Genomic DNA, 72,089 nt, shown 5'->3' on the forward strand with positions numbered 1-72,089 from the left:
CGCTGCGCAGTACAGCAAATTACAGAAATATCCTTTTTCATCGAAAATCTGGTGCAAGGTCATTTTGTCGGCAACGAAATTCCGCCCACCACACCCGCTTTCATTATCGCACGTAGAGCACAGATTTGGAATCCTAATGGACGCGGGCGAGCCCGAGACAAGAAAAAAGTACGGCATATCAACTCAGAAGTGAATAAAACTACACGAGATAAATTGGAAGTGTTTCCACCATTACGAGGTGATTCTCCTATAACGGTTAATGGGCGGGCGAAGTGTTCCGAATCGTATTTGCACATAAAATGCTCATTATCTTGTCGCTGTACCACATCGGCAATATCACGTCGGTGGCTCATAAAGGGACCGTCAGAAAGCACCGTGCCGCCAATAACATTCCCACCGGCTCTTTTTTTTTATGCTTGTGCCAGGGAGTCGGGAAGAACAATAACCTGTTCTTCGTCCCCATTCAATTGTTCTCGATTCTCCTTTCTTTTTTTTTTTACTTCTCACAAGACGAAATCTGTAGCTTCGCTTTAAAAAAAATGATGCAGAAAACGAAAAAGTGGGCTTCATTAGAGCTGGCCATGTCAAAATATCGAATACGTTACTCAAGCAAGAATAAAGAGAAAAGTAAAAGAACATATCAACAATCACTTTACTTATTTTGAGGGAGCAATAACAATACACACTAACACGTCACAAGCCCTCACACAGTGTCTCTACACGGGTACCAGCACCGAAAGCACAGTCCCAATACCCACGACACATCACACAGGGGCGAGGCAGTCCACACAAGTCCGTTTCGTGTATGTATATGTACAGCATCCGTATTTGTGCGCCAGCCCGATCGCGTGAAATTCTAAACGCTCTCATCACATTCTTGCGCGAGAGGGTTCCAGATTCGACACTTTGAAGAGTATTTGCTGTTTAAGTTCGCTCACCACCATCTTAAAACTCATCATCAGCGCCTCCCTCTTTTTCTTGCTCCCCTTCCCCTTTTCCGATGCTGAGTATCTGGTCAGAACTTTGATTCTGGCCGACCTTTCGGTTTTTCTATCGTAATAATTGTATCTCTGTGTGATCGCGGAAAGGGCAGCCCGGCTGCGACATCGAGGAAGTCCAGTGAAGAGCAAACAAGACACGTAATGTCACTTTCGGCAGACTGCGAGATCAGTGTCCACTAAAGAACCGCAAATGGCGCGCTCACGACACGTTTCTGCTTATTATAAACATGAGCATGTTCCAAACACTTAGCACACTCTGAGCGACCTTGTGCCAAGGAATTTCAAACATTTACGCAAGCGAACCTTCTGCTGATCATACTGAAGACATTCTGTGATAATATGCTCCACTGCAGCGTCGGTTTTGTGACACGTTGTCTGGCTCATTGACGGCTAAGATCAAGGCGATTACTGTAGTGATAGCCTCAGGAACCCTCAGTCAGTGTGTGCCTGAAGTCTTCATGACAACCCATGTTAAACACCGGAGGCGACTATTCAACATGTTTATAATGGGGTTTATTAATTATAATGCGCAACGCATTAAAAGAAATATTTAAAAAAGCAAGAAAGATCATATTCTAAGCAACAGCCTCTTCAAAAGCTACCAGCAAAACACGAATATTCGTGCATGCATTCATTTCAACTAACAGCGTGGTTGAGTTGAACTTTATGGTGATATGTATCCTTAATTAAAATAGGCAGTGACATCACTTACCCATAATTACTAGTACTAATCTCGAAAACTGAGTTTGTGCAACACGAATAGTCGGGGCACGAAGGAACACTAACGACGTAGACGGGCACTAACATACAGCTTTTCTCTTTTTACAGCGAAGCTGTACTTCTCTAGCCGATTCGTATGTCCATGTGTCTGTCGCCTGTACGCCGAAAACTGCTCCGGCGCAACTCCAAGCACATGCGAAAAAAAAGAAGAGAAAGATAGGCGCAAGATTTCCTGCGCCAGTAGTGACGTTGTTGCTCTCCTTCGCAGCCGAGCGCGCACGCAGCAGTTTTTCTCCGGCTCCGAAATGGGTAGGACACGTGTCATACGTACTCCTGAAGAGCAGGCAGCTTTCGATCAGCAACGCCGTGAGCAGAACCGGAAACGAGCTCGTCTACGCCGTGCCGGTGCTGCAGCCCGGGCACAAGAACAGGCTCGTGCAGCCGAGCGCAAGCAGCAACTGCGTACCGAGGAACCGGCAGCCTAGCAAGCCGTCGTTTGAAGAACCGTCGGGATTAACCCAGTGATAAACACCGGGGCCGCAGGCTTCAGCTTCGCTGGTTAACCATCTGTATGGAGTGCTTGGGAGGTGATATTTTTTTAATCACCCAACCAAAATTTACACGTGCAGCCAGGTTATCGAACAACAAAAGACCAGAAAAAAAAGGCACCTCAGAGCTGACCATAAAGAAACATAATTTCTTTATCGCTAATATTTACGCTAGGGGCACTGATTCTGTGATCACCAGCTTTCCTAACGTGGGGTGCTTCAGCTACATATCTTTGTTTTTGGTTTTGCATGTCCTAGGTAGTCAGATATCTAAGTGCGGTGCAACCGCATCGGTTGCAAGGATACCGCCGGATGTGTCTCAGATTTGGTCTTCGCTTTAAGGTCGCGTTCTCGCGCTTTCCCATTGAAGCAGCGCCCCATCTGGCCAAGCTGCGTGAAGCCCCAGTTTCGCGCAGTTAATCTTATACACCAAGTGTGTAATCAGTGTAGCGAAACGCACGGGCATTTTTTATTTTCTTTTGTCCTGTCTATTTGCGCTGCACCGAACTCAGCTTTCACGAACTATATGTACCACCTAGCCGATGAACAAATTTGTTTGAGACTATATAGTGTGAAGGCTGCTGTATTTTTTTTAATCTTCATTCCGTCAAGACGGTGTTCACTGTCTTGACGGAAGACATGTCGTATCAGTGTTCACTGATACGACATGCTTAAACAATGGACCAATGTCTATAAGCAGCGAACGTGAATTATAAGCTCCCCAACTTTGGCTCTAGACTAATCTTTTATTACGCGGTATTACCGTGTCTACACATCTTTCATTAGTGAACAATCGACAAAGCTGCTTAGTTATGTAAGACGCGCATGCATAATGAGCTGGGATGCATTAAAGGATTACTCGATCGTCACCGCCGACCTGTAGTCGCTTCGTTTATCGCGCGGTCCTTTTAACTCTGTCTCCCGTGACATCATACTGTTCCATTCGTGTATTTCTGCAGCTTTTAAAAGCATATCGGCTTCCAGGGCAAAGAAGAAATGCATTTGTGGAGTACTGTGCTCACCAAACCAACTGTCTGACGCAATACAGTTGGCATTTGCGGGGTATTATGTTGCACGCACTTACGGCATTTCCTAATGCGTGGATAGAACCTTGCAAAGTGTTGCAAAATGTTCTACGAAAAGCCGAAGAAGTAAGAGGAAAATGTCTGCGTGTGTGGCTGAACGTCTGTTTAATGAGACCTCGAAAAAGGTCAGCCTTCAGCCGTACGTCTGACTTCGCGGTGGCCAGATGAATTCGGGCCCCGAGACAGGAAAGTCTTCCCGAAATCCCTTGAATGATATATGAAGTTCATATAGGGTGTTGTTCTTTAGCGTTAACAAACCCTCTTAGAAAACGCCGGTGTCATGTAGCCCAGTTCTACTACTTCGGCTGGATTATTCTGAGAGGAGAATATATACAACGAAGAATCATCATGCGTATCCACTAATTACCCCATATATCCTTAATAACATTTACACTATTTTGCTCTGTGACACATTTCGCAATTTACGAACTGTAGGCCGTTAATTCGAAAGTTTATTAGTGTAATTTTATTAGTTAGTAGATTATGCATATTGATTTCTTGTGCAAGTAATGTCCGCCTCTGCCGGTGATCCAGCACAGTAAGCAGATTTGTACCGCCACAGACAACGTCAAAAATTATGTTAACTAAAAACAAAAACATCTGTAAATATGCTGTCTACAGACAAGCCTATGCACTTGTGGCCTTACAAGAGTCGCGATGAACAATTCCAGGACTAGCAGACAAAAGACGACGAAGACAAAGTTCGATGGTTGCCGCTAATGCTTCAATCGCCATGTTTTTAACGTCTTATGTTCAGCCCGTTGCGTTGTTCGTGCCTGCGTTGGTAAACAGCATTTGTGCCTGCTTCCACCTCGCCACATTGTTTTACTGGGACAGCAATTAAAAGCTCAACTCGGCGTGAGTTTGCTGCGTCCATACATCATCCAATGATGACCATGACGAAGATGATTATGATTATGATGACGATTCCTTTAACAAACTAACTGTGCCGAATAGGCCACGAACCGGGTGCCATTTTTTACATGAAAATTCGACGAGGCGAATGGGAGGGCAGGCTGCAGGTCTGGCAGCCCTCTGGTTTCTTCCGCTGCCAGGGCCTGACGGACGAGCCATTGCCGTCGTTCAGGGTCACAGCCGCGAAGAATGGTCTCCCATGGTTCGAAACCGGGTGGTATTATTGCATTGGGCTGCCGCCTCCGTCATGGCCAAGTCGTCATCGTCGGCGCGTCTCTTCGTCCTGAGTTTCAAAGAATCGGCAGTGCTTGTAGGTGGCAGCCATTTTTTGCAAGTCACTGCAGGAACTGGCTAGAACGAACGGCCGCGATAGCGCTCGGGCTGTGCTTGCATCATTGCCACCAGCGTTCGCCCTAAACGCGTATACGAGAGTAAACGATTTGTGTCTGTAAGGCGTAGAAAAAAAAAAAATTGTGCACCGTGCCCGCCTCATGCAAATTCAAACTCACGTTCCTGTGGCTCGGAGTAGTTCGGAGTTGGAAGTGCTACCCACTTGGCTGTGCTACCCACTTACAAGAGTCGTGTGTGTGTGTGTGTGTGTGTGTGTGTGTGTGTGAGAGAGAGAGAGAGAGAGAGAGAGAGAGAGAGAGAGAGAGAGAGAGGCCACAAGAAGCAATGCTGTAGCGGACGAGAACAACGTCCTGTGCATTGCACAGAAAAAAATGTTGTTCTCCAAGATATGACAATATTATATTTCTTTCCTGTCACCCTTTCTCCTCCCTCCGCCGAATCTTCCTCTACTTCTGGCTAGAAATCTAGGCTTAACTTTATCGACAATAAATCCATTGTCATTTTGAGCGTGTCATTTGGTTATCAGCCACAAAGGTTCATTATAGCAGTTCTGCATAAGTTCATGGAAGCGTCCGGAATGTTACGCTGCTAGAGCTGCTTACTGTGGTGTAAATAAGTATTTCTGTAAGTATGCAATGATCCTTTTTTGATTGTTCGTATCACTGCTTTTTGTAATATTTGTAGGTAGAAGCATGGGAAGGTAGGCTATCTCAGAGCGGGCTATCCCAAAATCCCAAATTCGCTACTAGAGGAAAAAATAAAAAGTTGTTGTTGTTGTTGTCGTCGTCGTCGTCGTCGTTGTTGTTGTTGTTGTTGTTGTTTATTTTTGGCGGAGGGGGCGTACTCAAGATCAAGTGCACTAGACTTTACTATGAAGCACAATTCGCCGCCACCTGCTAAGTCTTGGTTTGTTGGTGTTGAGGACCTTGGCAGCGACCGCGCACCCACCTATACCGTGCCCACTGGCCTGTCTGATGCGCGACGCTTAAAGCGCAAACTTATCAAGATGAACTGGGATGACTTTCAACTTCTGATTAATTTCTTTAGGGTGCACATATAGCAATTTACGAATTAAAGCGGGTGAGTTCACAAGGGATAACCATTTAGCGGGTATTCTGAAGCTGGTACCAGTTTCGATGCATTGGTTCCTAAGTTTGGCAACAAAATGCATTGCCGTCCCAATTAAATTTGTCCTGCACTGCTTAAGAAAGGTGTCTTATACTTGAAAAAAAGAACGATAAGTGGAAGAACTATATATGCCTTTGGCCGCAAGTTTGACGACGCTGATCTTGAGATACTGATACCAGATTCAAAATTGGTTCCAAGAGGACGAACTAACTGGGCCGAATTCGTACATCGCGCAATAGGTGCCCTAAAATAATGAAGTTATTTATTTAATATTAGCTTACTTAGTCAAATATGCAGTCCAAGCAATGTCGGTTACATCCAAAAATCCAGCTCAAGGACTTCGCCTTAAGCACTAGCGATGTTTCAACCTCTTAAGCTAAAGAAAGAAAATTGTGTGCGCCGTGTTCAAGAATTAGGCTAAAGGAACTTCTGTTACCGATTTACGTCGAGTATTACCTGTGTATACTCGACAGCTTGCGCCACGCTTGCTAGTTCTTAAAGTCAAAATGTAGCCAGGAAATTTCCAAATGTAGCCCGAAACTGGTGATATACTACGTTACTAAAAGCTATACCCGTACATCAGCAAATTAGCCAGCCAAGAAAGTAGCTAAACAGTGACTAAATGGCCGCCCTGGGAATGCACAACTCGGCGTTTCTCAATGGCGGTATAGAAGACATAATTACTCGTCGTTACGTATAAACATCGCATAAGTTGGTAATTCACTGTGTAGCGGAGTGTGTTCTGTTCTCACGGTTTAAAAAAAGCGCTTATGCAAAATTCCAATCATCACCGGAATCGTATGGTACACTGCGATGCTCGAACCGCTGTTCTAACCGCTGTCAAATTCCACATGAGTGTAAAATTCATTTCACGTCATTTTATTACCTTACACCCTTTTATGGATCTCTTTAAAAGTACATTCGTCATCTTCTCTGCTCTGATTGGTTCATAGGGTGGCCACGTCCTCTCTAGCTCGCTCGATAAACCTACATGGCGGATTCGACTTCCGCAATCCCCCCCCCGGACACACACTCAATGTTGGTTCAGAAAAATAGGCCGAAGAGTAGGCAAGCAGTATTGAGGAACCGAAATTCCCGTATGTAACAGGCCCTCGAAACGGCTTCCGTAATCACTCCAGCTTGGTAATCCTGATTAGCAGCTCGTTGCGAGGAGAAATTATTTCCGCACGACGGGGGCCAACGCCAATATCCTGTCACGTGGTTCGTTTCTCAAAGGAGGGCATGCGATTGGTCACTGCGCGTACGAAGTCCCGACAGCCCCCCCCTGAAGGGGCGCAGAATGAATAATGTGCGATTCCCGCGAGGCGTTCCGTGGACGGGCGAGCTCGAACGCGAGGCCATTCGGAGGTGACCACCGTCGCGAAGCGAATCAGTTTTCCCTGGGAGATCTCATTAATTCAGGAGCAATTTTCTCTCGCCAGTTCAGCTGACCGTGCGTCGACAGACGACGTAGCATGTGAAACACAGGAGAGGGAGAAGGGCGAATTGAAGCAGAAGAAACAAGGAAGGAAGCGAGGATAGATAGATAGATAGATAGATAGATAGATAGATAGATAGATAGATAGATAGATAGATAGATAGATAGATAGATAGATAGATAGATAGATAGATAGATAGATAGATAGATAGATAGATAGATAGATAGATAGATAGATAGATAGATAGATAGATAGATAGATAGATAGATAGATAGATAGATAGATAGATAGATAGATAGATAGATAGATAGATAGATAGATAGATAGATAGATAGATAGATAGATAGATAGATAGATAGATAGATAGATAGATAGATAGATAGATAGATAGATAGATAGATAGATAGATAGATAGATAGATAGATAGATAGATAGATAGATAGATAGATAGATAGATAGATAGATAGATAGATAGATAGATAGATAGATAGATAGATAGATAGATAGATAGATAGATAGATAGATAGATAGATAGATAGATAGATAGATTAAGGAACGAAGGGAAGGGAAATAGAACAGATAGATATATGTAGAAGAAAAGGAAGGCAGGAAAGAAGGCACAGATATATACACATATAGATCTAGACTGAAGAAAAAGGAAACAGCGAACTGAGGAAGAAAACCGAGGTCCTTCTTATTTCACGGTCCAACGAGCAGACGATCCCCTGTTTACACTTGATTCGTCGGTCAAGGCACTGTATTCTCGCCACTGGGCGCTGCTTCGTGTCTGCATTCCCTGCGAACCGTAGAGGTCCCTTTGCGCCTGTCGGGCGCCGTGCTGTCTGACGCTAGCCCCACATTCGCTCATTATGCCTGCGACGACAGCTATCGTGGCCGTAGCGAGGAAATGAAGATACGCACAACTGTGTCCGAAGCCCCGGCGGGGAAGTTCCTGTGTACGCCGTGCAAACACGGGGCGAGCGGGTTCCTTCCTTGGTCTCTCTCTTTTTCTCCTTCTCCTTTTCTTTTCGCAGAATGCCGGTTTAAAAGATGGACTAATTTCCTTCCAGGCGGCTTTGGAAGTGGCCAAAACCAACAACGAAACAGATAGAAAGAAGAAGAAAAAAGTAAGATGTGAGCAGTACACTAAATAAGTGAGGAAACAAGTAGGGTAATACTTAATAATTCATTGCCACTTTCATGTTTCCTGCCGCTGGGGAACACTTCGAGACGGCAGCAGTAGTTCCAGTTCGCTTGTTTGGTTCGTTCTTTGTATAGATATTTTTACTACCACTTGGGGCTTTATGTTAATGCTTTAGCTGCCCAAAGTTAACAACCTTGAAGAGACAGAGAAAATTACTTCAGCTGCATTAGTAAATGAGCCTTCTACAATGCCAGAAAAAGAAAGCCACTCTTGCCTTGAGAACAGACTTGGCGAGCCGGAAATGACGCAATTACGAAAGGCGGGTGGCGACCGTGGCGAAGCAGCCTTTCCCGCAGAACCTCGCCATGACGTCATCAGTTTTGACGACGTCTGCCCAGACCTAGTTAATTTTCACCGACAAATGTGAACTATATATACTGTAACCTGATAGAGCCAACGACAGAACTTTGGAAGTTTCAAGAACTTTTACTGAACGACAACTGGCCAAATACGAAAAAGAAGAAACCCCTTAAAATTTGTGACGTCCCACTGGCGTACCGGCGCTGGCGTTTCGCTGGGAAATTCAAAATATTGAACTTTGGCCCTAGTTTTATCTTCTAATAATCAACCTATCACCGCGAAATTAACGAAAAAAGAGTTTTCAAGCAATGCTTTGTCAGTCTAACCCACTCAGTGTTCTCTCTTTAGCGTACCTCTAAGCGCGGAGAAAATCGTCATCAATCTCTGTTCAATGAATGTTCAAGGTTGCCGTAATTAACCCGAGTCGCCTTACTGAAAGCGCAGAGGGGTTTCGGTGAAGACCTTATAACTATTACGTATTTCAAAAAGCTAATCACGTAGGAACGATTAAGTAACACGCACTTGTCCGCTAACGTGTCATCAATGCCGCTAATATTCATTATTTATTTTTCTGAGCTACCGAGAGTGAGCCTATATGGGACTGCACCGGGTCGCGTTACATCGAGACAAACTAATTTCCTCACCGTTGTTGTCAAAGTAGGTAACAGCTAAGAAGTCGATGACCAATACACCACCCTTCAACTGAAAGGGAATATGTATAAGTGTGCCAGCCAATTACGTTCGCTCATTTCTATGACGTCATGGCGGACGCGAACTTGTTTCGCTGTCGGCGCCTCTCGGGAACTGTTTTTGAGTGGTGGAAGGAGTGGAGGGGGGAGAGGGCACAGACAACATATGTAGTGAGTGCGTTCTTGTGGGTGAGTGGCATAGGGTTACAGCATTTAACTGACCAGATGTCGGGAAACAAGACAGCAACTTTATTTCTTAACTATAAGGTGGAGGTTGTACTGGATTATTGGTTGCTCCAAATTTAGGAAGCGATCTTCATGCTACTACGAATAACAGTCAATGTCAGCGGCTGTGTCCCGTCTACTTCTTTCGTCGTCCATGTGCTTCTGCGCCACCGTGTAAATCACGCCATACCAACTATCCCACCAGTCTTCCTTTTGAACAGTCAATGCCCATTCACCTCTAACCACGCTAGACTATCGAACATAACACACATGCACACATACATACACGCACTCACACACGCACACGCGCACGCACTGATCGTGACGCTTTTTGTACGCACCCTAAAAAGTCACATTTGAAACGCGCGCCTCTGTGTTGATCAGCAGCACAAAATGGAAACCACACTGGCGCAGACGCTTTTAAATAAAAGTCGGCCTCCTTGAAATGTCATCAGACAACCCGCCTCTTATTGTCTTTCCTTGAGGAAACCTCTGTCACATATTTAACTCTCGACAGCTGTTCCAAGATTTTCTCTGCCTTTCGCTTTAGCGAAGTCCAAATTCCAATCTGGCCACATTGTTTATGCTTCTTTTTGTCAAGATGGCGGCGCCCAGCGCGTTGAAATGCTGTCGAAACCTTCCTCTCGTTGTTGTCCTAGGCGCAACTGGCACGGGAAAGTCCAAGTTGGCCATAGAAATAGCTTCCAGATTCAATGGAGAAATAATAAGTGCCGATTCTATGCAGGTAAGAAGCCTCTATCACTCGCTTCGCTCTCGCCGAGTTTGTGCCTGTTGGCGTCATCTGCTACAAACACGAACTTGCGGTCGGTGGTCTTTTTCTGTGCTCTAAACCAGTTTGGTCTCGCCTGTTTAGGTTTACAAGTCACTAGACATCATCACGAACAAGGTCACGCAAGCGGAAAGGGAGGCTGCGCCGCATCACTTGCTCGATTTTTTGGATCCTCTCTTGAACTTCACCGTGGCCGACTTTCAAAGCAAGGCTCTCGGAGTTGTGAGTTTATCGCTGCATCGCATTTACCTTGCAGCTCGAGGAGCAAGACGCCACTGTAACAATAACTGAGCGACGTTACAACCATCGCTGTTGGTCAGAACTGCGTCCCCCATGGTGACAAACTAAGTATGAACTATCAAATACGCTGCCCTCCAGCTCATCATCATCATCATCATCAGCCTGATTACGCCCACTGCAGGGCAAAGGCCTCTCCCATACTTCTCCAACTACCCCGGTCATGTACTAATTGTGGCCATGTTGACCCTCCAAACTTCCTAATCTCATCTGCCCACCTAACTTTCTGTCGCCCCCTCCTACGCTTCCCTTCTCTCGGAATCCAGTCCGTAACCCTTAATGACCATCGGTTATCTTCCCTCCTCATTACATGTCCTGCCCATGCCCATTTCTTTTTCTTGATTTCAACTAAGATGTCATTAACGCGCGTTTGTTCCCTCACCCAATCTGCTCTTTTCTTATCCCTTAACGTTACACCTATCATTTTTCTTTCCATAGCTCGTTGCGTCGTCCTCAATTTAAGTAGAACCCTTTTCGTAAGCCTCCAGGTTTCTGCCCCGTACGTGAGTACTGGTAAGACACAGCTGTTATACACTTTTCTCTTGAGGGATAATGGCAACCTGCTGTTCATGATCTGCGAATGCCTGCCAAACGCACCCCAGCCCATTCTTATTCTTCTGATTATTTCACTCTCATGATCTGGATCAGCAGTCACTACCTGTCCTAAGTAGATGTATTCTCTTACCACTTCCAGTGCCTCGCTACCTATCGTAAACTGCTGTTCCCTTCCGAGACTGTTAAACATTACTTTAGTTTTCTGCAGATTCATTTTTAGTCCCACCCTTCTGCTCTGCCTCTCCAGATCAGTGAGCATGCATTGCAGTTGGTCCCCTGAGTTACTAAGCAAGGCAATATCATCAGCGAAGCGCAAGTTACTAAGGTATTCTCCATTTACTCTTATCCCCAATTCTTCCCAATCCAGGTCTCTGAATACCTCCTGTAAACACGCTGTGAATAGCATTGGAGAGATCGTATCTCCCTGCCTGACGCCTTTCTTTATTGGGATTTTGTTGCTTTCTTTATGGAGGAGTACAGTGGCTGTGGAGCCGCTATAGATATCTTTCAGTATTTTTACATACGGCTCGTCTACACCCTGATTCCGCAATGCCTCCATGACTGCTGAGGTTTCGACTGAATTAAACGCTTTCTCGTAATCAATGAAAGCTATATATAATGGTTGGTTATATTCCGCACATTTCTCTATCACCTGATTGATAGTGTGAATATGATCTATTGTTGAGTAGCCTTTACGGAATCCTGCCTGGTCCTTTGGTTGACGGAAGTCTAAGGTGTTCCGGATTCTATTTGCAATTACCTTAGTAAATACTTTGTAGGCAACGGACAGTAAGCTGATCGGTCTATAATTTTTCAAGTCTTTGGCGTCGCCTTTCTTATGGATTAGGATTATGTTAGCGTTCTTCCAAGATTCCGGTACGCTCGAGGTCTTGAGGCATTGCGTATAGAGGCTGGCCAGTTTTTCTAGAACAATCTGCCCACCATCCTTCAGCAAATCTGCTGTTACCTGATCCTCCCCAGCTGCCTTCCCCCTTTGTATAGCTCCCAAGGCTTTCTTTACTTCTTCCGGCGTTACTTCTGGGATATCGAATTCCTCTAGATTATTCTCTCTTCCATTATCATCATGGGTGCCACTCGTACTGTATAAATCTCTATAGAACTCCTCAGCCACTTGAACTATCTCATCCATATTAGTAATGATATTGCCGGCTTTGTCTCTTAGCGCATACATCTGATTCTTGCCAATTCCTAGTTTCTTCTTCACTGCTTTTAGGCTTCCTCCGTTCCTGAGAGCTTGTTCAATTCTATCCATGTTATACTTCCTTATGTCAGCTGTCTTACGCTTGTTGATTAACTTCGAAAGTTCTGCCAGTTCTATTCTAGCTGTAGGGTTAGAGGCTTTCATACATTGGCGTTTCTTGATCAGATCTTTCGTCTCCTGCGATAGCTTATTGGTATCCTGTCTAACGAAGTTACCACCGACTTCTATTGCACACTCCTTAATGATGCCCACAAGATTGTCGTTCATTGCTTCAACACTAAGATCCTCTTCGTGACTTAAAGCCGAATACCTGTTCTGTAGCTTGATCTGGAATTCCTCTATTTTCCCTCTTAGCGCTAACTCATTGATCGGCTTCTTATGTACCAGTTTCCTCCGTTCCCTCCTCAGGTCTAGGCTAATTCGAGTTCTTACCATCCTGTGGTCGCTGCAGCACACCTTACCGAGCACGTCCACATCTTGTATGATGCCAGGGTTAGCGCAGAGTATGAAATCTATTTCATTTCTAGTCTCGCCGTTCGGGCTCCTCCATGTCCACTTTCGGTTATTCCGCTTGCGGAAGAAGGTATTCATTATCCTCATATTATTCTGTTCTGCAAACTCTACTAATACCTCCCCCCTGCTATTCCTAGTGCCTATGCCATATTCCCCCACTGCCTTGTCTCCAGCATGCTTCTTGCCTACCTTGGCATTGAAATCGCCCATCAGTATAGTGTATTTTGTTTTCACTCTACCCATCGCCGATTCCACGTCTTCGTAGAAGCTTTCGACTTCCTGGTAATCATGACTGGATGTAGGGGCGTAGACCTGTACAACCTTCATTTTGTACCTCTTATTAAGTTTCACAACAAGACATGCCACCCTCTCGTTAATGCTATAGAATTCCTGTATGTTACCAGCTATATTCTTATTAATCAGGAATCCGACTCCTAGTTCTCGTCTCTCCGCTAAGCCCCGGTAGCACAGGACGTGCCCGCTCCTTAACACTGTATATGCTTCTTTTGGCCTCCTAACTTCACTGAGCCCTATTATATCCCATTTACTGCCCTCTAATTCTTCCAATAGCACTGCTAGACTCGCCTCACTAGATAATGTTCTTGCGTTAAACGTTGCCAGGTTCATATTCCAATGGCGGCCTGTCCGGAGCCAGGGATTCTTAGCACCCTCTGCAGCGTCGCAGGTCTGACCGCCGCCGTGGTCAGTTGCTTCGCAGCTGCTGGGGACTGAGGGCCGGGGTTTGATTGTTGTGTTCATATAGGAGGTTGTGGCCAAGTACTGCACCAGGGTGGCCAATCCTGCTCTGGTGAGGGAGTGTGTTACCGGTTCTGGTCACCGGCATCAGGCCACACTCCAGGCCTGTTTATGCAATTTTATCAACACGCGGATTTTTTTTTTTTTTTTTTTTATCCGGTGGAAAATTGCGCGGCACCGGGATTCGAACCACGGACCTCTTGCACGCGAGGCGGGTGTTCTACCTCTACGCCACCGCTGCACCGCTGCACCGATGAACTATCAAATACGCTGCCCTCCAGCTCGAAGATCACTTATTAGATGCGCCAACGAATAAGAGTTGTTCATTCCAGTGGTATCACGGCGGAGGCGAACCTTTAACCGCCTTGAACGTTTCTCGGGAACTATGTTTCGGTGTGCGGAGGTCTGAGGGCAGGTGTAATGCGGTTTTGTGGGTGGAGCTTGTACGGAATTCTTATTGTCACCGAGTTGTTTCTAGTTGAAGCTAAATACAGTTATTAGCGACTATGAACGATGCTCTCTTTGCTTGTCGGTGTCTTTCTGCGATCTTTAGTCATTACGTTTGTCTACGCCAGCTGTAGGAAAGGATGCATGACGCAAGCATGGTACGAAAGCAGGCTTCTATATATATTAGTTTTGTAAATTCGGCGTGTAAGCCGACTTTTGTTGCTCCCGATAACCAAAACAATGAGAACTGCTCCTTTAATAGTGCGAGCCAAATGAGCTCATCTATTAACTAGCAGAAAGACTTCAGGTATTGTATTTATTTCACTTTCTTTACATTGTCGCCACCATATAGATGTTCCCACTGCTTGTCTTGCAGATCAACAACTTGGCCAACAGTAACAAGCTGCCCATCATCGTCGGTGGCACCAACTACTATATCGAATCCCTTTTGTGGAAGATTCTTGTGCGACCTGAGGTACAGCCACACTCTGATTTGGTTGATTCAACTTGTACTGCGGTAATGGAAGAACTACTAGCACAAGTGACCAGTGAATGGAGCATCAAAATTGTAATATGTGGGACTGCAGGAATATGGTGCATGCGTAGCGTGTGGAAATGGTGCAGAAACCATTGAGCATATTCTGTTAGAATGGCACCGTGTTCGCCCAGCAATAAATGTGTGGAAGCAGTCAGCTTGACTGAGGCATTGGGTTTCAAAGACAGTAGAGGAAACAAATGAATCTGCAGGGATGACAAGGTAAGAGGTGGCAGGAAGATTAGTGGCACAGAGGAAGGCATAGCGTGCAATTATGTGGACTTTATATTGTGAATAATTAAGCTTTGTGCACAGAGAAACTTAAATGCTTTGGATACCTCATAAAGTTTGAAAGAGCGAGTTACCATCGCTTTGTTTCAAAAGGAATGCTCATATAAACATCATGATCATAAGACAGTGTATTAGGCTCTTCCCATGTTCGCAGTGCAGTGGAGGGTGACCGTTATCTACAATAGGACTTGTTTGATTGTGAATCTGTATCATGATCTTTTCATTTTGCATGGGCTTGATGGCCAGCCGTCCCTCTTCACAGGTTGCAACTCTCCGCCGAACTACCCTCCAGTGTGCCAAAGGGGAATGGCCCCTTTGGCTGTCATGTTGTTGTCAGCTCCAGCAGTGTGTATCACAATTTTGCCACGCGGATCACTGGCCACTTGCGCGAGTATTCTTGCACATGCTCATTCACAAAGTGTGAGTGAGGTGTAGTTATTGTATGGCTCTGTATCCTCTCAGAAAGAACCCGACGACCAGCTCACCTTCGACAGCAATCGTGTTTTGCTCAGAGATGTCATCAGCTCATTCCTGAAAAGCAAAGCTGACGTCGACTGTGAAACCAACACTGCTGCGACTGCGCTGCTCAGTGATGTCACCGATGATGCCAGCCTGGGGGACGTCTGTACAGAGCGCTTGTACAAGTGCCTCGAGATGGTGGATCCGGAGCGAGCTGTGAGGCTTCACCCAAGGGATCGGCGGAAAATTGAACGGTAACACTTCCTGCCTTGCTGTGATTTGAATTGTGCAAAAGTATGACTTCTGCTGTCGTACTGACTGCAAAGAATAGAAAGATAGGAACACAATGTCAAAAACATTAAAAAGAATTATAAAAATGTGCAGAGAGAGGATGCAAGCAAGTACTTGCATGCTTTGGATAATTTATTCATTCCCTACTTATACAACACCTACAGCATACAGATGCATTGGTGGAAGGGAAGGTGTGCATTGTGAAATAAGTGAAATTTACTGAGATTGCCAATTTGTCAAGTTGGTAACGATACATCTTCAACAGCACCACTTAGACAGGGGCGAACAAAAGAGCACAGGACATGCGAAGTCAACATTTTGCTGGCTCACTATTTTAGTTAGCAGCTAATTACAGTCCTGAATAATAAACTCGTGAAATAGCATGCAAGCTCTGCATTAACATTAAGCAGCCTAGGTACATTATACCCTGCTTCATACTTAGCAGTTAATGGTGCAGATGCTAGGCAAGTAGTGCAATCATAGAAATCTCCCTCCATGTCTCTCGGGATGCACCTGTTTTTGGTCTGCTGTGCTTTCTGCAGTATCACTACCACATCTATATTACAACTTCAGCTTCTGGACGATAGGGTACATCAAATCACGTATTATTTCTGTCCCTTTGTGCATCCAGTATGCAGCACACTATCTTTTTGTTGCAAGTGCGAGTGATGCACTGTGGCCGTTGGTCTAGAAATGAGCCACTCGCTTGTTCGGCAGTAAATACATACCTGCCAACTTTCCAGAGTTTCTTGTAATGTTTACAAATTTGGAATGAAAAAGCGGGAAAAGCCTGGAGAGGAGCACAGGATTGTAATTTTTAATTTATTTATAACCCGCTGTGGTTGCTCAGTGACTATGGTGTTGGGCTGCTGAGCACGAGGTCGTGGGATCGAATCCCGGCCACGGAGGCCGCATTTCGATGGGGGCAAAATGCGAAAACACCCGTGTACTTAGATTTAGGTGCACGTTCAAAAACCCCAGGTGGTCGAAATTTACGGAGTCCTCCACTACGGCCTGCCTCATAATCAGAAAGTGGTTTTGGCACATAAAACCCCATAATTACATTTCTTTAAATTTATTTATGGCTTACCCGTGGTGCCACAACAGCTGATCATCACTGTAGTATGCTGCGTGTGATGCGCATGTTTATTTAAAATTTGCAAAAGAATGTCAGAGGTGATTCAAGGACCCTCTAATGAGGCCAATAGCTATTCGCTTAGAATGAAAATCGTCGTCGATGGTTCCGACACAGCTTTTTGTTTCAGGAGCCTTCAGGTCTTCCAAGTCCATGGCCGGCCGCACAGCGATATTATTGAAGAGCAACGGCAGATGAAAGGGGGCAGTTCTCTCGGTGGGCCACTACGGTTCCAGCGGCCGTGCGTGTTGTGGCTTCAGTGTGACCAGAATGGTTGGTAGTATTGTTGTAGCGCTTTCATGCTAGAACATGCCCAAATAATTGCCCTACACACCGTATAGGCCTACCATGGGGCTAGTTTTGCACTGATGCCATTAGTTTCTTCCTTACCGTGCCAGCTGGAGTTTGAACTTCTACACTGGCATGCCGTTTGCTCGTTTTCCAGCGCTACATAAATTGGCACGTTATAAGCTGCGTTGCCAGCTCTCCGTCAGGTGTTCCTGTAAAAAGATAACTTAATTGTCGCAAGTGCATTCATTCTCAGTTCCTTAAATCTTTGATCAACATGTTATCCTAGGATGTCATCATTCGACAACTACTCAAGCAATTTGAAGGGGATTTGCTGCATTTAGATAAACCGCTTAATTCTAGCAATTCTAGGTAAATGAACTTTTTTTATTTAGGGTCTCAAATCTTTGAAAAGAATTAACTTAAAAAAAATTGTTGAAGCATTAAGTTTAGAAATCTGTACCACTGCACTAAAAACAGATGTCTCAGTTCTTTAGGCTGCATCCGATAGAGCGTCTCAGCAAACAAATATCTACTACTCTACTACTCATTTAGTATGTGGAGGGCTCTTCAAACTGAAGGGGCGGGGGGGGGGGGGGGGGGCTGCAATGTGTATATATTTTTCAGTTAACAGCATGGACAGACGTCAAGTGTGCTCCCCATTGTGATGTTATACTTATTGATTTCTTTGCAATATTTATTTGTTTATTTATTTATAACACAGAGAAACGGAGCAGCTGGCTCCAAAGCAACTCGCATATATTGGAACAGAACAGATATATGAATTTACAGCTTGCATAAAATTGTTGCAATGCTTACAAGGGTTTTGGAAATGTTATTAGTAGTGTTACCGAAATAGTCATTATTATGCATTGATTTTGTCTGCTTTTGATGTCTCAGTAGGTGCACGTTACATAATGCTTTTCTTTTTTGCCAAGAGACAGATATATAAACTGGATGTCTCACTTTAATTTTTAAATTGTTTGATATTTGAAAATTTCTGGGGGAGAAATGCTTGTCCAAAAAAAAAAAATCTGCATCCTACAGTTGGTGGATTTTAACTGTTTTTCTTTTAATCAGAATGACGAAAGTTTCAGTCCATTGAAATGCATGGGTGCTGGCTGGGACATTCGGGTAGGAGCAAATTAGCCGAGTTGAATTAACGAAACCTTACTGTAGTACTTACTTCAACGAACCAGTTTCGGTATGCACAAGTGGATGCGACATGACATCATAATAGACAGCAGATTTACCTGTGTAGCCATTGTGCATCCTTTTTTCTTGTTGTTTACATGTTTATTCTTAAATGGTGATCAGCTGCAAATTCAACCAGCTGGACAGAGATTATAGGGGCACACGCAACACACATCTCCTTGTTTCATGTTTACACGTTTATTCTTGACTGTAATCAGCTGTGATTCGTCCATCTTGCCCCCCAACATGCTTAGAATGCACAACGTGCTTCAATTTCAATGCAGTGCTGGACGAGAGGCTGGATGCCCGTGTCGATGATATGATTGCCGCTGGCCTGATCAAAGAGATGGAGGAGTTTCACGAGCGATATAACAAGCATCGCATAGACCACAATCTGTGAGTTGGAATCTATAATGTGAACCATACAGTCGAACCCAGATATAGTGAATTATTCTCTATATCAAACACGCAAAATTGCTGGCTTATACATGTAACAAACTTACCCTTATAATGAAGGAGACGTTCAATGTATCGAACTCGGGGCATCTGTTGCCATCGCTGCAAACCTTCTTGCATGCCGCAAATGCTTCATTCAGAGTAGTTATTTTTGTTGTTATTGTCATGTGGACCGGGAAAGACAAAGATTGACTTGCGGGCCAAGCTAGCTGTGCTCAACCATGCCTGGTTTGGCGTCTCACCAGTGACTGCACATAATTATTTCTAACAGGCTGGACTTCGCCTATAAATCAGTGAAGTAGTTATTGGAGCCCAAGTATATCTGTATGTGTAACAAATGGATCACAAAAGTCCGTTTCACTTCGTCATATTATGCAAATATGGGTATATCAAATCGGCAGATATATTGAAGTGTTTTTAATGTATAAACCTGTTCGTTATAAGCAGGTTCGGCTGTGCGACTATAGTTTGGGGCAAGTTAGCCTTCGTGACATGGAATTTGATTAGTTAGTGAGCATGCCTGATTCGGAAAATCACATATAGTTCCACAAGAGATGTAACAAGGGCATTATGGAGACTGCAGTCTGTCAGTCAGCCTCCGTGATGTGAAATGTAATGCTTCTGTCAGAAGGGCAAATTTACTGTCACTGTAAGCGAGCACACTTCGCTGTTAATTTCATTGGAAGGCTGCCATATGGAAATGCTTAGTGACTCTATATAAGTAATGCGCTTGCCGACAACTTGCGATGGTTGAACTAGCTTTGCTGCGTCTAGGTGCATAGCCTCGATGATGGTGCTTCAAATATAGATAAGGTAATACTCCGTGGACGGTCTGCACTAATTCTGGAATCACCTTATTTATTTATTTATTTATTTAAAATGTTCACTGTGTCTCTGATTATGAAAATAGCTATTCTTTCTCTGCCAACGAAATCAGGGTAATTTTTTTTTAGGCGCTGGCTCTTTGCCATTATCAGGACATCCAAATGTGCAGCTTTGGTATTGGATGCAATGTAGTCTGGTCTTTGCCTGTGACGATTGATACTGTTGACGTCATCTTGCAAATATTGGCTAAGATAACAAGTATGTATAATGTACCATGTACCAATTGACACTGCCATCAATTTCAACTGACCCTTTCCTTTCTCATCTAGCGGCGTGCTGCCGAAGTTATGCTCGCTGCAACGAAGCGCACTCACTCAAAGTGTCACTGAGTTTGCCCATCTGACTCCCGTATAATAGCTTAAGGGCAAGATGAATTCTGAACCTCAAGGGATATTACGAGATATAAGAAACATCCTAGGATTGGAAGACCATAATCTGTATGTTATCTTTTATGACGTGGAGCGCAACCACCGTGTGCACAATTGCTCACACCAAGATGGTGCATCAAAAGCAAAAGCAGTGATGAAAATTATTATGTCTAAAACGTGTCGCATAAATGTTGAAACAATTTTGATTGGACTTCTGCTGCAAGTTTTAATAATATGTGTAAGGTGTTTAAGTGTGCCGTCATGTAGTGGGTTCACTTCTTTCATTGTTTTGTGCAACGTCTTACAGGATAATTATTCTTCAAGTGGCTGGATAGGTGCTTTCCAAATGTGCTAGACATGAATAAGTTGATTTTGCTACATCTGTTGTTCCTGTTGAGAGTTATTACACAGAGTCCATATTCTGTAAACCTGACAAAAATCTTTGAAGAATTCAAAATCCGTAATCTCTTCTGCTTCTGTTGTTTGCTCTCATGGTCAGTAGGATGCAAGAAACACTGTGAAAAATTTTACGAGCCCGGATATAATTGGCGTATGAAGGGGATAATAGAGTTTATCAACAACTTAGCTTCAGTGACATTATTGTTTCTTTGGGGAGGCTGTACTAATTAGCTTGTTTACGAGTTCTGAAATTTTCTAGCCTGTTTTGGTGCCCTGGGAATGTAGGACTTACTGCTATGCAATGATCATTTCATGTTTATTTTTCTCAAACTTCACTGCCACGTTTTCTTATTTTTGCCGACTGTGGCCAGTGACAAGCTAGATTGGCAGGAGCAGTGATGAAGCTAGATTATCGCTAATTTAAACATGCGTATTCTAGTAATATAGTAAAAAAGCTGTTTTAAAGGAATTTGGTAGCACAGCTAGAGCTCTATGAAATGGCCAGTTGTATGTGCCACAAGCTTTACCGGGAACTTTAATACCAATAATGAGGCCAGATAATACTGCTACTGGACTCCCTTCTTCTCGTAACAAAGCTTTAAGGTGGCTTTCACGATTTTTGTAGCACTACCAGAGTACTGTTGAACTGTGAATTGAATATGCCATTAGAGAGAAGCAAGCATATGGCATTCATAAAAAGAAATTTAGCTGCTAGGCATGGTGTCATCAATAAGTTGTTAACTTGTTCAAAGACACCCTCTACACCTCGTACGTAAATGCTGTCATCATTTCTTTCCTTTTTTTGCTGCTAGAAATTTTCTTCAACTGTTCGGCATACCTGAAAGTGTCCTCGTTATTGGGGTGTTCGAGTTGATGATTTCATTAATAATTCAACATGCTTGTTGTCCCTTTTGCTCTTGCAGGGAAGCTGACTACACGAAAGGCATCTTTCAGTCAATTGGGTTCAAGGAGTTCCACCGGTATCTCCTCATGAACAGTGAAGAGAAGGCTTCTCCGAAAGGACAAAAGGAATTTGCTCAAGGTTAGTTAGTCTCAAGGTAGTGGGAATGGTGAAAATGTTTATCTATCACACAAGTGGTACAGGTAGCCCTCATTATAATGAAGCCACATCCAACACCAAAATAGCGTCATCTAATATTCCTTATTAGCATATAGTATTTGTTACATGGGAATATCGGTGAGAAACATTTTAAATTTACGTCATTATATCTAATGATTCATTATATTCAGGTTCCTCGTATCAGTGTCTGACTGTATTTGTTAAGTGATGTCATTGAGAAGTAACCTAGATTTACGTCTTTACATCAGTGTTTGACTGTACGACCCTCCCTCACCCATTCATATAACTGTCCGATAAGGATAGTGGCTATAGGAACGAGAAAGATGCATTGAAAGGAGATAAAAATAGATTGAGCAGCATTGGTAAATTGCCCTACTTCAGTGCCAGAAAACCATTCATACTGTGAGAGGTAAGAGTGGCTGTAGAGTTCTCACACAGAGTCCACATTCTGTAAATATTACAAAACTCGCTGAAGAGCTGAAAGTTCTTCATCCATTCTACAGCTGTGCGCTTCTTCTATGACTCTAGAGATACAAGAAAAGCGGTGAAGCTAAATTTCCAGTGGACAGAATTAATTGGCGCCTGAAGGGTTTTCTTAAGCGGCACCAATCAGCACCAACTCTTCCTGCATTCAGCACTCACTAACAACTGTGAATGATAAGAAGCGTTGATGAGAAAGCCCCGTGGTGAACCTAATTTTTTCTTTTTCCTCATCTTTTACCTCCATTATGTTGGGAGGAGACTCTACGCAAGGAAATACCGTGCTTCTTAAAGTGAGCCTACCCTTAGCAAACCCATCCAGACTTTCACGACCGTAGCTGCCTTGCCAAGTGGACACATGCCTAACGTTGTGTAACATGTGCGCGTGAGAACACATGTGTGCATGCCAGCTTCCATTAGACGACGGACGCAGTAATAAAACTGATCAAATAATGGCCTACCTTAAACACGTCTTTCGCGCCATGCTTCTCTCGGCATACATCTGTCCTCACCGTTATTCCCTCGACGAACGTCACCTTTATCCACGTGGCATCACTGGGCCGACGTCACGCAGCGTGTATACGCATAAACTGCTGTTTGCATCTCGGCTAGGATTGTGAAAGGTGCAGCTCACAAACAAATATTCCATTACATTAAAGTTGTGACCGGTGCGGTGCATAAAACATTGCACGGGATCACACATTGTATAGATGACAATACAGACAGTTGTACGCATTGCAGTAACTGGTTCACGAAAGCCTCGCCTCACGGGGATTCCAGCACATGGGTTGGATCTGTATTAATTTTTCTTTCTGTCCTTTGTGACAATAATTGACTTGCTTTGTGTAAACCGCAATGTGCGTTTTTTTGTCCCGCACGCACCGTTTTCTTGCAGGATTGTGGCTCATGAAGCAAGTGACAAAGCGGTATTCCAGGAAGCAGAAAAGGTGGATTACACAGAGGTTCTTAAGAAGTGAGCCTGCTTTCTTATTTTCTTTCTGGTACAGTTAAACCACGATATAATGAAGTCGGTAAAATTGGCAATTTGCTGTGTTACTATATCGAAATTATGTTCTATTGAAATACGACCTTTTATGCGAATAAGTATGGTCATCGATCGATTTTTCCTTACTTGGAAAGGGGCTGCAGAAATTTATGAATTATCGGGCAATTAGAAAATTGCAAATTTGAATGTGAAAACAATTCATTTCGGTAAATTTGGGAGTCGGCGACGAATGATCAGGTTTCACGCCACGTACGTCTACGATATATTTTTGGCGTTACGAATTGAGGGAAGCCAGCTACGCTTTCACGTGCGCTCTGCCCCCAGGCTTATGGTGTCCGAACCTGGCTAGCATCCATATAGTATATCCAAACCTGGCTATAATCAAGTTATACAAACTGTTGTGATCTATTTGTCATTTGTGACTTTGTGGTTCTGTTGTCGATTCGAATAAAGAAGCTAGGGAGGAATTCAGGTAATGAACACAAAGCTATGTGTAGTAGGCAGTAATTTTTGCCTGTCATTTAGTACGACAAAAAAAAAAAAATAATTCCCCTGCACACTGATTTCGCTCCATGCAAGCATCTTTTGTTGTGCTTGCAGTGGATGCTACGCGTTTGTTATATCCGACGTGCATTTAATTAATGAGAAAGTTGTTTTGCATGCCTATTGGTCAATAAAGTTTGCACGTTGGACATAGAGAATAATTCACTTTATCCAGGTTTGTTAGCCACGGTGCTTACCTATCAACCGAAACCCTATCAATCAACAGAACCTTGTTTTCTTCTGTTCTACTGTCCGAGTTTGTTACTCAGCCACTTGAGAAACTTTGAAAATAACTACGTATCTTACGCTTCAGCGCCGGATCGACAGGTGCCACCTGTGTACAGCCTGGATGCGACAGACGTCTCGTGTTGGGACACGTGTGCCAGGGACAAGAGCTTCGAGATCGTCAGAGACTTTCTGGAGGTATGCACTTTCTAAAGGGATGCTGAAATGCCAAGCGAAGCGCTAGATTAGTAGATTACTCCTGGCACTACACGTGTTCAGAACCCAGACGCTCGTGTGTGCACAGCTGACAGAGTCTACTAATCTCTGGACCTGCTATTGCGGTGTGATGAACGTGCAGGAGCAGGAATGCGGGAACACATACCAGAAAAAAATTAAAAACGAGCACAAGCTCTGATTGGGTGAATTCGTGCCACGAACGATGGCGTTGGGTGATCGTCGCAGTTGACGATGTTGAGCCGCCACCACGAAGAAGACAGACAACGGAGTGCTTCGTTGTCCGTCTTCCTCTTTCTCGTGTTTCTTCTGCACTCAGCCTGTTCAGTTGCGCCCAGAGTGAGGAACGCCGAATTGGCAACAATAACAGCAGTATGAATTGGAGCAGCTCTCAACCATCTGCTGCTCACGTGCGATGCCGGAAGTTCTTGACGTCACTCGTCGTAAAGTACGGCGAAAGAGCTGGAAGCGTCGCATTGAAAACACGCTCAGATGGGGCCATGGAACAGCGCAAGTTCAACAAGTCTAAGCACATCGATCTGTACAGGCAATGCTGACAACTCAGACTTTGCAATACAAAATTATCAACATAAACACCATGCATCCGTGGCAATAACGAACATAAAGCAGAATGTAAAGCAAATATGTCACGCAGCAATATCATCTACCTGTGTTTGGTGACTAATCTATCATCGGCCGCAACCTCGCTTGCATCCGCAGCAGGATCAAGACCACTCCCAGCAATCTCCGATCCCGTCTGTCTTGCGTGGGCTGACTGCTCATCCCATACCTGCAAATTTCCTAATCTCATCACAGCACCTCTACCAGTCATGGTGACTTAGCAGCTACAGTCAAAATCCACTATAACGAAATCCAGCGAGTACGAAATTCTCACGAAAACAAAATATTTTCGTATCCCCGGTGAACCCCCATAAGATTCAATGCATTTCATACCTCTCAACAACGAAATGTCGCTGTACTACAGTGATACCTCGTTAAACCGTAGTTGGCCGGAGCTCGGAAAAAGTATGTACTAAACGGTAGTACTGCTTAACCGAAATACCACGAGATCCCCCACTTACCTGTCAAAAACGGAACTCAGAGAGAGTGCGATAAAAGGGGAAAAAACATGCAGTGTTTATTCACTTCGCGCAACGAAAGTGTTATTTTTATTTGATGCCAAGGCGGCCTAGCAGCGACATACTGAAGCTGCGAGCCAGCTTTTCAGCCAGCCCCCTCTTCTCGGCAAACACTCGTATGGCAGATTCCTCGTTGGCATTGGCACAGCGCCAAAATGATGTTGATGTGGCTTCATGTACAAGCGCTCTGGGTACTTGGAGGCCATTGTTCCGATCTCTGAGGCTTGTTGTTCTGCCGGGCCGCCCGATGGAGACGACGCGCTGCCATGTTTGCGCGACGAAAAGTGGAAACGCTACGTTTTAACCGATACGTACATAATAAGCTGGTACGGTTTATGCGGATGCAAAACACATTACGTTAAATGGCAGCTGAGTCGGGGATTTGACTTTACCACTTTTTAAACAAAACTACTGTTTAAGCGGGTACGGTTTAACGAGGTTTTACTGTTCAATCCTACATCAACGAAATTTGTCGGAACGTAATCCTGCATATTAGCTACTTGCGCAAGGCTAGCAGGCTCCAAAATGTGCTGAAATGTGATTGCTTTGCACTAAAATTGCATAAAATGCCACCATATCGCACGTGTGTGAGTGCCGCCATTTTTGTTTACAAAAACAGCCAAGTGCTGGAAATGCTCGCACCGGATACACGTCATGGCCGCCACCTTGTTTGTTGATCACTCATTTAATGCCGTATGTTGCTACTGACATGTGGTGACGATTATTGCGCACCTAGCGCAGTATGTAATGTGCGCCTTGGCGAAAAAAATGTAGCAATAACAAGGAAATCCACGTCCCACTGACGTGGAATTGTTTGTGGCACTTGAAATGGCGGTCGCAGCACGGAGCGCCACACATCAGGCCGTGATCGAGCGATCGTCCGGGAATGCGAATTCCTTGCTTCAATAACGCTGGTTTCGGTGCCGCCCGACAGGCATCACGTGTGGATTCAGCGCCAGAGGTGGAGTTAGGCAAAGGTGCCGTAATCTGGATCGACTGCTTTCGGGTATACGTGATGCGATCCCTTTCGCGCTCGGCACCGAATGTGTTGGCGCCTACGGGCGACAGGTGGAGTTGCTTGGGTGGAGCGCTGTTGCCCGGCACCGAGTTGCACAAAATCATGCAAAAGTGATCGTACCTCCGAATGCAATTGACCGAGAATACTGCTCCACGGCAGCACAGCCACTGCTGATCGACGCTTGCGGCCCACTTTGTGGCGTCGACAATGCGGTTTTATATCCTCGCAACCATGCCAAAGTAGGCTAACGGAATTTCGACAGTAAAGTTTCATTCTGCGGCGCATTAACTAATTGTGCTGTCTCATTTTGCAACAACGAAATTCTCGCGAAAGCAAGTTTTTTCGCGTTTCCGGCCGATTTCATTATTGCGAGGTTCCACCGTGTGGTGTTTCGCTGCTCAGCGCAAGGTCACGGAATTGAATCCCGGCCACCACGGTGGTGGAATTTCGATGGGGGTGAAATGTAAAAATGGCAGTGTATTGTGCGTTGGGTGAACGTTAAAGAACCGCAGGCAGCCAAAACTAACCCAGAGTCCCCCACTACTGCGCGTGTCCTAATTAGATTGTGACTTTTGCACGTACAATTCCAGAATTCAATTTTTTTTTCATCGCACCACCTGGTCCTCCGTCTTTCTCAGCTGCATTTCCCATCCCTGGACTTCCATTTTGTCACTCTGTGAGACGACCGATTATCTGCACCATGCATTCCGTGACCTGCCCAACTCCATTCCTTCCTTCTCTGGCATTACAGAAAGTCTAGTTTTCAGGCTATTCAGGGCTTACATTGCTTTTTTTTTAAAGAAAAGGTATGGGCATGATTGCAGGCTATGAGTAGAGTTACCCACCATGCGTTTTACCTCTTCTTTGTGTCATCATCATCACCCATCATGCCTCTTTCATTGCCCTGCCCCAAACGCATTAATTAATCTCTGCTAGGATATTGGCTTCCTCCATTTGCTCTACGATTAAAATCGCTGTCTTCCTATCTCTAAAAACTGGAATTAGTGCAAGAAAAGGCAGTGCGCTTTTCTTTTTTTTTTCCTATCTCTTACACCTATCATTATTCATTCCATCGTTCGTTACGCAGCCCTTAGCTTCTTCTCTGGCTTCTTTGTTAAACTCCAAGTTTCTGCTTCATAGATTACTGTAATACCCCGTAGTTTAGGACATACCTATGACATATAGATCAGCTGTGGGTGTTCCCTAGCAGCCAGACGTGTGTTTATTCCTAGATCCTAGCATTCCTATATCGAGAAGTCCCTATGATAGCAAGCTATTTATTTTGACTTGTGGCCTCCAAGCAACACCTATAAGTTTTTGTTCCACCATGGCATTGTGCCCTAATCTATACTGCTGTCTTTCTGGTGCGTCAAAAATATTAAACATGATTTTCCTATCCCTTTGGCAGAGCGTGGCATAGGGTGAATTTGGCAGGCATGCGACAAGTAATCATAAACCTCTGGGTGGGAGTGGTCTCCATCTTGCAGTGGACTTAAAAATAAGCTGATAACAGTGGCCGGTCTGTTGTTTCTTCCTGAACTGTATCTGAGGCGTCGGTGCGTGCTTGTTGTTTATCGACAGGGCCGAGAGCCTAGCCACAAGCCAATCCCTCTGCTTGACGGCAACAACAACCAACAGCAACTGTTCACTTGTGACATCTGCAACGTGTCAACTATCGGCAACATCACATGGCAAGGTGTGTTTCGATTCCTCAAAAAAATTTTTTAGACAGGTCACTCCAATCAGTGCCTGTGTAAACAACCATTCCCTCCTGTCGTGTGTATTTTAGTGTGATGTGATGAACATCACAGTCGGGTAAATAACGTCGTAAATCGTCGGGTAAATCAAGTGAACATCAATTTGGGTAAATGTGATCATCACAGTTGGATCCTGGCAGTATCCCGACTGTTTTTCTCGTTCGATACTCTCCTTGGTGCAGCAGATATCTAACAATGATCTTTAAAAAGATCTCTCTCGACCACCACCCTTCCTCCCTCGTGGAAACTTGCTTCAATTGTCCCTTTATTTAAGTCAGGTAACATTCAGTTGTTATCTGACTGTAGGCCCACCTCCTTAACAGCACATTCGTGTAGATTACTCGAACACATTATCTTTAAAAATATTATGGGATTTCTCGAAACTAACTAAATTTTCTGCACTTTCCAGCATGGTTTTAACGTGGCCTCAGCACTATAACACAACTGACAAAATTCGTTCACTACATCAGCAGCTCTTTAGACGTAGGTCACCAGATTGATGCTAGCTTTATAGACTTTGCAAAGGACTTCGAGACTGTCTCACCCCCTAAACTTATGCACAAGCTGTTTGCTATACTGAAAAATGCATCTTTGATTGGCTGGATATCGGGCTTTCTTTCCCAGCACTCTCGATATGGACGTTTCAACTCTACTAACTCACCATTGATGCCTGTTTCATCAGGGGATCCCCCAAGGCTCAGAACTGGGTCCTTTCTTATTTTTATTCTTGCTCTATATTAATAATCTCCCTCTACACACCTCAGTTAAAATACCCCTTTTTGCAAATGATTGTGTTTGATATCGTACTAATAAATCTCCAACTGATCATGTTGTCCATAATAATTGTTTCGCTGACTTTTGTAACTGGTCCAAAGCATGGCAAATGATTATCAACTTTTCCAAAACTGTCTCCATGTCCTTTACACAACGCTCGTGCCCTTCCTTCTTTGCCTATGCCTTTAACAATATTACTTTAAACTGAGTGTTCGAATTCAAATATTTAGGTACCCTACTAACACACAATTTGTGATGGTCGAAACTCACTGATGTCACCTGCAACAAGGCCCTTAAAAGACTAGCTTACATACATCGTAAGCTGCGTCTTGCTCCTCAAGAAACTAAACTTCCAATATATAAAACCCTAATTCGTCCCATCCTGGAATATGGCTGTGTTTTATGGAATCCATACAGTCACTGTGACGTCAAAAAACTGGAATCGGTGCAAAAAAAGTCGGTGCGTTTTGTTTGTAGGAGATGTGACAAGGACTTTTCGCCGTCTAACTCTCTTCCCCTGCTTGGTCTCATTACTGTTGCAGAGCGTCGCAAACTTTAATGCCTAAAATTCCTTCACATCTTAATCAATTCTCCTCGTCTCTCCTCTCTAGATAACTATTTGACCTTTTCCAAACCCTCAGTTATGAGGAGTCGCCACACTCTAAATATCTCAACCTTCTTTGCCCGCACTGATTCATTTAAATACAGCCTTTTTCATCACCAGTTGGAGTCTGGAATTCATTACCGGGCACCATCCGTTCACTACTACTGAAACAATTCACGGAAGCTTGTTTATAAATGTTAGTACGTTAATTGTTCATCCCACTCCTGTAATAGCCACATTGAGGCTGCGGTATGTATAAATAAATAAATAAATAAATAAATAAATAAATAAATAAATAATTAAATAAATAAAAAGGCTTTCTTGATAAGATGCTGTGCTTTCAATAGTTGACACATATAGAACTTGCTCGAACTGTGTGTCCTCAAAAAAAAAAAAAATCCCTTGTCTCTATTTAGTTTTACGGCTCACTTTGCCACACGACTCAATTCACCATTACAATTGTCCGGCATAAAATTCAGAAAGGTTAACTTGTTGCTACTGCTTTTTTGGTTTGCCAACAAAGATGACATGAAGACCTAAGGAGTTTATTTACCACATGTAAATATTAGTTAGTTGTAGCGTCAATATTCACAATGTTATTTATGTAAATAATAGAGATTGACATAGTTTCCTAGCCCCAATATTTTAAAAGAAAAGCAAATTCACTCTTGCAAAGAGTGATACAGACAGAGCTGTGTTGTGTATGTCGTCTGGTGTTTCTTGCACAATTACACAATTATGCACCCAAACCAGCTCGGCTGTTTTGTTTTTTATCTCATTACAGCCCAACTTTCTGAGCTACAGAAAGTGTTGTACATTTTCACGTCTTAATCTTTTCTTTCAGCTCACATGAAGTCAAAGAAGCACCTTGCATTAGCAAAGAAGCAGAAAGAGAGGCAAGCTGATGGAGACAGGAACGGGTAATATTTTACCGCCTCAGCTTCATTGCGATGATCCACTCCTGCATTCAGTGGATGGTTGATTGATCTCTAACTACAAACATTAAAGGGGCCCTGAACCACATTTTATCGAAGTGGAGAAAGGCATCTGAAGTGAAAATAGGCTATTTCAGAAATACTTTGCTGCAGAAAGTACTTCAGTGCGTTCAGCAGAAGCGGAGTCATTGACAATCAAACACTGCCTCCACCGTGCTCCCATTCCTCCTTCAATGCCTTGCACTGCGAACGCTACAGCCCAGTGGGATGTGCCAACAACGCTCCGCCATCTAAATCTCACCGTGGCACGCAGTTCAAATTTCATTTTGGATGTTAACGTAGCCGCCACGACTTGCGCCTTTGGTGCCTACGACATGCTAAACATAAGCCAAACGCGGTTGTCCTCAGCGAGCTGCAGTGCGCTTAGCCAGTGGACTCGTGGCAGCACCCTGCAGGGGCCACGGTATCTACACCATGTAGCTGACCACACCTTGATGTCAGCCATCGGCTAACAGCAGCCGTCTAAGGGAATGACGAAATAGTGCGTCCGATGACGAAATAGTGCATCTAGAAGAGCGTGAGGACAGGGCCTTCTGTTCAATAGAGAGCGTTTGAGAGAAAGGTGACTTCGCGATCCGCTTGCTAGCTCCACGCACCGCGTACGACGGCAGAACTTGGCCATGTTCAGAGCAGCGTGCGATACCGACGGACTATGTTATTTCACCAAGCCTGAGGGGCGGTTCAGGGCCCCTTCCATAGGCAGAACGTGGTGAGGGGGCTGTTAAGGAGTGTGAGGGGGACGTTAAATAATTCTTATTAATAAAGCAAATAGCTCTTCTTTGTATCTTTCGCCTGCCTTCGTGCTCGGTGGTTGGTGGTCTCACATCGGACTTTCACACCCCCGATGCAAAGGCACCGATTGCTCCGGCACAACCGGATTGCAGGGCACGTTTGCCGTCAAACGCAAACTATTAAACAATATTTTGGCATGCACATGCTGTCTACTTGTACTACGTAGCACTGCAGACGTGCTGGTTTAACAGCTCTCTTCTCTGTAGAATTAAGCAATTAAACAACGAATACTTCTTAAATATCCTCACTGCAACAAACATAAGTCGTCAAGTTCATTGTTTTTTTTTATAACGCGAATAGCTTTCTCAAAGCAGTCGGCTATTTGCTTTCATTGGCAGTCGTCTTTTATGTTTCCTACACAAATATTTATTATTATTATTATTATTATTATTATTATTATTATTACATTCACATATGTAAAACTGATCGCAAAGGGAAGATAGAGCTAGATGGCAGCTGCCACTAGTAGAGACACAGTGCTTGCTAGGTCCACGAGAAAAAAGGTATGTAAAAATGAGATAGTGAAGAACAGAAGAGAGATTTAAGAGGAAGAAGACATAATGAAAGGAAAGAGGGAATGAAAAAAAGAAGGGGTGGAGAACAGCAAAAGAATAAAACTTGCATCTGCGTCAGGCTCATCAGGCAGAGCAAGTCTCTTTCATCATTTTGGCAGGCGACACATCGAGACTGTCAATTGTAGACCGCGCACTCAGTTCACTGATGCGGTCTAATTCAGTACTAATTTGTGGACCAATTGCGAGAGGTTTGTATAAAATTCCACTCAATGGAATTCCAGCGGATGACAAAGAAGCTACTGCTGTCATTGACAATCACTCTTCGTGGTTCTTATTAAAATTTTTAAGCTACCCTTGCGTGTCTACCATTTTTGGACATAGTAGGAAGGCTGTGAACGTCAAGCGAAAAGTAGTTGCAACGGGCTTTTGCTTACACACTGTGGGAGCAATGTGGGCTGCCATCAATTTAACTGATCTGAACTTTTTTATTTTTCAGGACCCCTGCGATAGACGAGCATGCCAGGGCTCTGGACGCAGTTGGGTAGCTTCAGAATACATGCAATTCGTGCATAACTAATGACTTCTGCAATATTTGTGGCGTCAACTCCGCATTGTACCATATTTTCAGGAATATAATGTTTTTAAACTGTCAGCTGGAGAAAGCACCTCACATTATATAAAAGCAACATAGTGATTAGGATGTTTTGTTTTCTTAGGGAAAGAGAGATGAAAAATTATAATTGGCAACCTGCATTGCGTTACACATTCAGTAATATGCTTTGAACATAGTGTAGTTTTCCTTTTTTTAAACTCTTTGCTTCAACATGAGGAGTGTGGAAAAAAAAAACATTGCCACCGCCATGCTGGTGTGGTCATAGCTGCAGTAAGAAAGCTATCTTAGAATCAAGTCTGCACACCAGATCTAAATTATTTCGTAATACATCTTGCATTAATGTTTCACTCGCATATATGGCAACAGGTGCGAGGCGAAAGCAAATGCGCAACTGAAACAACTCAAATTGGCGTGTCCTTGCTCCCGGTTTAGCGGCCCGACTGTGGTGCTGCTTGCATTCAACGTAACTATAGAATATGGCTCACCGTCAAAGCAGACGCCAAATTACTACTTCGAGTGATTATAGCATAGATTTAACAAAGGTGCCCTCATAATACCTTTTTACCAAAGTGTGTCTACCTTATTTACCTCATCTAAGTTCCTTTATGAAGTGGATGGCACATTCAAGTTGTGCTAGTTTGCATACTAATTAGCTGTTCTTAATAGTGAACTATACTGCAGTATCATAGCAGAAACCATGTCTGACACGCTGTTTTAGCAGAGGCTAAACTACCATGACAGAACATTGTTTGCTAGGCACATCTTGACATTCTGGCTCTCCAGGAATAATGCAAGCTACATAGTTTTTTTTTTTTTTCCAGAAGACAAATGTCTTCATTTTGAATGGTGCATTACCCAGTGTTATAATGCCCACGACTGCAGTTGCATTATACATTGTTAAGTTGCTTTGTAATCATTAATGGTAAGTTTCCTTGGAGAGGGGAACATAAAAGTTATTTGCATTGTATTTGTGAAAATATGGTATACGTCTGCTAGAGGAGTAAGCGGAACTGTGAGTTCAAACACGAATCCTCTCAGGAAGAGGGCTTTAACACATGTAAATCTTGTAATCTCAAACTTCGCATACAATTTGGAATATGTGTTTCCTTTGACCTTTAGTTCTAACAGTTTCTTTAACTGTTAGAAGCTCCATTTCTTCGAGCAACAATAGTTTTGACCTTAAGGCCACACTTGTCCTTGCCCTCATTAGTTGTTCGCTTTTGATGTGACTTGCAGCATGTTATGTAGACAAGGACAACTGCTGGCAATCGCACGGTGCCCCAAGCTTTGAGTGACCAAGGTTGTCATTTTGGTAGTAAGCATAAAAGACAACTCAAGAGGAAATAAAAGCGTCAACTTCCAGATTGTGTGGTCTTCTGATGGAGTGGCACACCTTGAGCATATTATACAATATCCGAATTGCAATTTCCTAGACCAACCAGTTGACATGGACTACTATACAGGGGCATTCAGTAACCATTTCCCCTCACCCACGTCCCCTGGGCTGAGCAGAACGAAAGTTGGCATACTTATTTCCCTTTCTGCGCATAGCTGTCGCCGAGAGCCACACACTTCTGCCCTCATTTTACGCAGCTGTGAATACCACTCTTGTAGAAGTGCTCGAGTTGGTCTTGGAGCCATGACTTGCATTCAGCAATGAGCCTGTCATCATGTGACTGCCAGCCTTTCAAAAATAGCTGCACAGGTGGAAGTGCTGTAGGTCTCTATCCTTTTAGCTTCACCACCGAGATAAATAACATTTTGGTTATTGATGGTGCCACAAAGCTCCACTTTCCACTTTGTTCATACCATAGTGCGGGTGGATGCATGTGCATTATTTCCTTTTCTCTCGTCCTGTGATTTATCGTTATATATTAAACTTGTAGTAGCATATGAAATCTCTTGCTTGGCTACTGTAAGGATTGGGGTCGGGCATGAAATCGATGGTAGCTGGACCATGTCGTCGTCCAGCTCATCCACGCTGAGAACGTTGTTGAAGGGAAAGACTTGTTCTCATCGAGAACGAGGAATATGGGATTTATTTACAGTATCTACATGGGAATGTTACAGGTCATCAGTCTTGCATGACTGAAAGAGAATGCACACCTGAATAGCCGACAATGGCTGCTTAAGTACACACTGTTCTCCCTAGATCCCTGGGTGAGGGAAAACGGCCGTTCAACCTTCGACCAATGGGAGCGTCCAAAGTCATCGTAGCCATTGAGGGGGAGGGTTTACACACTCACTTCCGCACAGGTTTCACTGAACACACCGAGGTGAGAGGGTTCTCTCAGACAGGGGTCTTGACCCGAGCAGGTGCCTCTTTGATCTCGGAGCTGACCCCGCAGTCAGTGCCCGCCGCGTCTGTCCATTGGCTGACGTCTTCTGGGGCCCGTGAGACCGCACTGCAAAACATCTTCCAGGTGTTCCCCTGCTCCAATCAAACCGTGACGGCGAGTACACTAACAATACTTGGTCCGCCGACCGCATCTAGACATACCAGCGACGTACGGCTGTTGACGCGGCACATTGTCGTCTTTACAAAGCGAGTCATCGCAGCGGGGTGGGAAGGCTTCGGAGGTCGCTTCTCTGTAGATCACCAGCCCCCGCAGGCCGATCGTAACACTACTCTACCTACCTATCACTAAAATTTCTCACTAGCGTGCACACATCTTCACTACTGTTCGATAATTACTGTTTATTTGTAACACATTCTTGGAATACGCAAATTATGTACACGGTGGGTGGGCTATGCGGTGTGAATAAAGTAAGATGGCGGTGCATGTTCGAAAGACTAGCACTAGGCGAGCGGTGTGGCATACTGCAGCACCAAAATTCTGAGCACATTACCTCGTACTACCCAAATGCAAAATATGAAAACTTTTTGTTCACTACTGTTGATATTTAATTTGGTTATGAAACTGGTGCAGAAATTACAAGTACCATTGCCTGACAGCGGAGCAGAGTCAACCAATCTGTGTACTGTTGTGTGAACAAAAACCTGCGCGGGGACAGTAATCTTGCTTTAATATCTTAATGTACTGCCGGATATATTGTATCTGCTAAATTTTATTTAATTCCAGTAAGCACGTGTTGAAAAGTGGTGCTGCCTTCGTGCAGACTCATCCAGTGGGCCATTGGTGCACCACTGAATTTGAACTCCTCCTCTGCTTTTTCTCTTCTGCAGTTGGGCGAATGCAGAACCGTCACATGTGGAAGCTGCGCTGATTCAGTGTCTGATTTCAAGAAACCAATAGCACTGTCAAACTCTGCCAGAATAGTTAGCGCGGTAACACGTGTTTGCAAGCTCCGCCCCCATAACTTTTCTTTCATTGTCGCAGAAAGTTGTTAGTGCTGCTGCCGTTGCACTTTCTCGATATTGAAGATATACATGGCCCACGTGGGAAGAGTTGGAAGGTCTCCAGAGACTCGCAGCGAGTTTGGCTTCAAAAGCGGTGCAGGCAAGCGGACGAACCAAGGGGCAGTGCTCCGGCTTCCGCTGCTGGCATGAGCTTTGTGCCCGCAGCACACCGTGGCACACACACTTGTCCTATAATCTTTCACTGTGCACTGGTTCGAGCGCAATGGATATTAAACGCCAAGTTATATCGATCTAATCCTTTCACTAGGCGCTCGCAAACCTCGCCGTTTTTTTGCCTCGGTCCCATCTTGTGCACCATCGAGGTGCGACAAACACTGCTGTCGGCATTCCTCATGTTCCAGCATTCTGAGGCGCCTGGTACGTGCCAGGGCGCTGTTCCTCATGCACAACAGCAGTTGTATTGCGTGTTGTGTCGTGCCATGTTGCCCGATTGTTAGGGCACCGTGAGAGGAGCTTTTTTTTTTCCCCGCAAGCAGGCTGTTTTCTGGAAGCTTCCTTTTCGTAACCCTCTTTCAGTGCTATGACACCACTGTTACTGCCCCCCCCCCCTTTCTTTCCTGCCTTTTTATTGCACAGTGTTATAATTACTGCAGAAGTGGCTGACATGCGCAAGTGATGCATAATTACATGGTGATTGCACCATAGTACACATGGACTACTAATAAATTTATGCCAGCTAAAATCAAGAGCGCCTGATAAACGGGGGGCCAAAAATTACATCGAAGACAGCGAATGCTGATATATTTGGAGGATTTTAACATTACTATATTTCAGGAGTCTAAGGGAAAACGTTTTCATTTCCATAGACAACATTCAATATGTCATATAATGCAGGACTTTAAATTGCAAAAATCTGATTGGTGTTTACATAAGTTGCAAGAAAAAAAAATGTTATTTTCTAGTTTATGAGACAAATGTAGATTGTGCATTCCTGGCAGCAGACGTTCGTTTTTAGTTCAACTTTGCGCTCCGCTTAGCGCGTCTACATCTTCCCGGTTCGGTGTCGAAGTTCTGGTACTGGCTTTCAAGTAGGAAGTACTTCAGAATCTTTTCTGTCGAGCCCCGGCAACTGCTGGGTGAGCTCAGTTCTGAACAACTGGCTCACGTTGGTGCGTCTTTCAAACTATGACTGTTCTAGACATCATCAAAGTGCCCATTTCTGCACGCTGCACGAGCAGCAGACCTTTCGAAGTGCACTTTAGAGCAGTCCGCCTTTTTCATTTTCCTGTGCCGCCCCATGCCGATGGAAACGGTTCAGAAGAATGCTGGGGCTTTCGCTGGTTGATTTGCGTACCTGTGCCCACGTTAACCCTTTCGAGGTCTATTTTTTTTTTTTATTGCAGATTACAATTCTTCCGAGGGGCCTATTTCGAAAAAAAATTACCATAATTTTTCTAGGGTGACCGTAAAGTGAGAAAAAAATATTTTGCGTTGGTATATATGTACTCTTTATTCATGAATAACAATAAAAGAAAGGAAATAAACTTGTAAGAATTAAAAATTTGATGCATTGGTACAGTTCAAGGCTTAGAATATGCGCACACGAGAATATTTCGCAAGTCCGAAATGTTCTTGCTCTTTCACTAATATTTACATCCATAGCATACTCGAACTGCATAGGTGAGCGCACTCAACAAAACTCTGTGCTTGTGCGCCCATCAAAAAAGCAAAACGTGTGACAAACTTCCGCTAACCTTCACCTTATCCTCAACCAGAGGCAATTAGATATTGCGAGGCGCCCCAAAAAAAAAAAAAAAAGAAAACTCATGCACGGCAGCATCCTTCCTATGCTCACCCCTGTGAGCACTAAACGAGCAAGAAATAGGCAGCCGCCCTTTGAACGATTACTAACGAGATAGCCATCAGTTTTGTGAGCGCTAGAAGCCGAAACCGCCCGCGGAACAAAATCCAAACCGCCGCCCGCGCACGCGCCAATGCACAAGCGGTAGTATATAGACATGCCAGAGCAAACTAGCTCTAAAACAAACCATGCAACAAAAACCAAGAAAGGGAAGCGCGAGAAAAAAATTTCCTGTATTCTGTGATAGTGGCAGCACATGCAAAACTGTGTGCTTGTGCGCCCATCAAAAAAGCAAAACGTGTGACAAACTTCCGCTAACCTTCATCTTATCCTCAACCAGAGGCAATTAGATATTGCGAGGCGCCCCCCCAAAAAAAAAAAAAGAAAACTCATGCACGGCAGCATTCTTTCTATGCTCACCCCTGTGAGCACTAAACGAGCAAGAAATAGGCAGCCGCCCTTTGAACGATTACTAACGAGATAGCCATCAGTTTTGTGAGCGCTAGAAGCCGAAACCGCCCGCGGAACAAAATCCAAACCGCCGCCCGCGCACGCGCCAATGCACAAGCAGTAGTATATAGACATGCCAGAGCAAACTAGCTCTAAAACAAACCATGCAACAAAAACCAAGAAAGGGAAGCGCGAGAAAAAAATTTCCTGTATTCTGTGATAGTGGCAGCACATGCCAGGAAAGAAAAAAATGAGGAAATTGGCGCGCTCTTTAAATGTACAGACAGCACTGTAAATATACGACATCGACCATTTTGGACTTGTTTGCGGCGCCGTATATTTACGTCATTGATCCTGAAAGGGTTAAGGATGTGTCATTTGTGCACATCGTGGATCGCGAATAATTTTGAAGGGCTTCTCCGAGCCATTAACAGCAATTTAGCAATCGCCAACTACTTGGTACCTGAGTGCACTGTTGTGCTAACAGTGCAGTCGATAAAGGTTCGATAAAGTCGATACCGATTTCCGTCTGCTAATGCGACTGCCTTAAGTTTGTCGCTGATTTTTGCACTAGCAACTCGCTTTTCGTATTCTTTTTACACATATCTTTAGACGTTTCGTATATTCAAGAAGTGTTCGAGCGCAGCTTTACACATCGGATTTACCAAAGCGGTGCACTTGTTTACATCGACGTCTACGGCCACAGAGCGTTGTTAGCATCAAATATTAAAGAAAAGGTGCATTGCCGATATGAAAAAATGTCACAACATACAGGTATCTGCATATGAGTTGCATTGTTCCACCCCAAGACGAGTCAGTACGAGTAGCTGAGCCACTTAAACAATCCCAAACTCATCCAGCAGATACATGTATTACGGGCTGTTAATTTATTACTGATTCTCGCTTTTCTTTAACTTCATCGTACTTACAGTTTGCGCATCATGAAGCACTATTAGAGAAAACTGTGCTCGCATAATGGCCCATTGATAGACCGTGTCAGTGTTGGCATCGTGAAAACATGGATACCCTCACCGACATCATTAATACCCATCTAGCCACCCTACCATTGGTATAACTGAGTGAGGCGATTGTTTATGCTGCTGTATCGAATGCGCCGTCTTATTGTTTCTCGTTTGACAGCGTGTCTCTGAAATTAAGAAATGTGTCAGCATAACGACACATTCAGATCTGCCGGTAGCAGGTGCACGAACTCGAAAGCGCCTTTTGAGTGCAATTTTGAGTGCAATTAATTACATATGCAAGCGAAGGCACGGTGGCTATCGCGTTGTCAGTTCGACAGCCGATCACACAGGGATCAGTCAAATGATTGTCGGCACACCGTTTAGATTGGCGCAGTCGACAAGAAAGCCCGTCGCAGTACAACTTACGCTTGTCGGTTGTGTCAGCTGCCTTGTATGGTAAAAGTGTCGCAGCGACACAGTGTGCTATGGCCATTCGTAGGCGTGAGCGTCTTGTCAGTCTCGTGTCGACTGACTTTTACCATGCCTTAAACAAGTACGTGAAGTCAGGCGTGTGCTGCCACCACCAGCCAGTGTGAGTCGACGCTGCAAGAAGGTTTCGTCAACAATGTCATGTCTTAAAGGGACACTAAAGCGAAACAGTAAATCAGTTTAGACTAATGAAGTATTGTTTGAGAACCCTGCAGGCAGTCACTTCAAAAAAATAGTTTGATTATTAGATGAGAAAACGAAGGTCCAAGTATCAGTATTTGAATTTCGCGCCGAAACCCCAGCGCCGGTACGTCACCGTGACGTCAGGGATTCCAAACTATGTTTTCGCATTTGGGCCGTGTTGGCTGAATAAACGTTCCCGAAACTTGCCATGTTTATTATTTGGTTCCTTTAGAACACAATGTAGTCAACCTGTACCGCTACATATAATTAGTAGGCCCTAGAAGATGCCATCAAAATCCAAGACGTCACAGCCCCCAGGTGCGGGAACTTAAGTAGGCGTCGCCACCCGTATTTCGTTCTTGCACTTTTTCTGGCTTACCAAACGTCTTATCGTTGTAAGAGTGGCGTTTTTGGTGTTGTAGAACGGTAATTTACTGATGCAGAAGAAATCATTTTTCACTTTAGTGTCCCTTTAAATTGTTGCCGTCAATGAAAGGTGGCAACTGCATGGCTCACGGTGCAGTAAGGACCACAATGTCCTGCTCACTTTCTGCTTCAAAGTGGAGTTGCAGTCTTACACCTTGGAGGTTTTCGGCACTGCACCGACGTACAGCTACCAGTGGAGTTTCAACGCGGTAGACGGCATGAGTGTTTGCAGCGGGCGCGTGTCTGGGCACCTTTTCTTTTCCGGAAAGCTTTCCCCCCAAGATCAAGCCGCACGCGCTACCTTTCCAAAACGTTTTGCGACTAATCCGCTAGGGCAGGGTGCATACACTGTAGCACTGTGAGAAAGGCGGATAGACCCACCCACAGTCCAAACGTAGACACACTGGCAGACAGCTGCCAGCAATTTCTTTCAGTTATCATCACCCTTCAGCACTGCGGGATTGTAAATGTAACAATGCGAGGTGCTCTGACCTCAAAAATTACGTTGATGCCCTTTAATCGCGAGCCGCACGTACGTTTTGAGGGAGGGGGCCAGCAAAAGGCGAATTTATGCCACGTGCACAACACAGTTTACCAAAAGTTGAGCTGAAAATTAGTTTTGCTGCACAAACAAACCGCAACCAATTAATTAAAGCTCTTTCCTTGGGGCTACCTACTGGGCGGTGGTATGTATCCGAGAGATGATTTCAACATTTTGAAATTGGCGATTGAAGTCATTGATCTCCAGTGATAGAATTTAATTGGTTTAGTAACAAAAAGAGTGAGCTACTAGCCCAGCTTGGTGCTTAGTGTCCCTTCGAAAGCTCTCATGAAAGGAAACCTTAGCAGTTTGTTCTCACCATGTCTGCTCCAAATCATTTGAATACCTGCCCGTGTTCATGGCAAAATAAGAAAGACGACACACACAAAAGAGGAAGTAACTTCTTTGTTTCTCGAAAGATTGGTTCGTTGGCACAGGTTGTTTGCAACAAAGCCTTTTCTGAACCTCTGTTTCTGGAAACGGATCACTGTGTTCACATTCCCCATCAGTTCTGGGCTCCCCAATGCGACGTCTGAAACGAAAGAAAGAAAGCGCACAAAAGAGGAACATTATTTTCGGCAATAGCAGTGTTACTGTTTTTTACATTGACTGATATATCACCACACTTTGAAGTGAGCAGTTTCTTATAAAATGAACGATGAGCAGAATGCTTTTTGCACAGTTCTATAACCACTAACAAGGGTTTAGTGAGCATCTGGTTAGAAGCTGCGAGTCGAAAATCATAACCGCATAGCTCCACGTTTCAGAAGACTTTCACGTTACAGCCTCCTATTATTGCATAGATTTTGTTATTCGATGCAGCAAGTGATGTGAAGAAAAAATAATAAAAATGAAAGAAAGGCTCTTGATCTCTGTTGCACTGAGTTAAATAGCCATTTGAAACACCTGTTGGAGCAGACAGCAAAGGCATCTTGTTTGTTATTGTCTCTCTTGTCATGTGTTTCACTTGCCTATTACAGAATGAAAAGGCTTTCTTTTATCTGCCATTTTTTACAGCGATGCTGTGAGAGTTGCAGAATGGTTTCCGCGTGGCAAAGGCCGGTGTGTGACGACATGTTCAGCATCAACGCACCCCAATGTGTGCCCCCCGACTTCACTTTGAAACGTAATGATCAATGATTATAAAACGAGGGTTACCTTGCGTACATCTCTTTCGAACAGACAACTTATATATATATACTATATGCAGTTTTTCTTAACAAGTAATCCGTAAATTTGTTTCTCTCGTTGCCTTACAACAGCTCCGCATTGGAGGTAAGCTAGGAGCTTGTCCGGCTGCAGCAATGAAAGTTGACACCATGTAGGGAAACCCGCTCGAATGCATTCCAGTGAGGTTGTGGCCCAGCGAACAGATCCTTAGTGCTTCCGAAAGGTGCGAGAACTCGCTTATACAGCTTTGCTATCTGTTCTATCAGTTATTCAGATTGGCATGCCTCTGCAAAGGATTTTTCTTTGTTTGGGGGCCTCACTGAGGGGCAAGGAAACTAGAGCTGCATCATCAGCGTAACACCAGTGCTGCACTGGTGCTACACTACCACCCCCATGCCCACTTTAGTGCCCATACTCCACCAGAGCTGTGAGTGTGCCATTAGTGCTACACCAGTGCTATGCCACTACCTCATGCCCACAAATTTAGTGCCCGTACCCGGTCGGAGCTGCTGAGTCGGTGCTCGAGGTGGCCGATCTGCTGTTGAGAGCGGAAGTGCAGGGCCTGCGTCTTGTCGATCAGCTGCTGGTACGGAGACACGGCCTGTGTTCCCATCACTACGTGGCCCTGCGGAGCAGAACACGACGAAACATTGTTAGAAAACAGGTGCACACACTGAAAGTTACAAACAACAGTAACTGAACTGCAACTAAAGCTCTATTGCTGCAGGTGGTCAAGCGCTTGCATATGTACTACCTTAACCCTGTGATGCCCCCATGGATCGCATACATATGCTGTGTTGAGTTTGATGCCTCAACACTGGTATGCTCCTGATATGCTATAGTGCAGTTTCAGCTAGGGATAGTTCAACACACCAATTAGTAGTCAAATAGTGTACTAATTTCTAACTCAATAAGTTTCTTTTTTCTTTTTTTTTCTTCAAATGCGCTTTCCATGGCCAGAAATGAAGGTGAACAAGTTCTCGTGAGTTTCCTTGACGTGGAACTGTGTTTGGGCATTACAGGGTTGAAACACATGTACAGCCGCCCAAATGTTTAGCTAGCTCGCGCCAACTTTTCTTTACACTGGTATCCTATGACTGAGCGCATTTGCGAGGCAGTTAAGGTTATGTGCATGTTCACTCTGTCGTAAAGTGCTGTTGGCTGCACGTGCGATACCAAGTTTGCATAGTTGTTTCGAGTTGCGTTCACTGGAACTTGCACACGAGTTTCCCATGGCAAAAAATGCCAGCCAACTAGCCCACCAATATCTCCTCTACAACACAATGTGATGAAAGTCTCCAATCCACTCCTTGTTGGGGCAATACCCAAGCCACAAAGACTTTTGAATGCAGTGTATAAACAAGCTGCAAAGGGCAGCATTGTGAAGCTGGTAGTGGCATTGCTGCAGTCACATTCTGTGCAGGCAAAAGAGCAAATTGTGGCAAGCCTTACTGGCTTGAATCTTGTATGCAAGATTGTCATGACTAAATTTGCGAAAGGTTGTTGTTCGAAGCAAGAGCGAAAGTTCGCTTGTGGAAGTCTAAGAACTCCAAACTGAATTTGCAGAATGCAGCTTAAAACAATGGTTATAGTAATGTTGCTTAAGCGGGGACACAGGTTGAAAAAACCCAGAAGGATCAATTCCTTGAATGTGCAGTTACCGATTCATGTTCATGGAAATTTTTATGCATCTTGGATCAATATTTTAGCCATAATAGTGTTTTATATAAGGTCGGCGAGCTGAATTTTCACTGATGAATGCACAAAAAAGGGCCTTTCACCCCGACTCGCGGCTGTCGTTCTACGTTTCTGATCGCAGCCATCTTGGCCTTGTTTAAAAAAGCCACTCTTCTTTAGTTTTCATGGCAGCACTGCTTCGTGCACTCAATTACTACGAAGAGAAAGCCAGCGAAAAAGTTGCCCCGATGTGCGATTTCGTTCGTCGACTGAGACGGACATGTGACCACAAGCGTGCCTGCCATTGGCAGATTTTCGTCGTCTGCTCAGAAGCTTGGCGTGCAACATTGTCAAATTCAGTTAGCTACAAAGCATAAATTCAGCGAATGAAAAGAAACACAGGGTGTTCAACTTTCGGAAGTGCGCGGTAGCTTCGGACGACTCCCAAGGTTTTGTCCGAATTAACCGGTGTGTGGCCAAATACATCCAACTTAACAAGGGTTTGATGTTACTAACGGATACGCCTGCCGGGACCAGAGGGCAAATGCAAATAATCCGATTTTCCAAATTAATGGGTGTGAAAGTAAGGAGGCTTTACTGTACATACGAGTAGCTGCCGCCATGGCTTTCCTTTTTTACCCCTTTCCTTGTTCGTTCGCCCTGCATCTCATCTGCGTTCTCCTCATCACTGCTCCCTGAGGCAGCCCACCTCATGGAGCAGTGTGCTCATTGCTTCACTTGTCTGCAGTATTTCCTGGCAGCTGCATTACAACTGATATTTTGACTCGCACGGCTGCACATAACCAGTATGCGTATACACGGAGTTCTATGAGAGAGTAAATGGGAGTCAAAAAAGAGCACGTTATAGCCAGTCCTGCACTATAAGCAGTTACGTTGTAAGTGGTCTAAACTGCATAGTCAACACATGTACCGAATCTCCATTCACTGGTAACATAACAGAAGCCAGCCACGCTGTGACGGACAACTGCGGGTTTCTTCACAACAGTTACTCCGTCCATCACTTAATTGCCTCCCTCATCGGCGCAGACATTGAGGAACGTGTTGTCGTCACTTGAAGCTGCCCGAAGGTTCTTGGCGACAAAGATCAGTCGGCCGAGACGGTGTCGTTATTTCACACAAGGAACAAATGTTGGATGCATGAAGCGCTCGGCGTTTGCACAAAAAAACAGCCTTTACAGCAGTTGGCAACTTGGCCTGGCTCGTTCCATTGTCCTGGCACAGCCAGTGACTACTTGATCGACTAGGGTTCGCTAGTTTCAGTTTCAACGAGGCACGAGCAACATGGCCGGCGACCGTGCCAGTGACACATAAAAACAAAAATATCTTTCTGCTCGACCCGATGGCTGAACTGGCACGTGGTTGTGCATGCGGAGTCTGAATTATCGTACGGCACATATTAAGGTGTCAGAAATTTCAGTCATCTTTACACATTAAGTCTATGGTGCCAAGAGGCTGTCCAGATATTCCAGATGTCCGAATTATCGGCAAATGAATTATAGGTCGGAAACTGTAAAATGCTGGTAGACGTCCAAGTAGTGAACATAAGGTATATGAGAAGCTGGGCAGTTAATGTTACGAATAGAAGGGATGACATGCAGTCTGTTTAAGAAACAGAATAGGTGCCAAGGGAAGGAAAATACAGTCAAGGGTTGCGATGAGCACAGCATACAACAGTTTTCCAATAGTCTCTGCCACACGTGCGTACAAAAAGGTCAGCTCGTGCTGAAAAAGCACATTTGTAGCAATGACCAGGCAAAATACGCACCAGCTTTGAATCGATCTTGGCATCAAGGTGGGCATTGCGGATCAAGTTAACGATCCACTTTTCGGCAGCTTCAGGCGTCATGTTGAGCTTCTCGGCCAACATACTGAAGAAAAAAACACACGCACACAGAAATGAGACATTCTGCAGTGCAATAAAATAGAACATGAAACAGCTAGAACTATGGGATACATAGAATTACATGGGTAATCTTGATATCATGTTGGACAGATATCGCTGGAAGTAGGATGGCTATATGCTTTTCCAATTTTGAAGTGTTATAAGAAGTGCAGACCCGAAAGTATCGCCACACTGCTCGAATAGCTATGTGGGTCTGAAGCATTATTTCACAAATAAAGAAAAACGCTTGTAGAAAGGTTACTCAAAAGTGCTTTTGGAGTCATGGTGGCAGTAACGTACAAATATGACGTAAAAGGATGGACAGACAAAGGAACAACTTGTCAACTTAAGATGGCCACTGTCTAATTAGCCGTCCACAACAAGTATTGTAACACAGCCTACGGAGCCCTATGTTTGAAAAGTCAGCAGCCGTACTTGATGGAGATGCACTCGTGGATGCGGCAGAAGGTCTCAAAGATGAAGAGGCGGGCGTTCTCGATGAAGTCGTCCTGACAGGCCACCAGGAAGAAGTCGTTGGAGAGGACCACCTCGCACTCGCGAAGCTTCTGCTGAGCCTTGTCAAAGTCGAAGTTGACAAACAGGCACTCCACGAACTCGGTGATCGGGTCATGGTAGGTGTACGACTCCTGCGCATCAAGCGTTCCAGAAGGGAGTTGGTAACGTAAGCGACACAATGTCTCGATCAGTCATGTGTCGAGGCCAAGGTAACCAAGCGATTCCATTCAAATTTTCCTTTTCCTTTGTGCGCTCCATCAGTGGTTGGAGTGCAGCTCCAGCTATGCTATCAAGACTGGCTCTTTACGAGCAGGGAATAAATGAAATTGCGGGGTTGTAGCCCACTCCCGGTCATGTGTCGGGCCCCACCCAACACACTAAAATATTGGTTTCGCTCAACTGTCAAGCAGCAACCAGATTGTGCACAATCCTAAAATTGGCCTTTGCCGCATAACTTAAATAAGTCGCCGTGCACACGTGTTGACCCCTATGGTGACTTCAATAGTGACACCATTAGTTGCAGCATGTATCGGCAGGGCTTAGAAGAGAGCGAACGCGTTGAACGTCACCTCCCATCGAAAAGACCTATTTTGAACCTGCCCTAGGAACATTTTCAAGCAATAATGGCTAGCAGCATGCGAATATTCGAAACACTGAATATTCTATTCGAATCAATTATTCGATTCAATTACAAAAACACATTCACTGAGTGTATTGAACCGGGAATATTGAGGGTATTGAACCGGAAGCTAAAAGCAAAAACAGTGAAAAAAAGAATTTATTGTTGCTCTAGCCAGAGCTGAAATAGAACATTACCATTTTTCTTCCCTCCAGAGCAAAAGCAAAAGGAAAGAAAATTACGGTTTTCGGCTCGGGTAGGCAACCTTTCCTGGAGCTTTTCATTCATGCATTGGTTGCACTGGTTGCTCAATTAAGCTACCTCATTTCTATATACACAAAACCTTCCCTTCATTTTAAAAGTAGCATCACCGTTAGTATAGTTTTTGGCATATTGCATCAGAGGACAGACTAGGCGTTTTGTTAACGCAGCAATATTTACATCGCATCAGACGTGCGGACTCGTCAGATTGAGATATGTGTAAAGTAGCCGAGACAGTGGAGTGCATATACTTGTTGCTTGTCCACAATATGATGGCGAACGGGAGGCATTGGTCTCTTCATTAGCGCCAAATAACAACAGGCCATTCAGTGAAAAAGTGTTACTGGGCCACTGACTGGACATATAATGAAGCGAAGCCATCAAGGCTCTCTCACATTATTTGGCTAACCCAGGCCTAGATTCAAGGCTGTGAACGGGCCCTTCGAACATGAACATGCACGCAATTGCATCCTGCTGGCTGTCATTACCCCTCAGTCTCCTATTTCTCTCCTCTTCCCTTTCTCCCCGAGCAGAGTAGCAGACTGGAGGACTCTGTTTCCTCAATACATTGTCCCCTCTCTCCGTCTTTCGCTGAACAAAGCTTCGCTTCAGAAAGATTCCAGCACTGGTATTGGATCTACAGAACTCCTCTGTAATTACTCGCAGCCTGAAGAACAAAACAGGCATAAAGAGCATTCTTTACTCGTCGTTTTGCACCACAACGAACTCGCCCAAACCTCTACTCTAATATTCTATTCAATTCGCACTTGGTTTTCATTATTAGGGTCCGCTTTGTATTGCATTTGTATTCTGGGGTTTTATGTGCCAACACCTCAATTTCATTACGAGGCATGCTGTAGTGGGGGACTCCAGATTAATTGGAACTCCAAATTTTTTGACCACCAGGGAATCCTTAACGTGCCCCCAAGAATCCACTTCGAAATTGAAAATTTGACATTTGCACACTCCTAAGAATGGTAGTTCACTGTGTCCTGTTATGGTATTTACCTAATTCTTACACGCATTTTATTTTCCCAAAGAATACTGGGTCATAAATTAACTGCACTGTACAGTCGGATTTAGAAGCCAAATCCATGTTTGTGACATTGGTATGCTTTACTGCATAACATGGATGTATTGCGGCAATGCTGACTTTGGGAAACGGGCTGTCCTCGTGCAACACATATTAGACCCTTGCCCATCTTTCTTGGTAAAAAAATCAAGCACGCACAACCTTTCTTCTTTGTTTGGGAGCTCTAATATAATTTTTATGTTACTTTTCTCCTTCAGACACATAGAAAGTGGGTGCGCATGAGATTCAGGGGCATGTTGGAGTAGTGCAAATACTTCCAAATGAATCAGCGTTGTGTTTGGACGTCTTTTCTGCAGCTTGTTTAATTCGACCCACCGGGTAATTCACTCATTTTCGTCAGCCTCGTCGGGGTATTTTTGTAGCATCTGCTGCCTCGCTTGCCAAGTATGAAATGGAGTATAATCTCCACAAGAAGATCAACTGCCCATGTAACTCTCTAACCCACGCTGCCACTTTCCTACTTTCTAAACATCTACACACAACCTACCCTAGTAATAATAATGGGACTTACCTGCTGAATGACCTTCACAAGGTCACGAAGCGCATTTCGCTTCTGCTTGTTGGTGATGACGGCACATGTCAGGTACCTCAGGATGTGCGGGCAGATGGTCTGTATGGTGTTCAGATACCTTGACAAGGAGCAAGAGGAAAGAAAAAAATATACAGAGAGATCTATCATATTATAACATAGGTGTGACCGTTCTTTGCAAGAAGTTGTAAAAGTGTTTCAATCCGAAAGCTAAAGTTGCACTGAATGCTGCCTTTGGAATAAAACGAGGGCGGGGCTAGGAACTTAGGCAAATTCCATTGAAAAATTATACTAGGGCAAACTCACTGGATGTTTATGCCACTAAAGACGTCACCAAGACTCCGAAAACATATAGTTGCTGTTAACGAGACTAAAAAGCATGCCTGCAAGCTTGTGAACTATAAAACTTAGTAAAATGCTGCAGACATGACACTTTGGGAGTTCATGTTTTAAAGCTAGTCCCCTGAGCCATCGCCTTTCGAGGGATACATACACACTTTGTTAATGATTATCTGTTCTCTAGATGAGGCACACAAGCAACTGCAAACTCTGAACAGCAAGGACTTGACACACAACTTATCTTTATTTTTTTGGGATCACAGCAACCTTTTCAAACACTCTGCTTCTGCCGATTTCACCTGCTTCAGGAACTTCTCTGTTATGAACTTCCATGCAATAAGTACCCCTCCGGCGTCCTTTCACCACAATGAGACTTCGAATGGAAGGTCCAGAGGCCGAGCGAAATTTTCTTGCGACATAATTCTTTTTTTTTTAACGACAACTCAAACATTCATAAAATCATAAAATGAGCACAAATTTGTATACGTTATGGAAAATTTGGGAGAGTCAGCAGGTGTGCCAAAACCTCACTAAATTGGGCGACTTTCCTGCCAAGTTGCCAATAACACTGGCACAGGACGGGACTTACTGAGGCTGTCCAAGGAAGAGCTCGATGATGAGGTCCCGGCCCTTGGCATGGTTGAAGAAGACAAACAGGCTCCAGTGGATGAGCCAGGTACGCTGCTGCAGGGAATGCAGGGGCGACGAGAAATTCTGCGCAGAAGAGGGGAGGCGGAAATCGGAAACTGCCTTGCCCGTTCCGAATGCTTCTCCAAGAAACCAAGCCAGCGAAGCAATGTCATTTTACCAGAAATGTCGGTGCATTTGCTCACTCGTCAGCACTCCTTCACGTTCCCCCCTCCAGCCTCCTCATAGTCACCAATGCTCACTCGTGTTAGTAGTCACTTTTGTTCATACTTACTGGCACCCAATTATGCTCAACGCTAGTCCCATACTCATGTTCATCCAAAACTCACCGGCACTCACTCCCGTTCATACTCATGTTAACTGGCACTAACTCACGTTCATACTAGTGATGCCAAACTGTAGATAGTTTAATTATTATCAAACTATTCATAGTACTATCAACAGTGCGCTATCGATAATGTAAGGTCGCACGATATACCATATGTAAACACTGCAACACAAGCTTGCGACGTTACGATTTCTCAATTGCATAAAATGAGGGTTAGTCATGATCAGTTTTCACAAAATTTCTAGCAATATCATTAGCCAAGAATTGCAGAAGTACTGATCATTTTTGTTATGTTATCAATGCTTTCATAGCAAAATATTTTAATATTGATAGCACTACCGATAGTACTGTTTAAATTATGGATAGTTAAAAAAAGTTATCGAAACTATCGACAGTCAATTTACCAACAGTGTTGCATCACTAGTTCGTACGTCTATCACACACCTGCCATCACTCACTAACACTCGATCTCACACCTGTGAAATGAGTGTGCAATGCGTTTGATTCTGTGTGTACTCGTGAGTGAGTGTGCGAAGCCATGGATCGTTTACATCACCTTAGGCGAGATATTTTATCATAACTCTTACTGTGCCTACACTGGAGTGGTGTGCTCTTGCTTTCTTTCTTCTTAAAGGAGACATTCAGTATTCGATTCAATAGGTTATAAAAAAAGAATGTTCTTAAATATTTGTACTTGACTTTATTAAATGATTTTGCTATTCGAATGCCCCTACAGCTTAGATATTTCAGAAACATTAAAAAGATATCAAGCAAAACCTTCTTTCATTACATGGCACCATTACTATATGAAGCTTTTCGTAGAGAAAGCTACAAATGATCCAGAGAAAGGCTACTAGGTTCACTTAGAATAGTGGTAAAGTTAGACCTCAATATAATGAAGTCGGTAAAATCGGCACAATGCGTTGGCAGGCTAGTTGGTGCGAATCCATGAATACTTTGTTTAGCGCAAAACAACAGACACAAGAAGAGAGTAGCGCCTTGTCCTGGTCGTCTTTCTTGTGTCTGTTGTTTTGCGCTAAACAAAGTATTCATAAAATCGGCAATTTGTTTCGTTATGTCAAAACTTCGTTACATTGAAATCAGACTTTAATGCAGATAAGTACAGTAGCAGATAGATTTTTCTTACATGGAAGGGGCCACAAAATTTTCCAAATTATTGGGCAGTCACAAAAAGCACATCTCAATTAGGAAGAAATTTCATTGATTGCTTAATTTTAGATTCGGCAACCCGAGATATGATTTCACGTGGGGTCAACGATATCTTCACATCGGCAGTGCAAAGTGAGGCCTGCTATACTTCTGTGTTCACTCTGCTGCCACAACTGACGACTCTATCATGAAAAGCACAGGCAGAGTGGAGGGAATGGTTCAGCTGCCTCTCGCTTCAACGCATTTCTGAAACTGGACATCATGCAACCTCCAGCACTAAATGCATGGGAAGACGCCGCATATGAAGTCACGTATGTCTCGGCTCGCAGCATTTTCACCCATCACAGATTACCTCTCCAAGAAAGAATGCGCGGGACAGCGCTGACAGCCACATGCAGCTGTGGCTGTGCTAGAGGAGGAAATGCACACTGACCTACCCCCCCGCTCGCATAACAAGGCAGGGTGCATCAAACCTGAAGCCCCCATCCTTCTGGTTTCAACCTTGCATGCTTTCGCTCACACCCAAAGCATACGAAGCATGGGGCTAACTGCACTTGGATTTTATACGGAACTGACACTGCTTCACTTCAGTAGTAGCTCTTGATTGCATGGCATACTATCTAAGAGGTGTGTTCACAAGCAGCTATTTGCAATTCAGCTATCTGACCATACGTGTCAGGGAAGTTTTCATTTACTGTCTCGGTATTCTTCCACGGTGTCAGTGCAATTCTGTTATATTGAGACTTTAAATACATGGTGTTCTGTGGACAAGAAGTCAGAAAAAGTTTAATAATTTGTTATATCGAGCTTTAACTCTATACTGTACTTACTTGAGAATAGGTCGAACATAAATTGGTTGACTCCTATACTGTATGTACATTGAACTCGCCAAGAAATGCAAAATTGTGATACGAACATAGGCTGACCCATATCTATGTAGAAAAAACCGAAAAACTGTGAACATGACATACCTTTTATTTACCGTAAGCTCGGCTACTAAATCTCGCTAGCTGATGCCACAAGCGGCATCCTCATCGGAACTGCCCGAGGAACCGTCGGATGCTTCACAGGCATCCTTGGTACCCCAAATGGCGTCATCCTTGGTGTTGTAGAGTGGGTTGGATATTCAGCTTTCGTTAAACACAGTTTGGATAATATTCAGACTAGTTTAACGCTGGCATGACGTAGGACTTCCATTAGCTCAGTATTTCTGCTCGCTTTGTTCACGAATGTAGGTCGAGAGTCTTTGGTCACGAATAATAGGTCAATAGCTTATTTTGTGTAACATTTCTGAAAAAAGGAAAAGTCAGCCTATATTTGAATAAATACAGCAAGTTAGTAGTTTAATCACAGAATAGAAAAGTCGCAATTGTATTTTCCAAGTATGACACGGCACAGAAGAAGAAAGTGATACGAACAAGCTCGCATTGCATTGATTTTGACGAATGTAATGCAGCTCACAAAGATGACAAAGAAAGGGTGACAAACTTCACAGACAGCTTACATTGCTGTCTATGTACTCTCGCAGCCGGCTCAGTTCATCGAGGGCCACATCCCAGTTCTGCATGAGGATCTCGGAGGCCAGCTTGCCCCACAGGTTGTTCAGGTAGTTTTTGTCATTGTTGGAGATCTGAAATTGCCAAGATTGCAACAGGTTGCAAGACAACACCGCTTCACAACTGGACAGATTCTAACCACTCACATGGTAGAATGAAAGATGCCACACACACGCATATAAAGGCTGCACTTTTTTTTTTCTTGTGATCTTGACGATATGCAGCCCTTTCAATAAGGTCAAGCCATTTCCATTTAATTTTTGAGGCCCTGCGTAATCCACATGATCCCATTGGACCAAAAGGGCGAACACATATACCGAGACCACGCCAAAGAAGGCACTGCATGACATGGACATTGTCCTCAGACATTTTTTTTTTCTTTTTCAGATTTTTGACCTGTGATGTTCGGGGTGTGACTGTCACACGAGGGGGCCCCTACTCGAGCATATATGGTAAATAGCAAAAAAAAAAAAAAAGAGCAAAACAATTTTACATGTCATTTACTTGAACTTGAACATGTCATCGTTTGAGCCAGTTGCTTCCTGTGGCTTCATGGTGACGATTCCCGCCTAAATCACCAATAGTGCCAATTTTCGACATGGTTCGGCACTAACATAAACTGTTAGATGCCATGCTTTACATGAAATGTTTGCGCTTGACTGCACAGTGAAAGCATCCCTCATTACTGTGTGGTGAACAACACAGGGAGAACAGAGGACTGTGCGTAGATGCGCCGACACAAAGAACAAAACTTAATTTTGTGACCGAAGGGGTTGCACAATGCTTCCACACTTCAAACTGCTGACAAACGGCACAGTCAGCAAACAAACAAGAAAAAGAATTTACAAAACACGGCTTCCACGGCAAATGTGGATTTATGCTCCGTTAAACCATGGGGCTCCTAATTTATCGACTCGCTGCACAGGTGATAAGAAGTACTACAGACTGAAACTATGAATTCAAGGCCTATTGCCTAGGGTTAGAGGGAATGCATTTTTTTTCCTCGTAGATCTCCCGTCCTGTAAACCTTTGTGACCGACTGTACATGCCGGAAACCCCCATGCTGGGCCTACAGGCGCAGAGGTCATTCTCTTCTGGTTTCTACCGCCTGCTTCAAGTCAAAGGCTCACACATAGAGAGGGTGCCACAATCCTACAGATAGTATTGCTGCGAGAACCACAGAGTTCGCTACTGAAATGACAAGAGGGAACCCTGACACTTCGGTCGGTCAGCTACCTTGACAGTGATGCTGATTACGTGGATTTGTCCGATCTTTTGTACTTGTGGCTTTGTTTATTATGCTTTGTCGACCTTTGTTCACCCAAATCTCCAAGCAATCCTAGTTTTCTAAACGCAGAAGGCTTTGGGATTTCGCAGACGTGCATAATCACCGCAAACTGTTGCATTTGCAACACAATATTTTGTTGAAGACTCATCAGCTAAGTCACAAAGCCGTTTGAAGCCATAAGGACAAAGTGTAGGCAAACCCATGTAGTAGTGACCGTCATCCTCCTGCTGGCTTAGCCACAACACTTGCAGCTCTCATAAATACTAGCGCCACAGTTCACTCTAGGTATTGTTGTATAAAAGTCTATGGTGTGAACAGTATTCTTCAGAGTGAATTCTTCTGCACGAGAATGGAACAATATTGAGCGGCACAGTCATGACGTGTAGGTACGCATTTGTGGATACTGGTGCCACAACATATGTAATTATAATCTCCATTTTTGTGTACAAAGTTGCACTGCACTTGCCACAAATATTGAACTGGTTGCACTAAAAAAAAGTACCGTATTTACTCGCATAATGATGGCACTTTTCTGCCAAGAAAAATTGATGCAAATTCAGGGGTACGATCATTACATATTGTAATGCTGTACATATTTCATTTTGAGGCTTCCCTGGTTCGGCTATGGCTGATCACTTCAACAGGAACAAACACCAGTGCTCACCAAGAAACGATGGAGGTACAGGCATTCTCCGGCACCTGTATATCCACCTGTTTCATACTGATGCTTCGCGTAAGCGTACAGGCGGTCAATCATTTCTGGATTTATCTGCAATTGGGAGGAGCATGTTAACAAGTTGGCATGTGTAAGTCACAGAAATGCAATAACAAACACAGCATTTGCACATGATGCTATTTCTTTACATTATAAAGACTCAGTGCTAGCTTGTGTACGCTATTCTAAAACAAAGCAATAAGCCTTCTCACCAGCGTGAGTAAGTCTGAACCACAGCAGTGAAGCAGACAAGAGAAGCTGGCGAAGAGTTCAGTTCATCAGAGTAAAAACACTGCTAAGCACAAGGTACTGGCAAACCAGACTCATCAGTGTGCTACTCAAACGCTTAGCAAGTTATTTAAGACTGTTTACACGAAATGGCAGCAGCCATACTACTTGGTGAATCTAGCATGTTGAATATTTTTTTTTTTCCTTTAAGACACATGCAAAGAGGGTATGACACAAGGTGCGGATCTGAAATCATTGCTACTTGAAGTTACCACTTGTGTAGCTATTTACATAAAATGTTAACAGGTTCGTTTAACGATTCTCCAACAATGGTGACATGTTTCTCATGTTTAGTGGATTGATTGATTCATGGGCTCTCTAACATCCCATGTTTCAGGATTTCAGGTGTCGTGACTTGGAAACACTTACGATTGATGACAATGCAGCACCACTTGCTCTCTCACGTTGACCTCAAAACGCTGCAGGGAGGCTACTTTCTCATGCGTTCGAGTAGCTTTCCTCTTGAATTACAGCGTTACGCTATGCTTCCCGATTTACTAATGCGATTAGATTAGCATACTTATCCTACCTCATTAACTTTGTGTCCATCTCTCTAGCCTCCTTACGTCGCTTTTCCCAGCGATTCAGGTTGTCTACTAGCTTTGGCCAGTAAGTACAAGCTAGCTGCAGCCTTGCTGAGGAGACAATTTAGGTCACCGGGTATAAGCCCAAACAAACAACTTACTCTACACAATTACATAACACAATCATTACAATATCTACAAATAAAGAACTTTCCACCACAAACTGATGTATGCATAACCACTTGAATGCTAATCACATTAACATAGCTAATCATCCCTAACAGGTAATTTTTGCCCAACTTTTCTTTTATTCTTTGCGTAGAATATGTAGAAAACAAGCTTTTCATACATATTCCGTTAGAATTTACTGTTTCCTTGAGAATTCGAGGAGTAATGACTTGGAAACATGTGTCGGTTATGATGCAACAGCACACAACTTGCATTCTCGTGAAAACACAAGGATTATAAGAGATGCTGTAGCGAAGAGCTCTGGATAAATTTTGACCGCCTAGGGTTCTCCAACACGCACCTAAATATTGCTGCGTGAGAGTCCGTGCATTTTGGCATATCTGAAATGCAGCTGCCGCAGTCACTGAACCACCTACATTGGTGTCACATTTTGTTGGCTACAGTGACAGCGGCAGGGTTGAGAGAAGCACCTTGAATTGAGCTGCTACAGCAACACAGGAAAAGTTGCCGGCCATTCGTCGATACAACTTCAGTCACTTCTAGCACTGAGAAAAGGTGTGAAGCCACTTGAATGGTCAATGGAAAGTGGCACAACTGTATGCTTAAGAACACAAGACTACTTACTTGGTTGCTGATCTGCATCAAATGTTCCAGGACTTGCCGGCTGTCCCTGATCGAAAAGAGCGCCATTGTCAAAACGAAAATCGATTCAGTCGACATCAACTACTCGCGGACGTCGCGTAATAACGCAACTTCTCGCTTTCCCACTTGAACTTACCGGCAACCTTGGATGGTTTTGCACACTTCGTCGTCCTGACAGGCTTCGATCAGAGCAAGCGTTTCAGTTTTCAAGACTACGAGCGTTTGCACGACCTCGCCTCGTCGCTGGATCATATCTAAGAAGAAAGCATTGCAATGAGTTTTTTTTTTTTTCACCTTCTATGCAACTTTAAAGGCATTACAGAACCAGGGAACGGGTGGGCTACCTTGAGGAACTTCAGCGTCCGGATAGCACATCCTGTAGACGTCGATGTTGAAGTCGACCATCTTGGTGTTCTGCAGTAGGTCCAGCTTGGCTTTGAGGAGGTCATCTTCATTATAGATCTGGAAGGCGGCGTAACGCAATAGTAAAATGATTAGGTAAATCGCGATCACGCAATATGGGAAGGAGGCAGAATTAATACGTCTAGCGCAGTCATTTCATCGGCTACGAAGCTCAGAATTGAAAACTTCAGCAATCGTTCACTTCTGACATAAACAACCAAGTGATTTCAGACAAAAACAACGCGACACAAGGCACTTCTACAAGAAAGTTTCCCCAATATTAACAAAGCCACGTTGTTTTGACACGCACAACCAGAACCAACATGGGAGGCAGGGACGGCATGACAACGGATTAACTCGCGGAATAATGGCAGTCAGACGGCATCGGACAACTAAACTTGGTTCAAGAAAGCGTGCAGACTTTATGAACACTTACACTCTTGTTCTGAAGAAATTCCAGCAGCGGAAATACCATATGCCGGTCAATGTACTGGCCGACCGTGTAAGTCAAGTCCCACTCGGCCATTTTGGCTGTGAAAGGAGACTTAGTTGCCAGACAACGCTGGCATCTACTGCTAAACTTCTCAAACAATCATCAAACAACCTGTGTTTCATGACTAGTTAGTCGTAAACAACCATTACCTAGCAGACTACTTTGTTTGCGAAGCTTACTACTGTAGTGCTTCAGGAACTAAAGACACTGTTATTGTGAATATTAAACAGACAGAATGGTGGGTTTCAGATATATCCCGTTAGGGGTGCTGCAAGCAGCAAAACTGAAACCAATAAGCTGAATTGGAGCGCGAAGTTTGACATATTTGGTCCTTTTTGCGTCACGTTTTCAGTGTTTGTTCTCTGCTTCCTTAAAAAAGAACACCGTTACAGCTTGCAGTTCGCCAAGCTCAATGACGAATGTCGGTAAGTAGGCTACCGTGGTTTCTTTGATAGCAGTGCGATAGGCATCAGAGAAGTAAGGTGGAACTAAACAGAATGTTTGACACCGAAAGAAAGCTCGTATATTCAACAAATTGGCTACCCGGATCTCCCACAGAGGTCATATTATCAATCGAATTCATGTGATAATGCAATGAGGTTGGGTAGTTCTCAACTTCTCAGGTGAAAATAGAAAAACGAGAAATTGTTCGTCTGCTATCCCGACGGGGCAAGGGAAGCATTTAATTGCGTAACACCCCAAGTAACACGACTCATGTTGGTGACATTAATGTGCGTGTTCTGTTTTTATTCCTTTCGTCTATAGTGTACACGTTCGTAAGCACCAGCTATTTAGCAAGTGTGCCGCTAAGGTTGCCTTCGTGGCACACATACAGGGGCCTGTATATTTCGCTGCGTACGTTAGAAAACGGTTTTGCGCTCACGGCTGCACTGTTCTTGCTCAAGTTTTTGCAGAAAGATGGAATTTTGGAGTACATGTCATTTACTATAACATTTGGCACAGTTAACTGCCTCGTTTTTAAGAAAGAAGTGCGAACTTGCCTGCACTTATGGGGATGCGAGCAAATTGCCGCGATGGCCAAACATAAACTTGTGTTGCCGCCTGCCGGCAGCTCCAGAAAGCAGCTATTGTTATTTATTATCAGCTATTATTTTTCACGTCTAATTAAAACGAAGCTGCCTGATGCTGCTCCAACGAAACGACCACCCCGTTCGCAAATATTACAGCCGTACAATTTGAATCGATAAACGGCCCCTACTGCAATCGATACCAATGAGCTGCTATGGTGTAATGAAATAGGGTAGTGTATTGTCCGGCAGCGAAAACGTGGCGCTTTTTGCAATGACGGCCGGGAGTGCTGGAACACGCCTCTCTACTGCAGCGCCATCTGTCGATATAGCCTGGAGTCATTGCTGGCAAGAGGAAAAAATAATGGTGCAACACATGGCCTCCGGGATCGGCAGTTATGGTTGTCGCGGAGGTCATGCATGTACGTTTGGAGCCCGCTGGAGCTTTGGACCTTTGTAGGGTGTGTGTGTGCGCGTGCGTGTGCGCGTGCGTGCGTGTGTGCGTGCGTGTGTGCGTGCGTGCGTGCGTGCGCGCGCGCGCGCGCGCATTGAGGTTCCTGCATAACGATCACAACTCCGGGTTGCTTCAGATCGGGCACATTGAGAGCATTGGCTGTATTCTTGCCCTTCGGCGGCCTTTTACGGAGCGAAATATCTAAACGTTGGTGGCTGCATTCGTCACAGAGCAGTTTTTTTTTTTTTTTTTTTTCTTCGGTGAAACCTGGCGACCGCTTTTCTGGCTGATACAAAGCGAAAGGAATCCCGTGCAACCGACCAGGCACAGTGCAGGTGCTCTTTCCGGGCTTTCCATCCTCGTGTCTTTCGAAATACTAAAAACATATGCGTGCTTACAGAACGGAACGAGCAGACGAGTGTTTGTTTCTTCTGCAACCGAAACTCTGAGCCATTGGCTGAGCAGACGATCAGGAACACGGCATGATTTGCGGTCGGAAACGTGCAAGAATAGATGGCGTTATTGATGTATCTTAGCAGTTTGTATTATTTATTTTTTGCTAATTATAAGAACTTCAGTTGTGTTTTGAGAGTGTTTTAGTCTATAAATGCAGTTTTTTTTTTTTGACAAAATGTTTAAATTTTGCGCGCTAGGCACGCCAGTGAGTTGCAGCGCCCTCTTGGTGGCGTCATCGCAGAAACGTCCCCAGTTCTTCCGTTGTTTTTCCGCACAGAGGACACACTGCCCCATTCCATACACCGTAGAACTCACGGAGGAAGGAAACTAAGGAGTGGCCCTGACGTCACTCTTTGTGAAGCAAAAGTGAAGCCGGAATTTGGCGTTGCTCATGGCGATGCTCCGTCTTTTGGGCCACCCTCCTCTCTGGTTTACATCTTTCGCGAAACCACGCCGCGCTGCGCGTGGTGTCGCGCACTCGCGCAACATCTGGCAGAGCACGGTGCAGGTAACACAGCGCAACAAGACACGGTGACTAACGCAAACCCGCCCACTCAGCGCCTTTGCCACGGCCCGAAACCTACCAGAGCAACACGTGTGAGCGCTCAAAACCATAACAACGCCGCCATTGTGGCCCAAAAGGCGTGGCCATACAACAAAAAAAAATTAAAAAGCAGCAAAAAAAATGAGAACCTACTACGTCATTTCCGCCACACTTTTCTCCTAGCGCGCGGAGCGGGTAGGGCCTCTCCTTAGTTTCCTTCCTCCGTGGTAGAGCTGCTGCTTATCGAACATCACTGCAGCCATTAAGCACAGACTTTAATAACAGAACTCTAGCAAAGCAATGATCTACTTACTTTGTAAAAATGACATGATAAATATGTTTGGCGGTTAATACATAGTTAAAATATTTATTCGCGTTGAGCGCCCCTGGTAGAAAAAATAGAAATTAGACTGCTACTTTACAGTAACTCCACCATTCTAGTACACTGTAGTTCCACGTAAGCGCTTCATGCTGGAACGCGCCACGTTTGGTTTTAGCCATAGAGTTTGTCACGAAACTCTATGGTTTTAGCACGTTTTAGTGGAAGATGACGACATCGTTCCGTCGCTGACATAGTCTCTCACTATATGGTCGTTGATTAGCATCCTTTCATACACACACCCTCAAGCGGCCCCCGAGGGCCTCCTTACGGTTTCTACTTTACCTACTCCAAGTCAGGACGACGGTGAAGAATCAACGGCGCGGGATGCCGCCACAGAACACCTATATATAATACCTGATGCCGCTTTGTGTCTTTCTGCTGCTAGTCCTCGAGACGTTAGGTTGAAAGGCAAGTAAAGAGAAATTCTTCAGACCACCTTTCAAGTGTAAAGAACTTGAGCGATACTACAAGGTGAAGAAGTATTTAATTTCAACTGTTTCGACCGGTCTCTGCAGATGACGGTGGTATTCTCCTGACCAGCGTCAGCTTGCACTTCGCTCCTCGAAGACGCAAGACGTGTGTCTAATGAGCCCCAGAACAACACCTTGCAATGAGATGAACGTGGTTTAAATCATGGATACGGGACCTCAAAGAGGTTCGACGTGATGCTAACGAATTTCTCTCGCACATACCGCTAAATCTCCGTTTTTTTTTTTTTTTTTTTTTTTTTTTTTTTTTTTTTTTAGAGCGCAGTTCCTACCCGTTCCTGCAACGAGCGTCGGCGTTTCCGGCATAAACCGAACGAACGAGCACAGTGAAAGATGAGAGCGAACGCGGCGTGCAGGGTAGGGGGGAGGAGGAAAGCGGAGAGGACGGTGTAGCGAATCATTCTGCGGAAGGAGGAGGAGGAGGAGGAGAAGAGTAGGGCGAAAGCGTGAGAAGAAAAGCGTAGTGCGACGACAGACGGCTACGAGATGGCCCCAGAGTAGCGTGTGTCTTCTGGGTAGTTTGTCGGCGGCGGCTTCTGTGAATCGCGTCACCCACGCGTCACCCACGCGCTGCCTCTCGCGCAATCTCCAGATTAGCGAGGCAGTGGCGCCACACTTCGCTCCGTTTTCCAACGCGCCGCACGAGACAGATTGTCCGCGACAGCCAATATATCGCGAAATGAAAACAGGTACAGAGCTGCACTAAAATTTCGCATTAGGGAGTATCGTAGTCGTCGGTGAATTTTTTTTATTATGCATTGTAGACAAGAACGATCATAGTCAGCCTGTTTTTATGTTCACTGCAGCGTCTCCAATTAGCCAAGTCTTGCGCTAGCTGATTCCAACTAATTTTTTGCCGTCCTCGACTGCCCTTTCCTCCTCTTGGCACCCATTATGTAACAATAATGGTCCACCGGTTATCTACCCTACGCATTGCATGGCCTGTCCAGCTCCTTTCTTTTTCCTAATGAAAACTAGAATACCGGACATCGCCGTTTCTTCTCTCATCCACACCGCTCTCTTCCTGTCTTTTAACGTTACGCCTAACATTTTTCGTTCCATCACTCTTTGCACGTTCCTTAACTTGTTCTCGAGCTCCTTTGTTAACAAACCTCCAAGTTTCTGCCCCGTATGTCAGCACCGGTAGAATGCAATGACAGTACACTTTTCTTTTCAACTACAGTGGTAAGCTCCCAGTCAGGATTTGGCAATGTCTGCCGTATGCACTCCACCACATTTTTTTATTGTTCTGTGAATTTACTTCTCATGATCAGGGAGTAGGGAGTCAACTGTGAGCAGTAGATAAACGTGCTCCTGCGCAGATTCCAGAGGCTGACTGGCAACCCTGCATTCTTGTTACCTTACCAGGCTGTTAAACATTACCTTTGTATTCTGCATATTAATCTTCAGTCCCACTCTTACACTTTCTCGGTTCAGGTCCTCAACTATTTGTTGTAATTCGTCCTCAGTGTTGCTGAACTGGACAAGGTCATCTGCAAACCTTGCTGAGATATTCGCCGTTGATACTCACTCCTAAGCCTTCTCAGTTTAATAGCTTGAATAAGGCAATAAATTTCCCTTATTCTTTTAAAGAGCACTTTAAAGACATTGGCGTTTACAATCGCCGTTAGTTTCCCTGCGGGATCACTTTTGCTGCGACAATACTGCTTACAATGGCGAACATACAGAACCGCTTTTTGCGCTGACGGTGACACTCGGTTAAAATAATCGTATTCGTTCGGCGGAAAACTGTCTATATTGCTATAAGGTGAGCAAATGTAAACCCAACTTTCTTGGTTATAATAGAATACCAGCAAACTTGAAAGTAGAAAAAATCGAGAACCAGACATAGACAAAGTGACAGGAAGGTGGCTGGACTAACAACTGAACTTCATTCATGAAAACAAACATGTGCCTTGCGCATGTCCAATGCGGACTTGGGGGACGTCGTTTTCATGAATGAAGTTCAGTTGTTAGTCCAGCCACCTTCCTGTCACTTTGTCTATGTCTGCTTCTCGATTTTTTCTACTTTCAGGTTTGCTAGCATTCTATTATAACCATGTACCAACTAGCCCAACAAGCCACTCTCACCAACTTTCTTGACTTTCGATACAGGACGATGAGCACTTTGACGCCACGGCGTTCAAATTATTGCCTCGTATTTAGGCCGCTTCGACGCACGAACGTTTTCGAGAATTTCCCTTATGTGAACTCCCTTGGAGGGCTCTTTATTGGGTTGTTTTAGGGACAGTTAATATATCGCGAAATAAAAACACGTATAGAGCTGCGCTCGAATTTCGCATTACGGAGTATCGTAATCGTCGGTGAATTTTTTGTGGGCCTCATTGACGGTGTCTCTCTGTGCCTCTCAGCGCGAACAGGTCGTGTCCAAATCCACGCCCCATTGACGGCTCCCTCCCAGTACGTCAAACTAATCTCGAAGGCTAGGCTTTTGCTCTCACCATGCGTCGGAAGCGATTGCAGGACCGGAAGTACGTCAGAGACGTCATGTTTTGAACACCGTGCATTACCAACTCGCCCAAGAAGCGCTCTTATAGTGACGCTAAAGAGAAACACTACAAATAAGTTTTCATTGACAAAGTGTCGATTTCTTGATAATCAAATGATTACACGAAGAGAAAGTGAATGTTAAAACGGTTCAGCTTCTTTTATTTTATTTCGCGGCGACACTCGCGCCGATGCGTCGGCGTGGCGTGATGTATTTCAAAGTAGTTGTTTCGTATTTGCATGGGCCGTTGAGGCTCAGTAAACGTTCTGGAATCTTGCTATGTTCAGTCTGAGACTCCTTTAGGGTACAATAGGCCTGAAGAAACGCCGTCAAGATATGTAGCGTCACGGCGTCGCCTACTGTCTTTCGTCTTTTTCTGGATTTACCAAGCCTCCTTTCAGGGTAAGGATGACTTTCTTGGTACTCCAGAAGAGTACCTTAATACTATAGACCAAACAATTTTTCTCTTTGGTGCCCCCTCTAAATTAATAATGTGACCATGTTGAGACTGTAGTTCGGCTGAGCTGTGAATTCCGGATAACTTCGTTCGTGGAATACTTTTTCGCGCCATTTGCATTTTACGCGAAGTAGCTCAATGGGATGGGGCAGCCGAGCCGAAGGTTCGTAGCCTTCGCAGTGCACGCCGAACAATCGAGCGCGCCTCGGATCGGATGTCACGCATATAAGAAAAGCGAGGAAACCCTATACTTTCCCATTGCTTACGGGCTCGCTCGCTCGCTTCCCACCCGGCGCCTTTCACGCCGTTAGGGTGTCTCGGCACCGCGACGCGGCGCTGGTGTCGGAGAGGGAGGGGCTCCGCGCTCGCAGGCGGCGGCCACTCCCGCGATACGCCGCGGTGTCCGCGTTGCACGTGGTGGTTTTGCATACGACAGCGTCGTCGCGTACGCGTTCCAAGGAGCGGCGGCACCTGGACGTTTATAGAAATCCTTGCCGCGGGGCCTTGTCGCGAATCTATCTCTCGGCGGCTCGAATTTCACGCTGCGACGTGTCGCGTTGCACACGGCTCGTGGCCTAGTTCGTGTCGCTCGCACGTGCACTGCACGCGAAATGAGTAAAGGGATTAAAAATGAAGAAAGAAAGAAGGAAGAACGAAGAAAGAAAGGACGTTGTTTCCTGTTCTCGTTTGATCCTGAGTCGAGTGAGGGGTGCCGGATGCGGACACACAATACGTACGTGTACGTGCGCGCAAAGGACAAATCATCATGCAGGCTCACGTTGGAATCTGCACGAAGCGAAACTTTAGTGAAACTTTAATGACGCTCCGAATTAAGTGCAGTGTAACTAAATGCAGTGCGTGTATTTCACAGAGCTAGTCTGTTCACGGACAAGACAAGTTTTGAACAGCTGCACTGATACACGCGCGCGACAAAAGGAAGACAGTTCGGCGACAGTCGTTCAGCGACGGCCTCGTCTGTCTCCCCGGTTGTGCCGCGTGTCAGTCCAGCTGTATTCAAACATGTCTTAGCGTGCAATTGTTTGTTTTCATTCTATGCAACGTGTAGTCTGATGCAGTGCTCGCCTTTATTTACCGCGCAGGTCACACACTCCGATTCTCACGCAGTATGTTTATGTTAACACAGTTACACACCGTTCACAAAGCTATGCAGGAATGCACACACCGAGGTGGATGCGCAGCATGAGGCATTTAAAGAACTCGTTGAATATCTATCGTGCGCTATTCTCATGAGAAGTTCGCATGATTTACAGGTATACCTGTGCGCCGGCATTATACTACATCTACACTATTTTTATACGTGATTTCTTGTTTGAAGCTTGATTAGGCGCGCTTGACAGTTGCGCGCACACTGGCGCGTTTTTGTATGTCGACATTCAGTACTAGTGTAGGTCGGTTCTCTGGAATCTGGAGCTTGCATCCGGATTGTCTATAACGTTTATAATGGTGCATATCAGCAAATGAATCATTTGAGATGCCGACCCAGTACTAGACAGGGCCAAATTAGGGAGGGTTGAACGAAGAGAGCTTCGGTTTAAGTCCTGCACGTATAATGCCGGCTCGCAGGTCACAGGACACTTGTTCCTTGAGTTTCTTAAATTTACTGCGCTAGGCGTGCCCCATTCTTGGACCACGTGGTATGGTTGCCCATGAGGATAGCAATAGGGGCTTGTTGGTACGGCATATCTTATTTTGTTATAGCGTAAGCTTGACAAGGACAACAGAAGGCACATCTGACGCACACAGCGCTAACTTTCAACAACAGATTTATTTCTCGTTCTCGTCGCTATATATACAACCTCGAACCGCCTCGTATATTTTTTGTTCATTTTTCCGAAAATTTTACACGTGCTGTATGACGGTTCGAGGGTGTATGTATAGCGACGAGAACGAGAAATAAATCTGTTGTTGAAAGTTAGCGCTGTGGTGCGTCAGATGTGCCTTCTGTTGTCCTTGTCAAGCTTGCGCAAAATAAGATATAGTTGCCCATCCTTGGCCAAGTCCCCCACAATGAGATGCAGCACGCGATAAGACCAATAAGAGCTGTGAAATGCGACAAGGTGAAGCGAATGCGAAGTGATTTGACCGAGCATCGGAGAAACTCGTCAAGCGTCCACGAGCGCTTGCAGAAGGCACGCAATCTCAACATGCTTTTTTTTTCCTTCTTCTCCTTGCTAAGGAGTTAGATCACTAATGTAGTTTGTGTGAATGTAGTTTGTGTGATTGGAAGTACCGCGGCGGTAGTTGCCGCGGTAGCTCAATTGGTTAGAGCATCGCACGCGTAATGCGAAGACGTGGCATCGTTCCCCACCTGTGGCAAGTTGTTTTTTCATCCACTTTCATTGCCATTATTTTTATCATTTCTTTAATTCAATTAGTAAGTACCAGTAACTTCCCCTATGTTTTCCTTGGTGTCTTTGTTGGCTTCTCGTGATACACACATGACATGACACACGCACACTACGCACGCACAAGCACCACGTTGTCACGCACGTACATCACATATCTACACATACATCACACATAAAGCCACATGTCAGCTATACTCACCCATATGTATGCACATGTAGCACGCGCGCACGACGCACATACACCACCCATGCAGACATACATACACTGTATGTATGCATGCACTTAATCACAAGAAGATGACATACACACATGCGTACAATCATGCATTACATATACAGCATGTATGCACATACCACACACAGACACATACACGCGGACACACAACATACACGCGCGCACACAAACACGCCCTCGAACGTATACCCAAACAAACACACTAAGCGCTACTGATGCAGCTCCGTGGCTGTACTACGGCCTAGCGAAGCCACCGCGGCAGCACCTTCGACAGGACTGCATGCAGCGAATCGTCCTCTCCGAGAACAAAGGCCCAAAGGTCTTCGTCCATCGCCAGTAGCCGCGGTGATTGAGGAACAAAGCGGGGGGGGGGTCACCGAATGTCACGGCGGTTTGCGGGTGGCTTGCTGTAGTGGAGCTACACCCGCGAAGAGCGCTGCCCCGAAGGTTCTGCCGTCCTCGAACGGAGACACGCCGCCGTCAGCAGCGCGCGGCCCGAGCTTCGCATCGGCTCCCCTTCGGGGCGTCGTTGAACCCTCTGATTGGTTTCCGATTACGCACGTCAATGCGCGCGCCGCGGGTGTCACGTGGTGACGAACAATGGCGCCCGCCGCCGCCATTTGTCGCCTGCGCTACGCGCGTGTGAAGCTCAATTAACCGCTTCGTCTTTTAGTGTAAACAATGCCAGGTGGCGTTTGTTTTATTTTGTTTTGTTTTATTTGTATAATTCGCACTGTCCCACCTCTTCTGTGTTGACAGCTGGTGCGCCGCGGCCGACTCGGAGTCAATAAACGGGCGTCAGCCTGTCCTCTTTTGTCATTAGGCTGCTTCGGACTTCCTCATTCGCTCCTGTCTGTACATATTTGTGTAGCCTCTCCGTAAACTTATTAATTACTCTTTGCGAAATACCGGTTTGCTGAAGGGCACGCGTTTACGCGAGCAGCGGCGTTAGTGGCGCCATTCCGTGGAGCGGACTTTAACGAGTGAGGACGCGGAACTGTTCTTGCAGTGACCTGCCACTTTCCGCTTAACTGCTGATTTGTAAAACGTCGGTAGCGAAATACTCGTTAACTCTCAGCCTTCTTTTCTAATTATTCGATCGAGAACACGCCAGAACACTCCCGCAACAAAAGAAAGGCCGTTTTGTCCGTAGGGCGAAGCACTGAAAGCGTTGCGCTGAAGGCGTCTCGGAACACTGGCGTGATGAGTAGCGCCGCCAGGGCGCGTTACAGGTGTCGCACCCCAATGGTGCACGAGATGAGACGAAAAGGAAAACCGTCGGCGTCTGTATAAGCACCTAAGGAAATGATTACATATTTCACGTTTACTGTCGCGTCTAGCTCAGACCAGTGTACGTACCACGCTGTGCTAAGAGCACAGCCGCTCAGCAGGGACGCTAGTGTTTGTGTGCCCACACAATACTCATGCCAGCAGTAGAAACCGCAACGCTGTCCCGGTTCTGGCAGAGCCCTATTGAGCGGAGCGGGACGTTCCGTCCACTTGGTGTCGTCACCTTTGCAACCAAGGCCTGCTGCGCGTCTCTGGAGACCTTCGAACCCGCCGAGCATGCGCCGTTGATAGCCGGACAGCACGACGGCGACGGCACGAATGTGCCTCGAGCTTCTGCGTAATTACCATTGCAGTAAAAGCGATTCGGACGCATTGTAGTTTTACAAAGCGTCACAAGATGTCACTACCAGCTTTGCTGCTGCTGCACGGGGCCTACATGCGAGCCACTTGCATGTGTATAGGTTTTCTATGCTTTGAGGTAGCCTTCACACATACGCGTGGCGAAAGCGGTGTTGCAGGGCGCTGACATCACCAGCTATTCGCCACCACATTTGGAATACTGCATTTTGATTCTCAATTCGGGTAGAAGGTACGTCGTACTGCTGCGTGTTTAGAAAAAAATTTATTTGTCACGGACAATTAAGATACATTAACATTTCAACATTGTGTTACAGACATGTATACATAGACTTACAAAGGCATTAATGCAGCATCTATGTAAATGTTGATTCACAGATGTACACAGGTATTGCTGTGGGAGTTGCTGCATACTCTGTAGTTACTGCAGTACTCGAGGGAGAGATAATTTATTAGAGGAAAAGCAGAGAACCCGGCCTGAACTTGTATGCTCTGGCCTGTTACCTTGCACAGTAAAAGAAAGGGAAGGGGACAAAAAAGAGCGATGAAAGATTGTGATGAGGACAGGAGGAGGGGATGCATATATAGGATAACCGCGTAACACCGTGGTTTCCTTAAAGTCTCCAATCTAGTCTGGCGCTCTTCAAATAGTCCATAACAGTCCTTGTAGCTGTTGTTGCTACGGTGTGGTCACTCACTGCGGTCAAAATAATACTTTCAGATGATGTTTTAGAAGATGCGGCGCCGCAAGACATGTTGTAGAGTCTCAGAACCCCGACTGCGTTCCCAACTGGCGCTGCCTGCACGGCCGATAAGATGCGCGTGACGTCACGTGGAGGCGACGCCCCAGGCGAATTCGGTGAAGCATACTTACTTGGCTTCGCTTTACTTTAACCGGGAGCTGAAAAGTCCTCGGTGAAGAGCAAAATTTCCGCGCGACTGGCCGCTCGAGGCAAATTTGCGTGTATTCGCGGGCGTCTTTCACGCTCGGAAGGACATTTTTATGTTGCACGTATTGAACAACAGGAAGCTATATCGGTAGTTTTTCGTGTTGCTCTACAATTTTCTCATTGACACCTTTCATCGAATTATAATATTTGAGATGTTGATGAACTAATTAGGACTAATTAGGCGGAATGCAAAAAAGAAATAATCTGGATATCCCCAGACGACGTCAAACAACATTACTTTGGTTCTGTCCCTCCGCGTAGCATTTGCATATTTTTGAAGTTTGGAGTAAGTTAACGCTATCTGGAAAACAAATGGTAGGAGAGGTACTAAACTTCTGCAGTAACTCTACTACTTTGTTTTGTTACACCTGACACGTACCGATGAGGTAAAACGATTATTCAAAATTATTTAGCTAAGTGAAGCAGCAATGCGCGCAGGAAACCTTCACACGCCTTCAATGTATACGTTGTCTTCTACTTTTATATACTCGCGTGAAATTGATTTTCTTACGTTATTATGTCGCGCGAAACGCTGAAAGCAACAAGTTCTCCAGGACCTTGACAGTGCCTGACAAAGGCCTGCGATTGGCAAACGACATAAGCAGTTAAATGAAGGTACGTATACATGCTTTCTTCACACAGAAAATACAGAAACAGCATAGAACACAGTCATTTTACGTTTATGTGAGCATCAAAAACAGTACCGCTGTCTACGCATGTCTATATAGTATGAAAACATACTGCATAAAATACATATATACACATAAAAATACGTTACACGTCCGTGTATTTTCTCATGCAGACATGTTCGTACACACACGCAGACATTTATGTACAATACATATTACACGCATTCATATATTTACACTTTCATATACACATTTCATATACCTTTACACATTCGTATACTTAACTACATACTAAGCATAACGGGGAGAATCCGCCTGGAGTGTTCATGTGATTGCTGTCGCAGTGAAAAGAAAAATTTGCTTACGTTCGACGCCCGTGTATAGAAACTGTGAGAGCCCAAAGCTCTCGAGGCGTTTGCGCGAGTGGTGTTGCCTGACGCTGCAGATGCCTGAAAACGCTTGCTGCATAGCGATGACGTTCCCTTAACCGTTTCTTTGGAGGTCTACAGACGGTTTCACTCTTGCGATAACAGCAGCGAGAGAGCGGCCCCAACAAACTTCCGGTCACGGGCCTCGTCGATCTGCTGCGCCGGAACACAAAGCTTGTTTTTAAGCTCTTCCACTGAGTGGAAAGTCTATGTTAAGTTTTGAGATAAAAGACATGCGCATTACGCCTTAATATTAACACATGAAATTTCTCGTATTACTTGCGGTAATCTTGACTTGCAAAATTGTCATGTACGGAGGAAAAGTGTTCAAAAATCTGAAGGCTTAGATTTTAACGCACTGCTGCTACTTGATATAGCCGCCAATGCTTTTCTTGCTCGCTAGATTTAGCGGGCTAGGTCAGTGAACAAAACTGCAAGTCGCCCAGGGCCTATGTTTGAAAACAGTCTGAAAGGCTCCGCTGGTCTCGTCTCACCGCCACGAGATTGCCCGTAAACACGTCCATGAATGTGCGCGCGTTGCCTGACGTGGTCGATGCGTCCGTGCTTGAGTATATACTAGAGAACTTTCAGCTGTGCCACGTTTCCGTCTTAGCCATGTACTGTAATACCGTTAAGTCAGTGCCTTGCGCCTGCTTCCTTCTTGCCGGACGGAAAAATTCTTGCCATACGGAAACACGGCGTATAGCTAAAACTCCCTTTCTTTCTTTTAATTCTTGTTTCGCGCGACGTATGTGCCCTGTGTGCTGCACTATGTGCGCTGTGGGCCGAGATGCGTGAGACAGTCACCAAGCAAACCCGCGGTAGATTATCTAAGAAACCTTTGCTTTGAAGCTCTCTGTTGGAGAATTTTAGCTTGTCCGTTAACGCAATAACCTTCACGGTATACACGCGGCTTTCCGCAGAAGCGCGGATGGCGCGGATGGATGGATGGATGTATGGATGTCATGAGCGTCCACTTTGGAACGGGGTGGTCGGTTGCGCCACCAAGCTCTTGCTATTATGCTGTCTAATGTCCTATCTAGGTTAAAGAAGAAAAAGAAAGGAAAAAAAAACTACGATGAATTCACATAACCAAATTTTCTGAACCCCTATGTGAACTTTGTTTTGATACGTCTCCGTTTTTTGTTTTTGTCGTTTCCCTACTTTTCTTCCATTAGTCTTCCAATCGCTTCTTACTAATCTCTATTGCGCAACAACATTAGCAGTGACCTCTTGTGACGCTTGAACGCGTTAGAAAAGTTTTTTGTAACTTAGGTGCCTTCCTCGAGGGAAAGATTTAAAAAATGTACTGCATGCTCACGATTATAAGCCCCTGCCGGCACTTGTGGAAATTGGTTGGTCACTGCAATAAAAGGTCAGGGTTAAACTCTGCGCCACCAGATGGTGCCACAAGATGGCGCCACCAGCACGCCCCGCTCAAGGAAACGTCTTCGGTAGCCCGGTACTACGCTACGGTGCTCCGTAACCCGGTATTCCATAACCCGGTACTCCGTATTGCAGAGTACCGGTAACCCGGTTCTCTGCAATAAGCTTGCGCAAAGGATGAAGCTCTCTATTGGCGACGCTGGAAATTCGCTTAGCATAACGTTGCGATTGTAATCTGCGATGGGGCTAGTCGGTGACAGCTGTTCTTTGTTAGCCCCTTTGTAGCGTGTCTGGCCGTGATGAGATAACATCGGTAGCAAAAGTCGGGAGGACCTCGAAAGCAGTCAGTATATCCAGAAACTGAAATAGAACCAATACTGTCACACTTCACACACATACAGCAGACGCGCACACCCACAGACCATACGTATAGCTACGTACATCACCCGCCAATGAGTTACGTACCTTTACCTAACGAATTGCGTGTAACATTACTTGTAATCAATTAAATTTTTTTCGTTGTTCTGTAATTTGATCGTTTGCTTTTTTGCCGAGTGACGCTCGCTGTAATTTAATTAGCTTTCTTTTCAGTGACTAATTCAAGAGGCGAGCAGCAACAGGCGACGCCGCCTTAGAGCACTGTGATTTGGCAGCAACTACGGTATAACGTCAGCAGCTGCTGATATTCGTACAGGCAAACCTGGCGCTCAGCATTTTGTTTCTTAGTCTTCAAAGGCAGGTCGCTCAGGCCGGTATTGTTAATTAGTTTAATTACGGGGTTTTACGTGCCAAAACCACTTTCTGTTTATTAGGCACGCCGTAGTGGAGGACTGCGGTAATTTTGACCGCCTGGGGTTCTTTAACGTGCACCTAAATCTAAGCATGCACGACGGGTGTTTTTGTATTCCGCCCCTATCGAAATGCGGCCGCCGTGGCCGGGATTCGATCCCGCGACCTCGTGCTCAGCAGCCCAACACCATAGCCGCTGAGCAACCACGGTGGGTCAGGCCTGTATTATCGGCACCGCATAATCCTTTTTTTTTTATAGTCGCGATAGTCAGAACGCTCACGTTCAGTGAGCTTATGTACTTAATTAAACTTAAGTTATGGTGCTTTCCGGGCCTAAAAAAACACGATCTGATTATGAGGCGCGCCGTAGTGGGGGCTCCGGTTTCATTTTGCCAAACAAATCTGGGATTTTGAGATAGGCTGCTCCGGCGTAGCCTACCTTCCCATGCTTCTAAATTTAAAAAAAAAAGAAGAAAGAAGGAGCAACGTAAG

At 44.8% G+C, this 72,089-nt stretch overlaps 2 protein-coding genes across 3 annotated transcripts; one reads left to right on the forward strand and one right to left on the reverse strand.

Moving 5' to 3' along the window:
- The first annotated feature begins 10,189 nt into the window (after positions 1 to 10,189).
- Positions 10,190 to 37,833, forward strand: LOC126527393 (tRNA dimethylallyltransferase). 2 transcript variants are annotated; one of them, XM_055068713.2, is made up of 12 exons: positions 10,190 to 10,350; positions 10,480 to 10,617; positions 14,562 to 14,660; positions 15,474 to 15,724; positions 17,027 to 17,169; positions 18,663 to 18,774; positions 21,410 to 21,528; positions 22,943 to 23,020; positions 23,910 to 24,019; positions 27,794 to 27,908; positions 30,192 to 30,267; positions 35,450 to 37,833. In XM_055068713.2, exons 1-12 carry the CDS (start codon positions 10,207 to 10,209, stop codon positions 35,517 to 35,519), a joined length of 1,455 nt encoding a protein of 484 aa, XP_054924688.2. In that variant the 5' UTR covers positions 10,190 to 10,206; the 3' UTR covers positions 35,520 to 37,833. The 2 variants fall into 2 exon arrangements, with proteins under 2 accessions (XP_054924688.2, XP_050031168.2); XM_050175211.3 differs by lacking the exon at positions 35,450 to 37,833 and adding an exon at positions 32,146 to 33,624.
- A 3,050-nt stretch (positions 37,834 to 40,883) lies between these two features.
- On the reverse strand, positions 40,884 to 56,902 carry eIF3e (eukaryotic translation initiation factor 3 subunit e). The gene is made up of 12 exons (XM_050175212.3): positions 56,790 to 56,902; positions 56,296 to 56,413; positions 56,088 to 56,205; positions 55,934 to 55,979; positions 54,258 to 54,362; positions 52,254 to 52,379; positions 49,193 to 49,317; positions 48,247 to 48,364; positions 45,682 to 45,893; positions 45,130 to 45,232; positions 42,163 to 42,291; positions 40,884 to 41,028 (listed from the first exon to the last, which is right to left on the reverse strand). The coding sequence occupies exons 1-12, from the start codon at positions 56,877 to 56,879 to the stop codon at positions 41,002 to 41,004; spliced, it is 1,317 nt and encodes a 438-aa protein (XP_050031169.1). The 5' UTR covers positions 56,880 to 56,902; the 3' UTR covers positions 40,884 to 41,001.
- Positions 56,903 to 72,089: the final 15,187 nt, after the last annotated feature.

Source organism: Dermacentor andersoni, chromosome 9 (genome assembly GCF_023375885.2).
Source record: "Dermacentor andersoni chromosome 9, qqDerAnde1_hic_scaffold, whole genome shotgun sequence".
Taxonomy (NCBI): domain Eukaryota; kingdom Metazoa; phylum Arthropoda; class Arachnida; order Ixodida; family Ixodidae; genus Dermacentor; species Dermacentor andersoni.

Excerpts from the sequence above, each read along its gene's own strand:
- LOC126527393 (XM_055068713.2), top strand. The coding sequence starts at position 10,207 with ATGGCGGCGCCCAGCGCGTTGAAATGCTGTCGAAACCTTCCTCTCGTT. Across the intron at positions 10,351-10,479 it reads TAAGTGCCGATTCTATGCAG|GTTTACAAGTCACTAGACAT; the intron begins GTAAGAAGCCTC and ends TCGCCTGTTTAG. Across the intron at positions 10,618-14,561 it reads AAAGCAAGGCTCTCGGAGTT|ATCAACAACTTGGCCAACAG; the intron begins GTGAGTTTATCG and ends CTTGTCTTGCAG.
- eIF3e (XM_050175212.3), bottom strand. The coding sequence starts at position 56,879 with ATGGCCGAGTGGGACTTGACTTACACGGTCGGCCAGTACATTGACCGG. Across the intron at positions 48,365-49,192 it reads CTCTTCCTTGGACAGCCTCA|GTATCTGAACACCATACAGA; the intron begins GTAAGTCCCGTC and ends CTCCTTGTCAAG. Across the intron at positions 42,292-45,129 it reads CCAAGATCGATTCAAAGCTG|GGCCACGTAGTGATGGGAAC; the intron begins GTGCGTATTTTG and ends TCTGCTCCGCAG.